The following is a 72089-nucleotide window of genomic DNA, read 5'->3' on the forward strand; positions in this document are numbered from 1 at the left end:
TTCTCTAATAAGTACCTATGAAACTTGGTTACAACCACTTGCCTACATTCATCTAGTGAGAGTCAACCAATTCAATTCATATTAGTCTTACTTCATAATTGCTCCCACAATTATAATTGACTATGAACCTTTATAATAATAACATTATTCATGGATTAAACATGTTAATATAGAACACAACAAGTATTAATGTGATGACTATATCCCAATATATCACAACATTATCTAATAGTTTTTATTATAATGTTCCAATATCCAAATAATAAATCCAAATTAAAAATCCATTTCTAGATTAATAAAGTTATATAGCTGAAGTGTGACCATTCATACTTAGCTCAAAAGAATCACTTTATTAATGGATCTGTCAAAATTTAATTTGTGTGAATTCTGTGAATATTGTCATCTCTACACTTAATTTTACTCTAAGTATAGTTAAATATCTTGGAGAATATGATTGGTGTTCTTTTGTGACATAGAGTCTCTTATCCTTGAATGACAGAAATCAACATAGCACTTTTTGAGAGCAAGCTCCCGAATCTCAATAAAATCACACAAGACCCCAATACCATCACATTCAATGTCCTTGTAGCCTCATCTTTCTTCCGTAGAGAAAGTGATGGTAGTCTCCCACGGTTGGTGCAAGGTGAGCCCCATTTCCGAGTTCCTGTTGGGGACTCCAGTTCCCTCCAGCTCTAGCAGGACATCACTCAGACTCGATGATGTCAACCAAAGAATACTTCTGCAGATTCCATTCCACACGCCTTCGAGCCCATCCTGAGAGCTCCTAAACGGTTAGTCGTCGACCACGAAGACAACACTCGTGCTAATCTCCTTATTCCTCTCGCTCACTCCACTTCTCCCACTACATGGGGATCCACTTTTGTTGCCCCAGTAGAGACCGCATGTTACTTCTACACCCGGCGGGCGACTCAGCACCACGACACATACATGAGGCGTTTTGATCACCTTGATCAAGTTGTTCTCGAGATTCGTGCTGATTTGTCTACAATCAACGTCTCCGTCCAGCAATTGACACAAACAGTAAAAGAAGCTATGTAGCGTTAGACCCCCTGCAGTTAGTAGGTTGCCCTACCCTCTCCGAGTATCGAGGACGATGCTTAATCTTAAGCTTGGAGAGGGGTCTTTGTACATTAGGTTCTAGTTTCCACATGCATTTCATCTAAAAAGCATTTCCAAAATAATAATAATAATAATAATAATAATAATAATAATAACAAACAAAAAATCCAAAAAAAAATTTACTTTTTTTTCATGCATTCATTTCAAAACATTCAAAAAAAAAATTATAAAAAAAATACAAAAAGATTTTACTTTTCTTATTTTCATTTTTTTCATGCATTCATTTCAAAGCATTCAAAAAAGAAAAAAATCCAAAAAGATTTTACTTTTCTTATTTTCATTTTTTTTCATGCATTAATATCAAAGCACTTAAAAAAACTTACAAAAAGATTTTGTTTTCAACTATTTCTTAGTTTGCATTTAAAAAAAAAATCTAAAGGAACCTAATCTTCTTGAATCAATTAAAGTGGTAAATGAGTCATGGCTTGAGATTAGAAATTATTCGTTTTTCATTAAAAAAAATTGAAACAATCTATTCACACACAAACACGTCTCCCGAATCTACTCGTGCAAAACATAAAATGATAAGGTTATCAACACCGAAGCATAACAACCGGTATAGGTTAGCCCTTGGAACACACGGCCGGTAAGTGCTCAACCATACCCAAACTCCAAATTCAAAAGAATCATAAAATGAATATAAAATTTCAATGACCCGAATCTTTCAGCACTCTAAAAATTCCTTTCTACCTATTCCCTTCTAAATATCCTGCTTGGAGACATTGTGTCCAACTACACTCACGAGTCTTTGCACGTTTACATCAGCCCCCGAAAAATGTCTTAGAAGTCTCTCACGGTAATAGACTGTGAGGTGTCCCAACAATAGAAAGAGTCAATGACGAAAATATAAAGAATTAGGTCGAGCAAATAACTTAAATATGTAGATATGGTACTCTCTCCTCATAATTGTACTCCATTGTTTATGTCGTGTAAAAAAAAAGAGAGAAAAAAAAAAGAGTCAATAAGTGGACAATTTCATAGCACTTGAGTTGCATAAATGAACACAACTAGGAAATAAGCTTGGCTGTCAAAAGATCCCCTTGGACTTGAACTTGAACTTATGACATCGGGGATGGTTGTGAACTATTTTGACTGATGTAAGTGGTTTGAAACATATAACCAATCTAGGTAAATATTAGGGAATTTTTATAAAATATTTTCTAGAAAAAGATTGTTGTTAGTCAATAAATAGCTGGAGTTGGCCATTGTCATACTTTTAAAAATGAAGATGATTGAGCATGTTTTTCATCACATGTTTTCATGAGAGTAAGACCATAATTTGTTCCATGTGCTTTTCCAAAACCGGTAAAGTGAAAAAGTGTTTGTAACTTTTGATTTTGTTGAGTTGTGTTTGGGAGTGGCAAAAAATCTTGTTTTAAATGTTATATATCTTTGTGGGGTTAATGCCAAGTTATCTTAAAGCACGACAGGTACACCTTCGACTGTATGACACAATGAGGTTAACTGGATTGAATCTGTTCGTTTTGATTTGTTTATTGCATTAATGCTTGAAAAAAAAATCTTTGAGGCTTTGTTAATCTTTTTGTACATATATTATTTTCATTGGTTTTTCTTTTATTGCATGCATTCACTCTTAATTCTGTTTAGGTCCTTTTCATTCCTCCCGTTCTTTTCATCTTAGTTTCTTTTTAGTCACCTATCGTCTTCTCTAAGGTGATTCTTCATTTTGTTCTTTATTGAGGACAAGAAAGGTCTAAGCTTGGGGAAGTTTGATAGGTGCATTTTATGCACCTATTTTGCATGTTTTTTTCGTCCTTTCATAACATTCTACTTCATAATTCTTGCATTTTGTTAATTATTTGGGCAATTGCATCTTTCAAGACACATGACCATGCCAAAAAACACATGGGCGAAAGGCATGGCTATGCTCAAAACACATGGCCTTGATTTAAGCACGTGAGCAGTTTATGAAAAAAACGAACGTCCCATTTTTCGGAGACATGGTTTTTGGAGCTTTCTCTGGCGATTTTGGAAGATTTTTTGGGAATTCTTGAAGGCTACTAATCATTGAAAACACTTTTGATTTCCGTTTGTAAGCATTAAACATTTCCAATTCCATCTTTCTTTTGGATTGACTTGTTTTTTAGCCATGTGTGGCTAAGAAAACCTAATTTCTAGTTTTTGTTCAAAACATGTTGATTGCTTGACTTGAAGCATCTGATTTGCTGTTTGATTTTTGATTCTATTCTAGTGATTATGTTTTTGTTTAAACTAGAACCCTTGAATTTGATTTGTGTTTGATTGGCCATTTTCATGAATTAAATTTTTGTGCAATTAATTAACTTTTAGGGCACATGATCGTTTTATTAAGTTAATAATTGGTAACAAACAACAAGTTTTCTTATTGTAAAACATATATCACATGTTTTCACACTTCCGAGCGTATGAGAAGAAATGAACATTGTTGTGTAACATCCGGATTTTCAGGGTTATTATTGTGTAGGTTAATCTTTTGATTAAATGAGAGACTCGAAGAGTTGAGGATCTAACTCGCCGAGTCGAGTCGGGTTTCTCACGCGGATTTAATGAGTTGACTTGACGAGTCAGGGGAGAGACTCACTGAGTAGGTTCTAGGCAGAGAAACCCTAATTTCATGGGTTTGGGACCTATTTGAAGGTCCTTATGGCCTTCATTTTCGACTACCTCACCCTGAGAAACCATAGAGAGCAGAGAGCAAGTTTGTAGTGTAAAAGGAGGGCTAATTCATCATCCTTTGGAGTGTCTTAGCAAAGGGAAGGATGGATTTTGAGTTGGGCTGTCTTGTGGGACTCAAATCTTCCATCATTTCGTTCAGAGCTGCTGTGAGAGGTAAGGATTCATGTCCATCTGCGTTTGTTTAGTAGATTTCATGAATCTAGGGTTTCTTCTTGCTTTATTTAGCTTGAATCTAGAGTATGAGAGGTCCCATGGTGAAATGATTCCTAGATCTGGACCTTAAGAGGTCCAGAGAGTCCCTTGCATTCTGCTTTATGCCTTTTCCTTGGAGTTATGAGCTAGGGTTGTCATGATATGAAGGATTTCACCAAAAATAAGCATTAAGAGCCTTGCATGTGTACCAAGATTCGACCTTTACGTGGTTATTTGTCGTAAGGAAACCAGATCTATGGATTAGAGGAATAGATCTGACTTCAGAAGATCAGATGAGTGTTGTCATGGGAGCAACTCGCCAAGTCCATGGGAAGACTCGATGAGTCGAGTCGGGTTGCCCCGCGATTCGAATGCAGTGGAAACCCGTCGAGTGAAAGGTTCACTCGGCGAGTCGAGTGAGGCCTTAGAGGAGTCGGGTGACACGCATGGACACACCGAGTCACTCTTGTGCACTCGACGAGTCTGGTCAGTTTGTTGACTTTGGGGTTTTGGTCAACATAAGTAATAGAGATCATGGAGGGGTAAAATGGTATTTTACCCACTACCCGATTAGAGAGGGAAAGAGAAATCATCGGTTTAATTAGAGATATTTGACTTATGTGTTAGGCGGTGGCGGGTTCGAGATTCAAGTGTAAGGATAACTGCTTTATGCTTTCCAGGTGAGTCTTCTCACTATACTTTACCTTGAGTGGTAACCAGAGTTATGTGACAGAGTATCTTGTATGTTACTTATGTGATGTGTTGCACTGCATTATTTCTATGTGATTCATGTTGTGGGTATTCCAGAGTTTACAGAGTTAGGACCAGAGGGTCCATAGAGGTAGGGCCAGAGGGCCCACAGAGTTATAGCCTCGAGTGGCTAGTATGTGTTATATGTGATATTTTGGGGAACTCACTAAGCTTCGTGCTTACAGCGTTTTGTGTTATGTGTTTCAGGTTTTTTCAGGATCACGGGACGACACCGACTCGATTGTACGCATCAGAGGAAGAGTTATGTTTTAGAGGATCCTGTATTATTATTTAATTGATTATGGAGTCATGTTTTGTAACTTAAACAAAATGAGATTTTTACGAAAAGTGTTTTAAGAATTAAGCGAATTTAAATTAAAATTTTAGTTTGAAAATTTGGTGTTACAAGTTGGTATCAGAGCCTTGGTTTGAGGGATTCAGACGCACCTTCGGGTAAATCTGGACTCAAACTGAGGAATTGAGAAATTTTTTCAAAGAAATGATTTTTCTAAAGCGAATAAGAGTTCAAAGAGAAAACGAGAAAGAGCAGTGTGTACAATCAGCCAGAGCCCAAACGGTGATTTCCCAAAATACCCTTACTTTTGTGTTATGAGATATTTATGATATATTTTATGAGATATTATGCATGCTAGAGACAGGCTAGGTATTTCATATCTTAGGACTAGAGTGGCCTGATTTGTGATGCCTTAGCCTAGGAGTTGCTGTTGTATGTGATGTGCTTTTGAGTATGATGAGCGAGAGTATTCAGCAGGAATCCTTTAGGGGATTCGAGTAGAGGAGTAATCTAGAAGAGGTATCTATATGAGCATATGAGGAGTCTGCCGAGAGGGTAGCCAGAGGCCATGTGGGGCGAAGATGTTAGAGTTCGGTGATATCCTTCGAGTATGAGGAAAGCGAGTGGATAATAACCTAAAGAGGTTTTATGTACTGAAGGAGATGCTTCGACGCCCGAATGTTGCTTGCTTCATGCTTTGTGGAGCTCTCGATGATGGGAGTCAGCTACTAAGTGAATATGACGATATTCAGGAGGTAGATGGCTGGCATCATTAGGAGTTCTTCAGCAGCTGATGGCGGAGAATTGGTAGAACCAAGGGAGAGCCTAGGTAGTAACCTTAGCCAGATGAGTACGCTGGAAGAGTATAGCATTTCGCTGAGGAGCGAGCACGCGTGACGGAATTGGTGAGCGAGAAGGTTGAGCAGCTACTTAGGAGCTCTGGGATGGTCCGTGTGGAAAGTATGTGTAGATGTGGCACGTAGTACGGGCCCGTACTACCGAAAGCAGAGGACCCATACTCGATACAGGGAGTATTCTGAAGGTTCTAAGTAGCAGATTGAGGAGTGATGTCATGGTTCGAGTACCATGCATCGTAGCAGATTGAGGAGTGATGTTATGGTTCGAGTACCATACATCGTAGCAGATTAAGGAGTGATGTCATGGTTCGAGTACCATACATCGTAGAAGATTGAGGAGTGATGTTATGGTTCGAGTACCGTATATCGTAGTAGATTGAGGAGTGATGTCATGGTTTGAGTACCATACATCGTAGCAGATTGAGGAGTGATGTTATGGTTTGAGTACCATACATCGTAGCAGATTGAGGAGTGATGTTATGGTTCGAGTACCATACATCATAGCAGATTGAGGAGTGATGTCATGGTTCGAGTACCATGCATCATAGAAGATTGAGGAGTGATGTCATGGTTCGAGTACCATGCATCATAGCAGATTGAGGAGTGATCTTATGGTTTGAGTACCATACATCGTAGCAGATGGAGGAATGACGTCATGGTTCGAGTACCACGATTCGTAGCGGGTTGAGAAGAGATAACATGGTTCAGGTACCATGATTCATAGTAGATCGAGAGGTGGCCACATGGTTCGAGTACCATGATCCATGGTAGTTAGTGTTATTGATTCTACCAGTTATTCTGTGGTGATTGGTTAGAACGAGATCAGATGTGAAAAAGCATGGAGCCAGAGGGCCATGATGAACAAGTTTTAGTGGAGCATCCATAAAAAGGGAAATCGAGTTAGCTCCGAGGAATTGTTGGTAAGATGCCAATTGGAGTCACAAGACTCAGGAATGAGTAGATATGGCGGTTATGGAGGATTGTGGCATGAGTTAAGCAATCAGCCGATGGTGGAGATGTCATTTTCTGTAACCTGAGTGGTGTTATTTCTGTTCCTGTGGGAAACAGGAGAGGTATTGAGATTTTCGGTTTCCAAGGATGGGGGTTAGCCCTGTAGGGTGGCTTTGGTTTCAATCTTTCATCAGAGTATCTGGGCAGTATGTCTGCCGAGAGGTAATGTTAGAGCCTGAGAAGGTTGTCAGCGAAGACTGAGATGGTTAAGGACAAGGATACACCCTATCTGAGCATAGTAGGGCATGTATTAGTTGCAGCAACAGGTGATCAAGAAGAGGGTATTGGGGTGGTGGCTCTTATTGTCTATGATGAGTATCGAGTGTGGTATCGAGGAATCCACTCTTATTAAAACCCACGTGATGGAACATTGGTTGAAGAGTCGAGGATGAGGAATATGTAGTTTGTAATTTTCAGACTGAGAGTCAGGGTTACGAATGGACAGTTGAGATGTCCGGTAGTGGGATGGTACGAGATTCTGAATGACTAGAGGTAGTCATGATGAGAAGTTTCTGAGGATTTCATCGGAGATTCAGAGAATTTGGAATTGCTTGACCTCCATCAGGGAGATCATCGAGCATTGCGTATCACCTTCCAAGAGTAGGTGTGATGTTATTGGTAAAAACAGTCTGTGGGTTAGATTGTTGGCGAACCAATTGGTGATGGATCAAACCCTAAGTGAGGGAGGACCGATTACTTTTGAGGAGATCCGAGAATTGTTCAAGAGCGATTAGAGAACTGGATAGAGAGGCATGTGGTGCGAATTCCTGAGGCCAGAGTTATTGGTGGTCAAGGAGAGGTGCAGAGCGAGATAGTGCATGTGGTACGTGTTTGAGAAAGGACGAGTGTCTCCATGGCAAGTGGTCGTTGGTCGGAGACCTTGTGGTGGTTAGGAATCCTTCAAGGTTAAAATGGTGAAATCAAGGTGGTTGGCTTGCGAGGTTAGTTCGACGGTTGAGAATTTCTGGTTCAGAGTATGGGCTATTATACGCAGTATGGGAAGGAAAGAAGTTGATTGAGCGACCAACCTCAGGGTCGGTCAGTGTATTCTTGCATGTGTTTTGAGCAATAAAGGAGGGAGTTTCGGATGGTTTTCATCATGTTCCGAGTTATTGTCGATTCTTCAGTGTTTCGATTGAGAGTTGGGATACTCCGAAGTTGCGCGTTGTGAGAAATGAAGGATAGTTATGATATCCTGAGGGAATGCATGGAGGTATCCGTGTATAATGTCGTACGTATGGGATTGGTGGTTAAAGAAGGACATTGTGATGTTCTGCGATGGTGTTCCGGGGTATCCGAGTATGATGTCCTGAATTCCGAATTATATTAGAGTCGTGAATTTGAGGCGGCAAGTGGTGAATTAAGTATCTACGGTTCCAATGGGAGCCCTTTGGGTATTGACATCAAGAGGGATTATTCAAGAATATGGATTTCGGCAGGGAGGGATGTTTTGTTATGGCGGTTGCCGTCAGATTCTGTGATGCTACGGGGGAGTCGTAGTACTCGCTAGTCAGAGAAAGGGTGTTGTGATGCTACCGGGGGGGGTAGTACTCACTAGTCAGAGAGAGGGTGTGGTGATGTTACGGGGAGATGTAGCCCTAATCTACGAGTTTTGGGAGACTGGTGGTCGGATCAGGGGCGTGACAGGGGTCTCCTTAACGATCAGGGGTCGTTATATTCTGAGTTAAGGTATGGTTATCGCAATCGGAAGGAATTTGGGAAGTGATGTACGCATGGGTTGCGGGTCATGAGTCATGAGAAAAATGGTTCGTTGGAACGAGTGGTTCCCACTCTGGGTCAGACCAGACTCTCGAGTTGAGTTTGGCTCTAGTGGTGCATTGAGTAGGCGAGATGAGATTCTGGATTCTGAGGTGGGTTCCAAGATGAAGGGTATTGTTCTCCATCTGATTTCTTAGGCATGTATAGGTCAGTGCTCGGGTGCGGGAGATACCGCGAGATGTGCGGAGATATGTGCAGCAGACATTAGAGGTCGGGGATAAGTCGATCTTCGGTTGTATTGTAGTTTTCGTTTGAGAATTTTGTGACTTGTGTGTCACAGGGCCGAGATAGTTGATGCGAATAGGAAGTCAGTGAGACATTTTGGATCATGTTATGGGTAACCATGGAGGTTCAACTATGGGGTTGAGGTCAGACCTCGTGTGGTGTTAAAGGAGATATGGAATTTGGAGTTGAGGCTTATGAATGTGATGTTTGAGGACACTTCTGAGCAAGCATGGTTATTCTTTTGTGTCTAAGGGCAGAGTGTTGGGGATTCTTTGTTCGGATGGTTTCTGACAGCAGTCTAGTAGATGTGCCACGATGGAGTGTGAGCCCTTTATTTTGTGGGGCGTGATTCGTATGATTTAGCATGATCGGCTTGGAGGAGAGATAGCTGGTTGTTGGATGTGGTCTTATGAGAATATGAGAGCCAGTGAGGAAACTGGGTTGATATTCGAGGAGCAAATATCATGGTGATCGCTCAAGTAGGCGATCTGGCGGCCACTAGAGTTTCCGGTTATTGGGAAGGAGTATTTTAGCGGCGAAAGAGTTGGTTTAAACTCTGGTTTTGAAGGTTCTATGTGATTTTGGGTGTCCATAGAGAAAGACATCAGTGTGGTATGAAGATCATTTCGATAGTGCCTTTCGGGTTAATGATTTAATCTATGTGTGGTTAAGGAATGATTTCGAGGGCGAAATCTAATTCAAGTGGGGGAGAATTGTGACATCCGGATTTTCAGGGTTATTATTGTGTAGGTTAATCTTTTGATTAAATGATAGACTCGACGAGTTGAGGATCTAACTCGCCAAGTCGAGTCGGGTTTCTCACGCGGATTTAATGAGTTGACTTGACGAGTCAGGGGAGGGACTCGCCGAGTAGGTTCTAGGCAGAGAAACCCTAATTTCATGGGTTTGGGACCTATTTGAAGGTCCTTATGGCCTTCATTTGCGGCTACCTCACCCTGAGAAACCATAGAGAGCAGAGAGCAAGCTTGTAGTGTAAGAGGAGGGCTAATTCATCATCCTTTGGAGTGTCTTAGCAAAGGGAAGGATGGATTTTGAGTTGGGCTGTCTTGTAGGACTCAAATCTTCCATCATTTCGTTCAGAGCTGCTGTGAGAGGTAAGGATTCATGTCCATCTGCGTTTGTTTAGTAGATTTCATGAATCTAGGGTTTCTTCATGCTTTATTTAACTTGAATCTAGAGTATGAGAGGTCCCATGGTGAAATGATTCCTAGATCTAGACCTTAAGAGGTCCAGAGAATCCGTTCTATTCTGCTTTATGCCTTTTCCTTGGAGTTATGAGCTAGGGTTGTCATGATATGAAGGATTTCACCAAAATAAGCATTGAGAGCCTTGCATGTGTACCAAGATTTGACCTTTACGTGGTTATTGGTCGTAAGGAAGCCAGATCTATGGATTAGAGGAACAGATCTGACTTCAGAAGGTCAGATGAGTGTTGTCATGGGAGCAACTCGCCGAGTCCATGGGAAGACTCGATGAGTCGAGTCGGGTTGCCCCGCGATTCGAATGCAGTGGAAACCCGTCGAGTGAAAGGTTCACTCGGCGATTCGAGTGAGGCCTTAGAGGAGTCGAGTGACACACATGGACTCGCCGAGTCACTCTTGTGCACTCAACGAGTTTGGTCAGTGTTGACCGTTGACTTGAGTTGACTTCTGTTGACTTTGGGGTTTTGGTCAACATAAGTAATAGAGATCATGGAGGGGTAAAATGGTCTTTTACCCACTACTCGATTAGAGAGGGAAAGAGAAATCATCGGTTTAATTAGATATATTTGACTTATGTGTTAGGCGGTGGCGGGTTCGAGATTTAAGTGTAAGGATAACTGCTTTCTGCTTTCCAGGTAGACCTGGCAATGGGGTGGGTTTGGAGCGAATTGACCTTGATCCAAACCCTTTTAACAAATTTCAAAATCCGATCCAAACCCGCTTCGTAACCCGCAGGGTTTTGAATAATCAAACCCATACCCTTATCCATCGAATCAACAGATATCCAAACCCGCCCCGTAACCCATACGTTTTTTGAATAATAAAACACATTTTACTTAAATCATAAAATCACATTTATTAAATAAAACTAAGTTTTGTTTTAGAAAACACATTATGTACTCAAGGACCTTCTACTGGAATTAAAATCATTATTTTAGTTACTTCCTATTAGTTTTTGACCGTCAATTGCATTGATAGAGAATAGACGTTACAAACTTTCTTCCGGTTGATAAATAACCTTATTAATTTACAAATGAAATTGGTGATTGCATGATGAAATATAAATGAAATGAAATCATGAATCTTGGGAGAAGAGTAGAAGACTGGAAGTCTAGAAGTTGAGTCCTTGACTCCTATGTAAAAATAATTTAGTCTTTGGCCTTTTATCTTTGGATTTCTGATTGGAATTTAATGTAAACTTTAGGCAATATAAAATATAAATTTATATTTTTAAAATTTATACGGGGCGGGTTATAAACGGAGTGGATTGGTGCTGATCCATACCCGACCCTTTTAATAAAAGGGTTAGCGGGTACGGGTCGTTAACGGGTAAACGGATTAAAAACTATGCTCCAAACCCATATAATTGTTAAGGGTTTGGATCGGATCAGGGTCAAAACCTGATCCATTGCTAGGCCTATTTCCAGGTGAGTCTTATCACTATACTTTAACTTGTGTGGTAACTAGAGTTATGTGACAGAGTATCTTGTATGCTATTTATGTGATGTGTTGCACTGCATTATTTCTATGTGATTTATGATGTAGGTATTCCAGAGTTTACAGAGTTAGGACCAGAGGGTCCACAGAGTTAGGGCCAGAGGGCCCACAGAGTTATAGCCTCGAGTGGCTAGTATGTGTTATATGTGATATTTTGGGGAACTCACTAAGCTTCATGCTTATAGCGTTTTTTGTTATGTGTTTCAGGTTTTCTCAGGATCATAGGACGGCACCGGCTCGATTGTACACACCAGAGGAAGAGTTATGTTTTAGAGGATCCTGGATTATTATTTAATTGATTATGGAGTCATGTTTTGTAACTTAAACAAAATGAGATTTTTACGAAAAGTGTTTTAAGAATTAAGCGAATTTAAATGAAAATTTTAGTTTGAAAATTTGGTGTTACATGTTGGGAAGCTTGTACAAAACTTAATGCAATTTTTCAATACAATCTCAGAGCGTGTTTAGGTTGAATTAGTAAAGCTAGGTCTAGTCAAACAGCATGTTTTGGTTATATAATTCGATAAGCGAGAGGTATTAGAGCGTGTTAATATCTTTCAGTACCAACTTAGAATAACAATCATGAATTACATCAAGTCACAATCAAGTTAAACAACAACATTGAGAACTAGAACTAGAACCCTTTAATCAAACTGTTTACAAGTTTATTTTATTTTCTACATGTTTTTAAAGTAGAGGGTTATTTTAGTATTTCACTTTTGCAAACAAAACCCCCTTTGGTGATCAAAGTACCTTGCGCAAAGAGGTATAGACTTTTTGGCCATGTCACTGTGGTTCATTAAAGCAGTGTATTTGGAGTTTTTTGTACCCCTATTATTTGTTGGGTTTGACACGCCTAAGAGGTATAGACTTTCATGGTACTAAGTCGCCCGACGGGTGAAGATGTAACATGCGGTCTCTACCGGGACAATAGAAGCAGATCTCCTGCAGTGGGATGAGTAAAGTGAGCAGGGGAACGGGGGGATCAGCCCGAGCTTCGTCTTCGTGGTCGACAATCATCCACTCAGGAGCTCGCGGGATGGGCTTAGCAGGAATATTATTTGGTAATAACCATTGCGTCTGAATGATGTCCTGCTTGAGCTAAAGGGAGATGAAATCCCTAGCAAGAACTCAAAAATGAGGTTTTTTCTTTACCAACCATGTAATATTACGATCACTCTCTTTGCGGAAGAAAGATGAGGCCTCAAGGACATTGGATGTGAGGGCGTTGGACCCTTGTGTGATTTTCTCGAGATTAGGGCGTTTTTCCTCAAAAAGTTCGGCACAAGCAAGGCAAGTGGCAAGATAAGTAACTATCCCGCCATAATGAATGGGCTGAAATCACTAGTAGAAATCTTGAAAATTTTGAAGGCGATAAAGGCGCCAAAATGTGGTCTTTTAAGTCCAATGACCATGCACCAAAGAATTTCTAGCTCCATTTTACTGGCTCTGCTTGCACCTTTATGGGGGAAGACAACATTAGAGAGAATTCGGAAGGCCACCCTTAAGACCGGATGAATGATATAAGAAGCTTTGGTGGCTTGAGCCTCATAAGGATCCACCTTGTGATTTCCATCCAAAAGTCCTTAGCTTTAAAAAGGGCATTTTTTCTCACCAAAATCCTAAATGAGGACCATAAGTATTGATCGTAGAGATCCCTACAAATCTACTAAGATCATCTAGCCTTGAAAAAAATTGCAATTGCATGAGGCGAAATGAGAGTCTTTTGGTATCATCATTGAACTCCAGAGATTGTAAGAATTCAAGAGTTGTATTTTTAAATGAATCCATAGGTGGTAAAGTTAGGATCATCTCCCCCCCCCCCCCCCCCCGATATTGCTAAACAATTAAAGGACACCATCATAAATTCTTACTTTTTGAGGGGTGGGAATATCTACAAACCGTTGTTGAGCATAACGGTCATGTTGCGCAAGAGAACGATACATAGTGGTGGTGACACCATACTTGGATTTACATTCCTCCTTTGGAATCTTGCATTTCGTCATGGTGCTAACAAGCCAAATGTATATGACAGACAAAGGATGATCAAAAGTTAAAGCACAACTAGACAAAGTATGACCGGAAAGATGAAGCACAACAACTGAGAGACAGGAATGTATAATTATATGAAGCGCATGGATGGAATTTCAACAATTCTAGTCAAACAATCTTAAGATTCATGTATAAAACTTGAGACATGGAAGGAATTTACCAGTCAAATGCTTAAATCAGTAACGAGTGCTTGACTTTTTCACTTCATCTTCAACCTCAAGAAAGCATGAACTCATCAATGGTGGAATGTACAATTAGAGGTAAAAGGTTCAGTCTTCCTTCCAAAACACCTCCCCAAGCTTGCTCTTGAAGCTCTGCATAAGAATTTTGAAACATAATACAAGAATCAAGTAAAATTTTACAAAACAAAAACTAGGGTTTTACGTAAGATCCAATTTTTACATCTTCATGGGGAGAATTCAACCTAGATGATGAAGGAGGTGAAGTTAGGAAGCAAAAATTACATACCTTGGTGCTTTAAGTGCTTTAATCTCGTATTGATTAAAGAGATTGAAAGAAAATCAAAAGTTTATTAGGGTTAGGAGAGTTTTCGGTTAAGAGGAATAGAAAGGAGGGAGGACGCACCATCGTGAGTTTTATGTGAGAGTCAAGAATGGTCAATCGGGTTTAAAAGATTACCTGACCAAAACACATGGTCACATACCCTAAAACGCATGGCCAATTGAAGCATGTGATATTTTTAAGAGAACACCGTGCATTTTTTTTCAATTGCGATGATATGCGCGGTAGAGCCTAAGGTCGTGCGTTTTCTGCTCTTTGCCCGTGTGTTTTATGAGTTGCCCTTGTGTTTTTTCCGAAAAACACTGAACACACGGTTCTGAAAAAGACCGTGCATTTTAGACGTAGCCCCATGCCTTTTACCCTTGTCGACGGTAAAAAATGAGACCTTGAGTTTGAAGCTTTGGACCGTGCGTTTGTGAGGGTAGAAGAGTAAGTTTACTTGCCTTTTAAATTGGATAAGAGTCCAGCGGAAACAAAAGAAGTAATTCAACCAATGTTTTTGGAAGAAGGAACTTAGTTACATTCTTCCTTATTTATATAAATGACCAAAATACCCTTGTTATATATTGAGATAGAGGGAGGACCTTTGATAGTTCAGAGAGTTGAGAGTGCATTCCATTTTGATCATGGTTGAATTTTGGACAAAGAAACAAAACACCAAAAAGCTTATGATTCACCTTTCATGGTGAATAATACCGGAAAGAAGAGTTCACTCATGCCATGTGAGAAAAAAAAACTATTTGTGTCAAATATTTGCAAAATAGTGTGTGTAGAATTGAAAAACATAAATAAATTAACAACCAAATTTTGTTTCATTGCAAGGTTTGTCCTAGGCACCACTGACAATGTTAAAAAAATGTTTAAAAAAAGTTGATTGTATTTAATGACTTAAGATGAAGGAGATTGAGAAGATGAAGATAAAGGAAAAAAGTAATTTTACTTAAAACCCAAAAGTTAAAACAAAATTAACATCCAAAAAAATAAAAATAAACTAACTATAATCTTTTTAGTTTCCTGTTCATGTTTTTTTTTCACAAATCGTTGGTACCCTCGATCTTAAGCATTGTACTTTATTTGTTACATATTGGCATATTGCTATTATTGGTAAAGAGATTTGGAGTATGTTGCAATAACGAGTAAGGAATTGTAATTATGCTGCTATTATTGATTAAACATCGCTAATTCCCTATCGTGGGTAAAAAATAAAGTATATTGCCTGTATTGATAAAAAGAATGAAATATGTTGCCAAAAAAATAAATGAAGAATAATAACTTTGTCATGATAGAGTAACAATTATATAAGAAGAGATCTTGGAAGCTCCAATGAAGACAAACTTCTTTGAAGAAAGTTATTCACAAGATATACATTTGTGTCTTCTGATGATCTGAAGCAAAAAATGACATATCACAAACAACAATAAATTTTGAACATATTTAGGAAGCATATGGATTTTCTTTGGGTTTTAACATGGAAATGAAAGAAAAGCAGAAGACAGGGACAAAATGGTCATGTTCAGATATTTAACATAGGTGTTATAAAGTTGACGACCCATGGACCAAAAATGTTATGAAAGCATGAAATGAGTACCAAATTTTCAAAAAATATTCTTTTTTCAAGAATTTTTTTTTCAGGGATTGGTGAAGAAGACAATGGCAAAATGGTCATTTTCATAAATTTAACATATAGGCTATTGAAGTTGCAACCCTGAGACCAAACACATTTTGACACCATGAAATGAGTACCATATTTTCAAAAAGATTCTATTTTTAAGGATTTAGGGTTTAGTTATGTATTCCTTCAACATATATGACAATTGTTTTTAAGGATAGACATATAATTCTGCTGAAATGTCATCATGCTCCTTGAAAATGGAAATGAAAGAGATGAAGATGAGAAGTACACATTTAAAAAACAATAAATAAATTCAATGTAAAGCAATATGAACTGATGATTAAGGAACCGACTACTATCTGTTTTTACTTATACTCTCCGTTTTTCTATCCATAAATTTCAGCTAGTGAAAAGAATAGCAGAGATTTAGGCTCCTCCAAAAAGCATCCAAACACAAGAAAGCATCACTTCATTATGAATTTCACATCAATAACTTTTAACATAAAAATAGATTGAACTATTTGCTAAATGAAAGCACTTTTTATCAAGTCAAACATGGATATAAATACAAATCCTGAAAATTTAAGACATCATTATCAAGGTAGAAGTTTATTAGTGCAACACTTATTGGGTTCCGTCATGATATATACTGACTGCAATAGGTTAGATTTTGAAAGTACAATATCTCAATTTAAAAAAAAAAAACGAAGCTATAATGCTATAATTGGTAACCACTAACCAAAAACAAACATTGTTTGTTTTTTTAAGTACAATGACTAGATAGGAAAAATAATAAAATTACAATGTCTTAACAATGAAAGTGGAATTAGGGTAAATGGATGGAGAATGTTTAAGTAAACAACTTCTTGTTCAATAAAGTTGGTGGAAATCTCATGTTTCAAAACAAAAAGGTTATCGACCTTTTCACCCATCACTCCTACTTTCCAGCCAAAATTGATTTTTTTGGACATATTTACCCTTGATGATCAGCAACATTATATTATTATAGTGGCCAGTACTTGCAGGAATCAATATACGTTTTTCTAAAAAAAATCATGGATTTACAGTAACAAAAGTTATAGTTTCTTCACGTTTGATCAGAGCTTGTAGGTACAAGAATATGAGGAAGCTGATGGATATGTCCTTTTTTGGAAACAATAAGACTGAATATGATCAAAAAGTATAAACAAATGGAAAGAAACAGATTTGATGAACATAAATTTGTATGTATGTTGTTTTTCACCTTGGTTGCTTCTGAAACAGAATAAACCCTAATGAATGAATGTCCCCTGTAGAATTAAAATGTATAATTAGTTTCTTTGTAATCTTACATTCAATAGACCGATTTCAATTCAAAAAATTAAATAATAAAGACAAGGAGTTTTCTAAATGAATTACCGCAAGAAGCTCTAAACATTCTTTTGGGGCTAAATGCATTACAACTTCATCTTTTCCTAAAGATAATAAATAAGCACAAGTTTTAGTAACAGAGGGGTATTTCTGGAAACACACAAACATGGTCATAGAAATAAACATACATACTCTAATTTCATTAATAAAAAATATTTTATTTATGAAATAATAATTATATAAACATCAAACATACATACTCTAATTTCATAACCATTTAAAAAAGTAATGACATTAAAAATGACTACTTATGGGAGGGAGATGGAGCCCAATTTTGGGCGGATCATTTTTAGAGGAAAAGGGTTAAACATATCAACTTTAATTTTTTTTTCAGCGAAATTGAACGAAAAGTTGGGATTTTTAGTTTGTAAAGTGAAAAAAAAAAAGAGAAAGAGTAGATATCTCAAAGTATTTTTTTAGCATTTCTAGGGTTTTTTTAGGAGATAATTTGTAAGAGAAGGAATAAGTTCCAGTTAAGATAAGAAAATATTTATTTTTTGGTAGAGTTGAAAAGGAAAAAAAAAAAGCATAAGTGAATAAGATTAGAAACCATTGGTGTCCCAGTTTTTTAACATAATACAGCAACAAACATCATACGATTTGTAGTTTACAAGTTGGAATTCTCTTCCTTCTTCAAGATGCATCTTTTTTTTTATGGAAGGAGTAATGATACTAATTGAGAATCGATTGGCCCAAATACCATTAAAGAAAGAGTCCTATATGTTTTGTCTAGAAGGCCCAATAAAGGGTAAAACAGGAAAATAGCTTAACTCGGTCAGGATAGAAAGAAGAATAAACCTTAATTTAAATGATTGTGTTAAGATTTTAATCAATTCCTTGTGCTTTATTCCTTTAAACCCAAATTTATGTTTCACGAAAAAATATTGTAGCAACAAACATCATCTGGTTTTGGTAGAAGAAAAGGGTGATGGTTTTGTTACTTCCCTAAAAAGAAAATAAAAGAAGAATGTTGAGACAAAATCTGGCTGTAGGGGCAAATAATATAATTAGGTAAAAAAAAAATTACAAACAACCAAAACAGATAATCTTATACATCAAAATTTATACATCGGCATCATTGTTAACATGTGATGAATGTTGTGAACATCCAAACAAATTAATTTATACCTCAACATTTGGTTGTAGAGAACATCTGAATGCAATAGATCCGATTTTAATTCAAAAATTAAACAATAAAGACAAAGAGTTTTTTATGGTGGACTACAACAAGCTCTAAACATTCTTATGGGGCTAAATGCAATACAATTTCGTCTTTTCCTGAAGATAATAAATAAACACAAGTTTTAGGAATAGAGGGGTATTTCTGGAATAAAATCATCTCTAAAGAAAAATAAAGATGATTTTTTAAAAAGGGTAAAAGTGTCATTTTATTGAATAAAATCATCTCTAATTAATGTTTTCTTAAACTGTGGTTTTTGCCTGTAGACAATTATTTTAGGACGATAGGAGTAATATGGGAAATCTTGGTGTTGACCATTTATGTGAGTTTAATGACCAAGTCTTACACGATCACATACCCACAAAAAGATATTTTGAGTAGAACATGGTGATCTGATAAAACTGGTTACTCATACAAACACCTATACAATTTATTTAAACATAGCTATAATTTTTACTATAGGTTATATTAACAAACCAATAATCTTACAAAAATAACTATTCATTTATGCATACACACATATGTTTATTAGAAATATACACACATAGCTTTATACATATACACCCAGACTCATGACAGAAACTAAAGAGAAACAAAAAGACATGCATCTAAACCAAACAAACAGAGAAAAGGATAAAAAAGAACCATATTTTATATTCTTCAAATATTAAAGCATCATGCTATTTTGTAATAAGAAAAAAATAACATGTATTTTTACATGTAGCCATGTTAACATGGATTGAGCTGAAAAGATCGGTTTCAGTTGGACCCTAACAAATTCAAACCATAACTAAATCAAAAATTTTGACCAGAGTTATCATCTTATTAGTAAAGATGCAAATCAGTGGAAGAGAAATAAGAAATAGAATAAAATTGGTTACTCATACAAACACCTAGTCACCTACACCACTTATTTAAACCTACTTATCGTTTTTACAATAGCTATATATTAACAAACCAATAATTTTGCATAAACAACTATTCATATATACATATATGCATTGCACAAATTCGTGATAGAAACTACAAAGCAACAAAAAGACATGTATCAAAACCAAACAAACAGAGAAAAGAAGAAAAAAACCATATTTTCTGTTCTTCAAATATGAGATGAACCCCCTAATTCAAATATTAAAGTAGCATGTATTTTTTCATAAGAATGAAAATAACATGCTATTTTTGTCATAACAATAAAAATAGCATGTTATTTTTGTTTATTGATGGAAGCAGCATGCTATTTTTGTGACAAAAAAGAAAGCAGTTAAAACTGAAAGAAACAAAAAACAGCCAGACATCAAAACTACAAATATGGTCAAAATTCATTGTGGATTTGGTCCCCGTTCAAAGTGAAAAGACTATTTTGTCCCTTTAATTTACTTTTTTCATGCATTTATTATTAATATTGATTTACAATTTATTAAATTATAATAAAGTAATATGACATAAATAGAAAAAAAAAATATTGAAACTAGGATGCTATACAACACAAAGAAATGAAAGCAAGTTGTTATTTATTGGATTTAGCCCTAAAAATAACTTACACTAACCTTTGGTGTATAACATATTGTAGCAACAAACATCATCTAGTTTTGGTGGATGAAAAGAGCACCAATTCATGAAAGATTGATTGGCTCATGTTATTGGAGATGTTTAAGTCTGTTATCATGATAACAAGAGTAGTTACAATTATATTAAACAATGAAAAAATTACCTCCTCAGTCAGGAGTTTTCCTCAGAGTATGCATTCATCAACTTCTTTTACAAGCCACACTTTCAAACATATGCTTCATTGCCACGTCAACCCTTACCTGTGTCTGAAGAGGGTAATAACGTAATTTCAAACAATTTGGTGTATTATATCCTGTATAAAAATGAACATGATCCCAAATATGACTCCATGTTGTTCCTTTAAAAACAGATAGTGTTTTATCTGAAACAAAAAGGCGAAACTTATCAGAAGAACGTAAAAGCACACAAACTTAGAAAAAAGAGTATAATACACTTTTGGTCCCTGATGAATTTGACGTGTAACATTTCTAGTCCCTATTCCATGTAAGAATAGTTGATTATTGTAATCTTGGTCCCAAAAAGATTGTCATTTTACTTTAAACAAAAATTAAAAAAATATATATTAAAACAAAAACTTTATAATCCTCAAAGAAGGACCAGAACTGAAAAAATCATCTACACTCAGGGACCAAAAATGTAATATTACTCTAAAAAGATAGATGAATCATTCATATATCATATATTGTTACTTAACTATTGTGACAGAATGATTAATATTTGATAGTGAAAATTATCTATTAAGTACGAATAGTAAAACAAAATTATCAATTAACAAGTATAAAGATATGATCCAGTAACAAAAATTACCACCTGAAAGAATGAGATGATATAAACCATACTTTCTTAATATGATTGGTTTGGCTAAAAAGGTAACATAAAGATGCTTGTTGTTTATTAGCAAAATTTTCATATATAATATTTTCATTGACAGAATTTTCATATATAACCAGAGACACAAAAGTAAACACCAGCCACTCTTTATATTGACCACTTGCTTTTAACATTTCATCCCCTCTTTTTAACATTTTCCTTCCCTGATGTCCCAATTCCCTAAATAAAAGCACATTTTTTTATTTTAAATAAATAAAAGAGTTGACTAAATAACAAATATCTTTTGTAAAGAATTACCAGGTTTCCTAAATAAGTGCTAAGGGTGTTTTCCAAATAATCAACATCTTTTTTTGATTGATTCAACATCAAGTATGTTAATCCCATCAAGATAATGAATAGTCACATGTTTTAGGAACAGAGGGGTATTTCTGGAAATACACAAACAGGGTCATACACTCATAGCTATAGTTACATGTACTCCCGCATATCGTTTCCATGCTTTTGTCAGCTTGTAATCAGTGGATAGAAGGTGTACCTTTAAACATCAACAGAAAAACTAAATAAGAACATAAAAATCATCAAGTGTTTTTATAGTGTTAAGAGTAAAAACGTACACCTTGATTCTTGGAAGCATCTTCTTTTCTTTTTTTTCCACCATAAGTTGTTTATTTGGTTTCTAAAACCTTTTCTTGTTTCAGAGTAATGAATAGAATCTGTCAAAGGAATTGGAATTAAGAAGAGCAATTAATGTCATAATAATGCAAGGGGAATTGTGGTTCAAAAAATATTTTTAAAATGAATGGAATTTGTCAAAGGAATTGGAATCTGTCATGTGCATGGTTGACAGGAAATGGAAAGGATTGGATTCCATTCATTTGTTGTTTTGTGTTTAGCTTGCAAATCTTTCGAAATAATTGAAATGAAAATTATGTTAAATGACCAAAACACCCTTTGGTGAACTTTTTTAATAAAATAATAGAACTGATAATTAATGAAAAAAGATTTTATTTATGAAACAGTTACTAAACATTAGAATAAAGTAATATGACATTAAAAATGACTTATGAAGAAAAATAAATAATTAATAATACAATATGAGGAAGCTATATATACAGCTAATGGAAATGTCCCCCTTTGGAAACTATAATACTGAATATGATCAAAAAGTTTAGAATTAGTATAAACAAATGGCATGAAATGGATTTGAAGAACCAAAGAACATAAATTTGTGTGTATGCTGTTTTTCACCTTGGTTGCTTCTGAAACAGAATGAACCCTAATTAACTTCAAATTCTTTTGAAGTTAAGTGCATCAGTGTAGATATCTGGTGATAAAATGTACTTCAAATATTGTAAAATAGTATATGTGGTGACCAAGGGTATCTACACATGAAATCAAACATGGGCTTTTTCAGATTTTATGCGTTGACAAAATACTAACTTATTTTGAAATCAAGAAACTCAAAAATTTTAGGGTTATGTTATTGACGGAAATTTTTGCAGGTTTTTTCATCATTGTAGAAACAGACAGACCTTTTGTGATACTTGCTAAAAATAAGAAATGTGATACATGGATATGTTAAAGAGAAGAAAAAGAAGTATTGTTCTGATTTGACCTTATGAACAGTTACCAACAATACATTTGGTAAATGTTAGAAGTACAGAATCTAAAAATACATTCTCAAACAACCAACAAAACCCATCCAAACATCAAAAACATTATCAAATGATCAACAAAATCACAGTTAGAGACAAAGAAAATCAGAAAATTGTTCTCATTCATAACAAGTTATATAGCTATAAATGGGTAGATTATTAAAATTATAAGAAAAAAAATTGGACGTACAAGTATAAAATTGGGTAGAGTTTTCAAAAAATAATGCCCAAATAAGAAAAAGATATGAAAGTACAATGCTATAATTGGGTAGACATCTAAAAGTATAAGGACCTAATAAAAAAATAGTTAAAATTACAATGCCATAATTGGGTAAATTTTCAAAGTGCAATGTCTTAATAAGAAAATCTGAAAGGACAACACTGTAATACAAAGAAAAATGAAACTAGGATGTTATAAAACACAAACAAATGAAAGAAGGTTGTTATTTATAGCAATTAGCCTTAAAAATAACTTAACACTTTAGGATAATATCACACAGATTATACTCCTTAAAGTATTGAAGAAAGTTTTGTAAATTGTTACCTTTGAGTTATTAGCACCATTAAATCAGTAATCAAAATGGCAGAAATCATGAAAGATTGACTTGTGTGTTATTGGAGATGTTTAAGTCTTTCTATCATTATAACAAGACAGAGATAGAGAAAAGTCCAACACTAAACTGTGATTCAACAAAAGGACTTGAAGTTACTTGAATAATATATTTTCCAGATATTCAACATCTTTTTTTATTGATTCAACATCAAGTATGTTAATCCCATCAAGATAATGAATAGACACAGGTTTTAGGAACAGAGGGGTATTTCTGGAAATACACAAACAGGGTCATACACTCATAGCTATACTTACATGTACTCCTGCATATCGTTTCCATGTTTTGTCAGCTTGTAATCAGTGGATAGAAGGTGTGCCTTTAAACATCAACAGAAAAACTAAATAAGAACATAAAAATCATCAAGTGTTTTTAAAGTGGAATTAAGAATAGCAATTAATGTCATAATAATGCATGGAAGTTGTCATACACCTTTATTTGGTTTCTAAAACCTTTTCTTGTTTCAGAGTAATGAATGGAATCTGTCAAAGGAATTGGAATTAAGAAGAGCAATTAATATCATAATAATGCAAGGGGACTTGTGGTTGAAAGAATAATTTTAAAATGAATGGAATTTGTCAAAGGAATTGGAATCTGTCACGTGCATGGTTGACAGGAAATAGAAAGGATTGGATTCCATTCTTTTGTTGTTTTGTGTTTAGCTTGCAAATCTTTCGAAATAATTGAAATGAAAATTATGTTAAATGACCGAAACACCCTTTGGTGAACTTTTTTAATAAAATAATAGAACTGATAGTAAATGAAAAAAGATTTTATTTATGAAACAGTTACTAAACATTAGAATAAAGTAATATGACATTAAAAATGACTTATGAAGAAAAAAAATAATTAATAATACAACAATTAATCTTCTTAATGAAGAACTAAATAATGGAATTTCGATTCTTCACTAGGAATGATAAAATCCTATAAATACAACAAGTAACTGAAGGAATCTCCATTCCATTTCCTTCAAAATTCTATGGAATCCATGAACTGTGTGTAACTTTCACACAGTATATAGTTTAGTGAAAAACATACAGATAACCTCTTTGAACCTTTCCTCTATCACCTACTTGAATATCACACAATGAGATTTAAAAACAGAGAGGACACCACACATACAAAAAATCATGATACAAACATAATTCCACATATTTTTGTAGCAATGACAATCAAAAAACTGTTTCAAATATGCAAAAATTACACAGTTGTTGGTTGACAAACAACACTCCAAATTCATTCTAACTTGATTTAACTGAAAACACACTACTTTATATGCAACTTTCAGTTATAACCAAAATACACTTCTGATCAGATGGAAATCTATACTCAGATTCCTTCTGGAGGATGTAACTTAGGATGATTATTACCCAAAAAAACATCATAAAAATATTTCATTCACTTAACATTTTTTTGAGTGACAGTTTTGAAAGAAACCCTCTAAATAAACATGACATGATTGTAATTAACTTTCATCAAATGTGAATAGCTAATCTAACTAAGTATGTTTTAAATAAACAAGATATTATTTAGCCTCTTCAGCTGATGAAGTGAAACCAGATAACAGGGTGTGTACTTATATTTTGTTTCCATCTTTTCATAAAGTAAAAAGTTGAATGACTTAGGACTTTTTAACATATGTCTTATGCTTCTTATTTAGGCCATAACTTATAATCTCCATTTTGTAAACAAAAATTTCAGTTAGTGAAAAGAACAGCATGTGAATTTTAACTACCGAAGAACACTTACATATTCACATGGGGCAAAAGGGCCTCCAAAAATAGTAAGAGAAAGACCATTGATTACTATATCATCTACCATCATTCCATAGCAAAGATCTATGCTCTCCAAAACCCAAGCACAAGAAAGAATCACTTAGACATGAATAATGAATTTCATATCAATAACTTTTAAACTAAGTGAACATTTAACTAAAAAAATAGATTTAAGTCTTTGCTAAATGAGAGCATTTTCTATCAAGTCATTCAGAAAATATAACACATTATTATCCAGGTAGCACTTGATGAAAAGGAAAAAAATAGACAATCTGATATAAGCTTTTTTCGAACCCATCAGATGTTGTAACAAGGACTTGAAGTAAAGATTCAAGAACCAATCTGATAAAATTCTTATTTTCTTTGCACTCTGCAACAATGAAAAAAAATGTATTTGGTTCCTATGGCATTTGTTCCATTTTAATATATGTAACATTTTATGGCATGCCAAATATCATAAAGGAATAATTGTAGTGTTGTCTAGTTAAAATTATAAAGCTGCATTTTGTACTGTTTAAAGTTGTTAATTGCTACCACAAGAATTTACCATTTTGATCAACTTCTTTCAACTTCTCCTTAATTAGCTTTGGCAACCAAACAATCTCAGTTATCTGTAGATTTAACAAATATATTAGAAAGATAAATTGATATGAACATGTATAAAAAGGGAATATTAGGAAGAGAGGCAATGACATAAACAAGCCCACAAAAAATCACAACATCTCTTGGAAGTATCCTCATTTGATTAAGATTTAAGCATTTGACCTTATGCCCCAAAAATCAAATTTCAATCTCTAAAATCCTGCAGTAAAAAATTATAAACACAAGTCCAATTTTTTTTTTTTTTTGTAGTAGTGACAATGGAAAACTGTTTCAAATACGCAAATTATACAGTAGTTGGTCAACAATCAACACGCCAATTTCATCCTAGTGTATATTAATTGGAAGGAGACCTAACTTAACTAAATAGAATCACACAACTTTATATGCAACTTTTAGTTAGATCTAAAATACAGGTCTATTTCTAATTGAGTTAAAAATGCAAACAATAAATTATCTTTCCCTAATTGAGTCTCTAATAGCCCAATAAGTTGTTTAATATTTTAATTTGACTTGTGATTATGTACTTCTCTCTACATAATTTAGTCCGATAACATTTTCACCCTCAAAATAAAGCAAATCAACTCTTTAACTTAATCAAGACATTTCATCAAACACCTAAAGTGCAAAGAAGAACAATCTACAGCTAAACAATATTTTTTTGGGGTTTTCAAAACAATTAAATTTTTACTAACAACACATCACACCAATTGCTTGACCGATAATCTTCTTCTTCTATTGGATGCTTTAGTTTTTTTGATTAGGTGACCGAATCCTGAAGAACACCAGGAAGTTGGATATGTTCAATAAATCAATGAACCTTTGAAAATTATACAAATCTACACACTATTGGTAAATATTCTAATGGTGAAATCCATAAAAACACTAAATCATTTACCATTTTACCGATTATAGTGATTACATTACACAATTACAGATAGATATATTACCTTGATCCCTTAAGTTGTTGCCCATGCTTTAATTACCTACTAATGACCAACAAGTAAGAAAATCATAAAACAAACATAAGAACATTGCTATACATGTAAAAAAAAATCTATCATACCATACATAAAACATTGACCAACACAATTGCACTTGGCATATGTGTTTTCAAATTCATTGAGTTAAACATTTGAAAATGCTCTTCTTGAAATGCCCTATTAGCATTTCTTCAAGTTGAAGATTGTTGTTTTTGGAAGAAAAAGCTAAAAATACGTTGCTATTATGAATAAAAACTAAATTAATTTGTACAAATCGGTTAAAGTATGCTGTTATTTCCCACAATTTTCCTTGAAAAGTTAACATAATTTTGAGGCTTGTTGTTATCATAACCAATTTGGGTGATATCCATCATCTCTGCCTCTCTAGTTGCCATTATTCAAAAAAAAAAGTTTAATGTTTTTTATCTGAAAATGAAAACAGAAGCATTACAGAAAAACCAGCTCTCCAATTTTCAAAAAGGAAAATGATATTGTCCTTTAAACATCATATCATAGTAACTAAAAAAAAGCTTGCACAACCCATAACCTTTTAATTTTCAAAGGGACTATTAAACAATGAAAAAAGAGTACTTATATTTTGTTAAACAATGAAAAACAAATTAGCTCATCAGGAGTTTTATTAGAGTAGTAGGCATTCATCAATTTCTTTAGCTTGATGTTGTGATTCATTACATACTACAAATGCAACAATGTTCTTGCATTAGCTTTGATTGATGACTACAAGCCACAATTTCCAACATATGTTGAATTCATTCTAGGAAAAGCAAACCACTTGGGTCCGAAGAGGGTAGTAACGTAATTTCAACCAATTTGGCATATTACATCAAACTTTAATAACTCATTTACAACTAACTTAGGGGGTGTTTGGCTTAGTTTTTAAGGGCCAAAAGTCCTTTTTGGAAAAGTTTCAAAAAGTCAGGTTTTCAGACTTTTCCAAAAAGTCGATTTTCCTTCTATCAAAAATCCAAAAGTAGGTTTTAAAATTGTTTTGCCAAACATCTTTTGGCTTCTATCTTTTTCTAAAAGATCTTTTGGCTTCTCAAAAGCTAAGCCAAACACCCCTTTACTGTCATATATGAAAATGGATATAAAGCACACAAACCTAGATACAAGACTATAATACATTTTTGGTCCCTGATCATAGCTAATTTATGAATTTGGGTCCTTATTTGAGGTTATTGTAACATTTTACGTCCATTTTGTACTCTTTAAAATTGTCTAGTTAAAATTATAAAGTTGCATTTTGTACTCTTTAAAATTGTTAATTGCTACCAAAAGAATTTACCGTTTCGATTAACTGCTTTCTGCTTCTCCTTAATATGCACCTTTAAGAAATCAGAATATTAGAAAGATAAACTGATATGAACATGCATGCATAAAAAGGGAAAATTAAGTAAGTTCAATCCAGCTGTGTAACTTCTGATATAGAACATACATTACAAAATAGGAACATTACCATAAATAGTGAAGAGCCTTTTTACTTGATCAACTTCAAACGCCCTTGGATCCTCTCTGTGGCATATTGATTGAGTTGGATGAATTTAGTCCTAAAAATAACTTACACTTTAAGAAAATATATGACATCAGGAAACAAGGATGATGGCCAAGTTTGTCTTTTATTTTGTTAAATACTAATCTGTGACACATAGGAGATGCATTCTTGCCTGAAAGATAATATCAGACAGACAGATTATATTCTTTATAAAGTATGGAAAGCCAAAATACAGATATTTATCATAAATTTTTGTAAATAGTAACCTTTTAAGTAATGCTTCCCTCTTCGCATTAAACAGTCTTTTCTTTCAGACCACCAGATGACTTCACTGCAATAAAACCACACACCTAACTGAGAATCAATAAGCCTAACGGATTATAAAATACATATATTTATCATACCCGTCATATAATCATGGAAAACTGCAAGTCTCCATTCCGCCATGTCATCCAACAGTTTCAAGTTGTCCTACACGAATGAAACAACAGTTTTGTCTTGATGTGATTAAGTACAATAAAATCATTATCATAAAGGCATATGTAGAAAGAACAGATTTAACTTTGATAGGCTTTAAAGGCAAAGAAAAAGCCTAAGTGTACAAGAAATAGAAACCTTTGGTGTCCCGGTTGTATAACATATTGTAGCAATAAACATCATCTGGTTTTGGTTGATGAAAAGAAAAGGGTGATGGATTGGTGGTTACTTCCCTAAAAAGAATAAAACTTTGATCACAGCTTGTAGCTACAAAAATATGAGGAAGCTATACATACAGCTGATGGATATGTCCTTTTTTGGAATCTTTAAGACTGAATATGATCAAAAAGTAGAAACAAATGGAATGAAATAGATTTAAAGAACATAAATTTGTATGTATGTTGTTTTTCACCTTGGTTTGCTTCTGAAATAGAATGAACCCTAATTAACTTCAAATTATTTTGAATTTAAGTGCATCAGTGTAGATATCTGGTGTCAAAATGTAATTCAAATATTGTAAAATAATATATGTAGTGACCAAGGGACACATGAAATGTGATACATGGATGTATACAGCCTTGAAAGAAATTGAAAGAAATTGATTAAAAAGAATAAATAAGAAATGTGATACATTGATGTGTTAAAGAGAAGAACAAGAAGTATTGTTCTGATTTGACCTTAGGAACAGTTGCCAACAATACATTTGGTAAATGTTAAACTACAGAATCTGAAAATACATTCTCAAACAACCAACAAAACCCATCCAAACACACAAAACATTATCAAATGATCAACAAAACCACAGTTAGAGACAGAAAATCAGAAAATTGTTCTCATTCATAACAAGCTATATAGCTATAAATGGGTAGATTATTCAAAGTATAATGTCATCATAAGAAAAAAAAATTGGAAGTACAGTGCTAAAATTGGGTAGAGATTTCAAAGAATAATGATCTAATAAGAAAAAGATATGAAAGTACAATGCTATAATTGGGTAGACATCTAAAAGTATAAGGACCTAATAAAAAAATAGTTAAAAGTACAATGCTATAATTGGGTAAATTTTCAAAAGCGCAATGTCTTAATAAGAAAAGCTGAAAGGACAACACTGTAATACAAAGAAAAATGAAACTAGGATGCTATAAAAACACAACCAAATGAAAGAAGGTTGTTATTTATAGCAATTAGCCTTAAAAACAACTTAACACTTTAGGATAATATCACACAGATTATACTCCTTAAAGTATTGAAGAAAGTTTTGTAAATTGTTACCTTTAAGTTATTAGCACCATTAAATCAGTAATCAAAATGGCAGAAATCATGAAAGATTGACTTGTGTGTTATTGGAGATGTTTAAGTCTTTTTATCATTATAACAAGACAGAGATAGTGAAAACTGAAAAGTCCAACACTAAACTGTGATTCAACAAAAGGACTTGAAGTTACCTGAATAATACATTTTCCAAATATTCAGCATCTTTTTTTTGATTAATTCAACATCAAGTATGTTAATCCCATCAAGATAATGAATAGATAAAGGTTTTAGGAACAGAGGGGTATTTCTGGAAATACACAAACAGGGTCATACACTCATAGGTACTCCTCATATCGTTTCCATGCTTTGTCAGCTTGTAATCAGTGGATAGAAGGTGGTAATTTGATAAATCAATTTCAAAAGAACCCAACACAACACCCTTATTAATGAAACTAAAAGTGTACCTTTAAACATCAACAGAAAAACTAAATAAGAACATAAAAATCATCAAGTGTTTTTATAGTGTTAAGAGTAAAAACATACACCTTGATTCTCAGGGGCATCTTTTTTTCCTTTTCTCCACCATAACATAAGTTCTTTATTTGGTTTCAGAAACCTTTTCTTGTTGCAGAGTATCATATGGAATCTGTCAAAGGAATTGGAATTAAAAAAAAAATAGCAATTACTTGTGGATTATAGAATATTTTTAAAATGAATGGAATTTGTCAAAGGAATTGAAATCTGCCATGTGCATGGTTTTGACAGGAAATACAAAGGATTTGTTTCCATTCAACTGTTGTTTTGTGTTAATTTTGAAAATCTATCAAAAGAATTAAAGTGAAAATTATGTTAAACAACCAAAACACCCTTTAGTGACTTTTTTTAATAAAATAATATAGAACTTGCTATTTACTGAATAAATAAATAAGTAACAATACAACAATAGAATCCTACAAAATTCTATGGAGTCTTGAAGAACATTGGGAATTTGGTTATGTTCAATAAATGATTGTACCTTGGAATAATATTCAAGTCTACGCAGATCCCATAACCTTTTAGATGGATGTTGTGCTTCATTGCCACATCAAACCTACCAAGAAAAACATAGCACATGAGTCCAAAGAGGGTAATAACGTCTTTTCAACCAATCTAACTTACTGTCCTATATGAAAATAGACACGGTCCCCGAATATATTTCCAACTCCATGTTGTTTCTTTAAAAACAGAAAGCAGATTTCTGTATGCACGAATCGCATGGATACAAAAAAGTAAACTTTTTTCAAATAAATAAAAGAATTGACTAAAAACAAATATCTTTCGTAAAGAATTACCACGCGTACTAAATAAATGCTAAAGGCGCTTTCCATGCAAATTCAACATCTTTTCTTATTGATTCAAGATTAAGTATTTCTGGAAAAACACAAACAGGGGCATAGTGATTACTATACACCAATGAGCAACAAGTAAGAAAATCAGAAAACAAACATAAAACATTGATATACATGTAAAAAAAATCTATCCTAGCATACATAAAACATTGAACAACACAATTGCACTTTGGCATATGTGTTCTAAAATTCATCAAGTTAAAGATTTCAAATTGTTCTTCTTGAAATACCCTTGCCATCAACCAAAATAATCAAAAAGAAAACATGTATAGTTAAAGATTGATGTTTATGGAAGAAAATCTATAAATACGTTGCCATTATGAGTTCTAAAAATTCATCAAGTTAAAGATTTCAAAATGTTCTTCTTAAAATACCCTTGCCATCAACCAAAATAATCAAAAAAATAACATGTATAGTTAAAGATTGATGTTTATGGAAGAAAATCTACAAATACGTTGCCATTATGAGTAAAAATTGAAGTATTTTTGTACAAATCGGTAAAACTAAATTGTTATTTCCCTTCAAAAATTAACATACATTTTGAGGCTTGCTGTTATCTTAACTAACTCGGGTGATATCAATCATCTGATTATTCTCATATGCAACATTTTTATTCACAAAAGAGAAATGATTATTACCTCTTTATATTCACCACTTGTTTTATACATTTCAAGTTCAACCCACCAAAGACCACACATTGTGGCATTTCCCTTCTATGATTTCCCAATTCAGTACATAATAAGTAAAAAAACTTTTTAAATAAATAAAACATCTGACTAAATAACAAAATATCTTGTGTAAAAAATTACCAGGCATACTAAATAAGTGTTGAAGGCGTTTTCCATGCAATATTCAACATCTTTTTTTTTATTGATTCAAATGAAGTATGCTTATCCCATCATTTCCTAAAGATAATAAATAAGCACAAGTTTTAGAAACAGAGGGGTACTTATGGAAATAGACAAACAGGGTCATAGACTCATAGCTATTGCTACATGTAGTCCTGTACAAATAAACAATTAATCAAACAGTAATTAATCTTTTTTAAGAAAAAATAAATAATGGAATTTCAAATCCTTTGAATACAGATTTTGAGGGAATTTGATGGAATCCATTTTGTCAACCAAATTTGCAACTGAAGGGATCTCCCATTCCCATTCCTTCAAACTTCTATGGAATCCATGAACCAAATAAATAGAAAAGGTAGGAAAGAAAAATAACATATCGATTAAAAATTTAGGTCTTTGTTAAGTAAACCTTTAACTGTTGCATTTGAGAAAAGTTAAAGAGTTAATATTTACAGATAGTTATACTATTAAATAGCTTTAAAGTTTAAAATAAAATTGTTTTTTTTTCAGAAAGAACCTCACCCACATCCACTTTGTTGAGTTAACAGCCAAAATGCTGACAAGGAAAGCCATTACCCAAACACAAGAAAGCATCATTTAGATATGAATTTCACATCAATAATTTTTAAACTAAGTGAACTTTTAACATAAAAAAAAGATTAAAGTCTTTACTAAACGAAAGCATTTTCTATCAAGTCAATCATATATAAAATAGACACAAATCAGACATCATTATCCAGGTAGCACTTTATCAGTGCAACACTTGATGAAAAAGAAAAAGGGGATATGTGCCTTATATAAGGTACAATACACAATCTGATATAAGTTTTTTTTTTCCAAAATCAGTTGGACATGCTAAATATCAATCCCATTATTTTATTTGCACTTTACAACAACAAAACAAAATGTATTTGGTTCCTATGGAATTTGTTCCATTTTAATATATGTAACATTGTATGGCATGCCAAATATCATAAAGGAATTGTACTGTTGCTACTTAAAATTATAAAGCTGCATTTTGTACTGTTTAAAGTTGTTAATTGCTACCACAAGAATTTACCATTTTGATCAACTTCTTTCAGCTTCTCCTTAATCTACTTTGACACCCAAAGAATCTCAGGTATCTGTACATTTAACAAAGATTAGATAGATAAATTGATATAAACATGTATAAAAAAAAGGAAAATTATTTAAGTTCAGTCCACCTGTGTAACTTCTGAAACAGAGTTAGCAAATGCTGCTTTAGCATCCTTTTCAATGGAGCATTTCCTGAACTTCATTTGGTACTTATAGGTTAAGCTCCCAACATAATCATCTCGACCTAACCAAGATCCTAGTTCAATTTTGTATTTTAGGCTTCAACTGATTTCCTAGGCATTTCATCGAACAGATAGAGGTTGAACATTTGGTAAGTTACAAATCTTGGGCTCTTAGGGCTTAGATAACTTCTAGTATTAATGTCTCTTTGGGTTGTTGATGATCTTACAGGGGAACATCCCAAATAGGAAAGAGAATAAACATTAGCAGATGAAGTATTCAATGATCACACACCCATAAAAAGAGATTTGACTAGAACATCATCATCATCTAATAAAACTGGTTATTCATAAGAATGCTGACAGAATCTGAAATAGATTCTCAAACAACCAACAAAAAATCATCCAAACACACAAGACATTATCAAATAATCATGAAAACCAAAGAAACACATTCTGAAATAAGCCTACCAGACAAGCTTAATGAAGATTTTACAGAAAAAAAAAAAAACAAAAGACCTAATAAAAAGATAGAGAATAAATACCTAAAAAAGATAGATAAAACTACAAAAATACTATGTCGTTTCATTATGATTTTATGTTACAATAGAAATTGAGCACTTAGAAAGTCATATTTTACAGAAAAAACTCACCACTCAGAAAAGAAAAAAGAGTTAAAAAAAAAAAAAGGCAGCAACTAAACTTCGATCTTTTGTTGTCCATATATATGATATATAGAGAACTAAAAATAAACCATAGAGAACTAAAAATAAACACGAGAAGGGAAAATAATAAGAAGGAAAACTTACAATGATCTTGATAATTTCGTTGGATAATAGACATGATTGCGAGTGTGCTGCGAAGGACTGGGGTGCGAGGATCTGAGGAGAGTGGAGTCACGAAGATCGGGCGAGATGAATCTCCGCGGTGTTTAGAGAGCAGCGAGCGGAATGAGGGAAGAGTGGAAGAGGGAAGAAGAAAAGGTTCTTTTATATTTAAGCGCCAATTCACCACTCAATCCTTTCGACTTCCATTCCAACGGTTCTTTTATATAACCTCTTTCCAAACTTAAAATTTCTAAATTACAATATTAACAAAAAAAACATTTCATTAATCTTAAGCCATTTTACCATTAACTTTTGATTTTTAGGGTTTTAACCCTTTTTATTATAAAATTGGTCTCTTATATTTTCTATTTAATTTTTATTTGGTCAAAACTTTTTTTTTTTACTTTTTTACAATTTTCTTTCTATATATTTTTTGAATAAAGTTTTTACTTAGAAACTCATTTTTATAAAAAGTAGTTTTTTACAAATATTTTATTATATGTATTTTATGTATGTTTTCTAAAACTTCTTTGTTTTTATAAATTATATTTTTTAATTCATTTTATATATTTTACAAAAAAAAATATTTTTTATAGCTTCTTCTACATGTTTATTTTTTAACAACTTGTTTTTACAAAATTACTATTTTTTAGAATATTAATGTTATATATATGTTTGTACGATATGTATAATAAGATTTCTCCATATTTAAATTTATTTTTTTATCGAAATTCTCTGTATATTTGTTTTTAGGCATTAATAGTTGTAATAATTATATTTTTTCAAAAAGCCAACTTTTTATAATTAAAAATAATATTAGTTATGAATTAAATAAATTTAAAAAAAAATTATATTAAAATTATGTTTGTCGTACTAACCAATAAAAAATAATGTTTGATAAAAACTAGCTAATAAGCTAGCTAGAATATATTAAATGACATAACTAAGAGTATATTTAGAAAAAAAAAAAAAAAAAAAAAAAAAAAAAGAACTATTATATTTTTTAAAATTTTTGTTTGTACAACTTAAAAAATCTCATAAAATAAGATAACTTATTAAATGGTTATGACATCCGAAACACATCTTAATTTACTTTAAAAATGATATTTGATATTTGAAAAAGAAGGATGATGAACTAAAATATGTTCATTCAAGCTTATTAAGCATAATAATATTGAATATAAAAACCTAAAACAAAATTCTATATTAAGAAAAAAGTAACTGAAATCTAGTTTTTTATATATTATTTTCAAACAAATATTTTTTTAAATCATTTAGCCATTGAGATGTTGTGATTAGAAAGATGTGTGTAAATTGATTAAACATTATATTATAATTGAAAATAACAACAAATTTAAAATTTCAATCCATGGTTAAAGTTGATTATATGATTTAAATATGTATTCATCTTAAGGTGTATTTGAAAAAAAATACAATATTTTATCAAAAAAATAATGTAAATGTTATAACTTCAAAGTAATGATGATGAACTTGTTATTTTTAGTAACATAATACTTTGGTCAAATTTGTAGTTTTGGTTCTTAAATTTTAAAATTGATAGCTTGCATCCTCATAGTTTATGATTATTGAAGTTTTGGTCATTACATCATATAAAAAGACAAGTTTATTATTTCTTTTTCTTTCTCATTTTCTTTTACCAATTGTTTTTATTATTATTATTATTAGTATTATTATATAACAATTTTATTTGTTCTTTATTTTAATAGAAAAGTCCAAATCACCCTTTACCAAATCCTTCTTCTATTTCGTTCGAGTTACGTTATCATGATCAGATGAAGACGAAGAGGTTTTCCCCCATCGATTATTGCTTGCCTTCCCCATCGAGAACCCTTCCGCTGCTACTGTCGTCGTTATTGGTGGTTGTCAGTCCTTATCCTATCCTCACGATCGCCAGCCACTGCTGGAACATCAGTTGATGATCTCGTTCATTTTACCTTACAGAAAGGAAGAGAAGAATGAAAAGATAAACAAAAAGGAAACACAATAATATATTAAAAAAATAAATACAAGACACCAATCAAACCACAATTGGCTAGCATAACGGTGAACATAAGAGAAGGCAAACACGTGGACAAAAAGTATAAAAGAAACAACAAATAGTCAAATACCACCCAAAATAGAAAAGAAAAAAAAAACACAACATACTGGTATAAACAAAGGACCATTCCTGCCAAAAAGAACCCAAGTTTACTATTCCTAACAACGGTTCTTCTTTAATATATATATATATATATATATATATATATATATATATATATATATATATATATAGAGAGAGAGAGAGAGAGTCAAGATCAAATAAGAAGGAAATTTTTGGTAGGAAGGTAAGAAGTTTTTTTTTCTACATATTTCTTTTCGCGAACAAACAAAATGAATCATTAGATGATTCATTTGTAAGATGATTCATTTGTAAGATGATTCTCAAGAAAAAATTCTCAAAAAAACATCTCGATGATTCATATATACAATGATTTTGTTATTATTCACTAAAATTGTCACAAAAGTGAATTTTTTCTTAATTTACTTAAAATGAATCATAAAAATGTTTTTTTGGGAATTTTTTCTTGTGAATCATCTTACAAATGAATCATCTAGTGATTCATTTCTTTTGTTCGTCAAAAAAATATGTAGAAAAAAAACTTCTTACCTTCCTACCAAAAAGAATTTCTTACCGGATCTATATCCTATATATATATATATATATATATATATATATATATATATATATATATATATATATATATATATATATCATATTTTTATTTATTCATAGCTTTATATTTATTTATCTTTGTTTTTTGTGGTTTAAAATTCTTTTAATATTTTTGACGTCTTATTCGAATATACTATTTAATATTTTTTTATGTTTTGTTCGTTCACATTATATAATGTTTTTTTATGTTTTGCTCGTATAAACAAATTAAAATAGAACCCTGGACAACTATCATACATCAAATATTATTATTTAATGTTGTTTTTGTATGTGTTTTTCGTTTACATTATTCCTTTATGTGCTTTACTTTATTTATTCGGCTTTTAAGAGGTTTTAATGTTTTATTGTTACTTTTTAAACAAATAATCTTCAATATTAGGATAAACAACTATCATATCGTCATAACAACTATATTTTAACAACTATTTGTTAAAAGAATAATTTTAAATAAAATCTATCGCTTGTTAATAACCATTAAGTAGATATCATCTAAATAAAAATAAAGTAAAGCACCCGAAGTATATATAATCTTAAATAAAATCTATTGTTTGTTGTAACATCCCGATGACGAGGTATTTCAAATTTTAATTGGGGGAGTACGACATACGTACGTGTGTATGCTGTGCGTACTAGGGCACGACGTACATCAGTATACGTGGGGCGTACTTGCCAAATATGGAAATCCTAATTTTTAGGGTTTGGATCGTATTTAAACACTCTTATGGTCTCATTTCCTTCACCTCATCTGCCTCCAACCCTCTTATACATTTTTGCAACCCTAGTTTCACCCTGAAGGGAGAGTGTATGTTTTTGTGCCTTATAATAAGAAGAACGGAAGCCAAGCTCATCTTAGAGGAGTGAAGCACTTGGATCTGAGATTTCTACATCAGTTGCAACCTTGTCAAGGTATAAAGCTTGCAACTTTATCCCTCTATCATTTAGATCTAGTTTTGGGTGTCTTGAGGATACGTTTTGGTCCCAAAATGTTAGATATAGAGCATTGCATGTTCTTGATTCATTAAGTCACATTTCCAGACGTTAGTAGAGTATTTGAGCCACAAAAATGGAGTCCCGGTGATTGATTCCATCCTATGCATGATGTAGAGTGTCTTAAGGCATTAAGATGATGGGTTTTTATGGATTAAGCACTTATTGAGCATGCAATGTCATACAATTTGAAACTTTATGACTCCTAACAACATTTTGACATTGGATATGCTTTTGGATGTGTTAAGACATTGTATTAAGCACTTAATATATCATAAAGTTGGAAACTTTAGGGTTTGCATGCTTTCCAGGTACTCCTTGTGTACAAAGTGTACGTCCAACGTACTAAGGTACGCCTTAGTAATCTATGCTTTGACTGATAAAAAACCAAATCAACAACTTGCTTTAATGTTAGATCTTGGTCTGTTAAAATCAGTAATCGCTGTTTATTTGAACGAGCCTTCAAAAATTGTTCAAGTACCCACTTGTACGAATCCACATCATCGGTGCTTAACAACCCAACTCCGACAGTAACAGATGATTTATGATGATCAAGAACAGTGAACGGAACAAAAACCAATGCATACTTGGTTCATATATAACGACATAACCAAAATACAATTAACCATATTTAGAACTTAGAAATAAATTAAAAATAATGATATTAATCACATATGATTAAACAAAAAATCGAATCAGAATGTTTGTTAACAATTAATAAATCACATGCGGTTAGAAAAATAAATACATCAACATACTTGTTGAGAATTAATCAACCATCAATCACATGTGATTATAACACATAATAACATCAGTATGCTTGTTGATAAATAATCAATCACATGTGATTATAATAATAATCACATATGATTACAATCATAATCACATAAGTATACTTGTTGTCAATTGATAAATCACTTGTGATTTAATTAAATAAGCATACTTATTATGTATTCATCAATCACATATAATTAAAAACATAAATATAGAAGAAAAACTTACTTGTTTGTACGAAATGTTGCATCAAAAGACATGACATCTTCGAATTCACTGTAGTAAGCTTTCTTCGTTTCATCGGCGCAAAACATTGCATTCAAAACCTTATTTCCATTGCATTTATAATAAAAAGAATAATTCGGATAGTTATTTTTCCGATCATTCATTTTGTTCACGATAAGTTGTGCATATCTGAATCCAATAATATATGCCATATCGATCCCTTTTAAAAATTTTGTAATCTACAACATTGCCCCTTACATGCTAAAAACTACCTTTCATGGTTGATTTGAGCTTGTAAGCTTTTGTAGCACCCATTTTCGTAGAAGCCTGAACAATGAACTTCTTATCAAAATATGAAAGAGTCCTTATACTTTTCAAGTGAAATGTATCTTCAAGGTCATGGTTGTGATTTTCTTGAAACTTGTCAAACCTATACTCATTGGTTCCTTTGACATGTTTCACAATAATTTTAGCTTTACAGTTTGTCACCCTGTATGTGACGTGTTTAAAACAAACTAGTTTTAATCCTAACAAACTCAAATGAAAACAAACACACGCAAACAATATACCTATCGATAGTAGTTTAGTTTAAGCAAGTAGGGTATCGAACACAGGAACAGTAACAATCAAATTAAGTACTAGTATTATCTAATTAAAAAAAATTAAATAAAAAAATGGGTTTTCTCTAGTTTTTCAAGACTAGAAACTTAATCAAACACTTTAAAACTCAAACAAAGACAATTAACAACTAAGAAGAATAAGAAAGGACAACTAGATTCAATGATAAAAGAGACTTATGTTTAGATTCGATTCACTTATTCCTATGGTTGATTTCGTGGCAAGTGCAATGAATTATTATGTCAATGGTTACCGATTCCTAATGTGATTGGATTCATGTTCATTATTACCAATCCTTTAGCAGACAAGTTAATTCAAACAGTGATCAAGTGATTAAATTAACAAGTTTCCTAGTGTTCAGTTCGTATCAAGCAAGACTTATAACAATAGTTAATTAAATTTGTTCAATTCAATCAACTCATGTATGGTTGTTCATCACACATGCTCACATATTGATTTACACATTTTATAGTTAACCCTAGTTTCATATTCACTATTTCTAGGCATACAATCTTATATTCATAAAACTATATGAATCAAGTAATCAAGAAGATATTCATGCAACTCAATCACTTATTTGTTAACTAAAAATATTTATCATCAATACATAAGGATCTTTAAGAATCTTAACAAGATGAATAACCAAATTAATATCAATTCGACCACTCAATCAAACCATGTTCATAAGATTATCTCATCTAAACAGAAGTAAAAAGCTTTTAGCTCATATCTAAAGCAAGTAATAACCTAAAATCAAAATCTAATGATTCAAACATGGTTCAAAACAAAGATTAAGAAAAGAAGAATGATTATTTGCCTTTGATTCTCTTTGAAATTGTCTCTTATGTTGAAATCTCGAAAATAGCAGCTCCAAGAACCCTTCTGATCTTCAAAATTCGCAACTAGCCTCCAGTAAAAGTTAGGGTTCGAATGAGAAGCGTTTCTATATATAAATTCTAAAAACAGCGTCAACTCGACGAGTTTTTAAGAATAACTCGTCGAGTTTTTTCGATAATCCGCGTATACAGCGTGTACGGCAAGGCATCTTCGAATCGGGAACACTCTTTCAAACTCGTCGAGTTTAGGCCCAACTCGTTGAGTTTTTTCAGAATCAACATTTTCTCAAAACACGAAAGTCGTCCGAAATTGTGTCTAGTTATTAGAACATTTTGAATCTCGTCAATCGGAGTTACTGTTCATGAGATATGGCCAAAACACTGACGAGGGGTCAAGCTGTCCAGCAACATCCTTCTTTCTTCAAAATCCAAGATACAAGCTTCCAATCGCCAATTCCGCTTCCTTTTCCTTCCGAGCATGTCTTTATTGCTGAAAATGAAATATTTAAGATAATTAAGATTATTTTGTTCATTAAATGAGATAAAAACAACATAAAGTATTCAGATAATGCATGAATTTTATAACTAAATATGTCCATATCAGTATGTAACATCCCAAAACATGGTCCCAAAAACTCCATTTTAAAAATAGATAAATTAGTATTTTCAAATATCATCCTTACATCTTCACAAAACCAATGTATCAATGTCATAAAAATTAGACTAAAATATCATATGCGGAATCCCAATGGTGTGTGCGATGCATTCAAACCGAGCTCTTCCCTTTGAAACCGGAAGTACATGCATGAAACACAAACGGAAAACAGTAAGCACAAAGCCTAGTGAGTTCCCAAGATACCGCATACCAAACATATCATATAACCGGACCTGCCCACACTCGCATAACGAGCCCCACCCAATGAGATACGGGCCCCGCCCACACTCGCAATATGGGCCCCGCCCAATAAACATACATATACAAGCATATACAAGTATCATACAGACAACAAGTATATCGACATAACCAATCAAGGTTCGGCCTTGGTGCCTTAGGCCCACTAAACCATGTGAGGAAACTCACCTCAAATGTTGAACCTCATAGAAAGAAATCCCTAGTTGTTTCCCTGACGACTCCCCGAGCTATCAATACAAAATAACACCCAATCAATACGTGGGTTCCAATCAATATCCAACACTCCATGCTTGGGGTAAAATGAGCATTTTACCCCTGGCCTGATTTGATCCATGACTAGGGCCCAAATCCACAATATAAAAGGCCCAAACTAATCTTCCAATGCCTACTTATGGCCCAATTTTCCTAATTGGGCCCAAACCCCTCTAATGTGCCTTACCCTAAAACCCAATAATTTTATTAGTCCAAAAATGTAACGCCCCGATTCTCAGGTATTGTTTTAAATAAGATTTTTGGGTTAGGCCCTACTCGACGAGTTGGTTGCCCTACTCGTCGAGTAGCAGCGGGGTGGGAACGCGAGTTAAGTGACCTACTCGACGAGTCCATATTGGGACTCGGTGAGTAGGAGCTGGCAAATGAAACCCTAAATCTCGGGGTTTTGCACCCTATTTAAAGGAACCTTAGCCTCCCTTGGGCCTCTTTACAGTTCTAGAGAGTCCTTGAGAACCCTAATAAGTGTGTGTGTGCCCATTGTGTGTTTGAAGCTTGAAAAGAGGATCTTTGGAGGGAGAAGGCTTGGAGGAGAAGGAGATTGGAGCAAGTAGAGTGTGGGAATCAACACTTATCTCATTTATCATCTTCTAGAGGTACCCAAATTGCCATTTTCCTTGTAGATCTCTTCTATTGGTTGAGTTTTAGGGTTTTTGTGGAATATTAAGTTGGTAAGATGAGCTATGGGCTAGATCTGAGGTTGTAACTTCAGATCTGGACCCTCCTTGGATTCTAGAAGCATAACATTACAGTTTTGGTCATGATTGAGGTCCCTCTTGAGCATGAAGCTCCATTAAGAACTTAAAATAGGCATTTAGAGCCTTTATAGCCATGCATGCACGTAAAGTTTGCAACTTTACGTGATAAGCATACCCTAGAAGCTTGGATTTGTGATTTGGAGCCGTTGCATGGCTTAAAACAACTCTGTATGGAAAAAGGACTGAATGGACTCGGCGAGTCGCAAGGTTGACTCGGCGAGTCACATGAAGATGGCCGTGAACTCGACGAGTTGGATGAACAACTCGGCGAGTCCGATGAAGATTTCCATAGACTCAACGAGTTGAAGAACAACTCGGCAAGTTTGATGAGTTTTTTCCAAGATATGTTTGCGTGTGTATCCGTCGAGTTGCAAGGAGAAAACTCGATGGGTGGCCTTAAAGTTTGATCGAGAATCGAAGGAACTCGATGAGTCACCCCGATGACTCGGTGAGTTGGAATGTGCTTCTAGGAACTCGGCGAGTTGAGGTCAACACGGACTGTTGACCTTGACTGAGGACTTTGACTTTGATCAGGGGTTGACTAATGGGTTATGGAGTATCTTATAAGGTTAAGGACTTATGAGTATGTTGTACTATGATAATAGGTGGTGGAGCCTGTGTCAAGTGACCCGAGAGTTGGAGTTTACCTTTCGAGTCGACATATGCGAGGTGAGTTATCCTCATTATATCGATAGGGTCTAAGGCACCAAGGCCGATCCTTTAGTTGTTATCATTATGGTATGTTACATGTGGATATGATCTGTTAGATTAGAATCAGGATAGACTATATGTTATGTTCTTATGATCCGTAGGGATTGCTATGTTAGTGACTTGCTAGGTCAGTGCTCTAGTTATGAGAGATTGCTATGCGTGGTAATCAATGAGATAAATATGTTCAATGTTTTGTATATGCCAGTAAATGTTTGTATGTGCACATGGTTATTTGCTTGTTGATTTGGGTTGAGGTGGTCTTGCTTTGTGTTGAAGGCCAGCACACCCTATGAGCAGTCCAAGGAGACTATAGGCCACATGGCGGTCCAGTCATGCCGAAGGCTCGATGTAGATTTAGTAGGTTATAGGCCTTGGAGGGCGGTCCAGTCAGGCCAATGGCCTAGTATGCATGTTGTTGATTCGTGGTTACAGATTTGGTATTTCAGTGTGGTATTGGTATTTTGGGGGTAATTCACTAAGCCCTCGAGCTTACAGTTTGCAGTTTATTGTTTCAGGTACTTTAGGAGGAGATCATGGCAAGACAAAGGCGTGACCGTACCGCTCATCATCCTTATGATCTTGTTTTGGGACACTCTGATGGATATTGATAAAAATGTTTTGTAAACTGTTACTATCTGGTTTTATTTATGCTTGAAAGGTTTAAATTTGGCATAAAAATTTCTGGGTGTTACAAAAAACCTGCTTTCAGATGACCCAAACCGAGGCCCAAAGGTGCGAAGTCCATTTTGACTGAGTACGCAGTGCGTACTAGCAAGACGCTACGCGTACATGCTTGACGGCTTGTACGCTGTACGTACAGACTTGTACACCCAACGTACTCCTCTATTAAACCAACTTTTTCCATTAATCACTTAATGCTTAGCCCAAAGGTCCAAACCACATATCTGAGTCCTAATCAATATCTAGACCCATAAAGTCACCGACTTGGTGACTTTTCATGCCCCAAAGGAATCCAAACTCAAAATATAACATTATACTTTCATGAAAATGGCCCTAACTCTTGCATGGATGGATTTAAACCTCAAACTGGCAACTTTATAACTCATGGACCAAAATAACACCAAGAGTGGCAACTCTAAGCTTCATAAACGATATGAACTCATAATATCTCATCAATGGGACTAAAAGGGTCCATAAACCCAAAACAAAAAGAGATCTAAGCTAAGAAGCATCAAGTTCAAGACTTTATACCTCAAATGAGTGCCAAATGATGATGGGGTTTTAGATCTACAAGCTTCCACTCCTCAATGAAGCTTCAAAGATGATCACCTTCCTTCAAAGCACCAAAATGCACCTCAAAATGGCCTTCTAAGCTCAAAAACACCTAAGTATGGAACTAGGGTTCGAGTGTAGGGTAAGGAGGGCAAGGAGGCTAATAAAATGAGGGTTTCAAGTCCATAAGGATGCTTAAATAGTGGCCAACCCCGGAAATTGGGGTTTTTAAGGTTTTAACGTACGTCCCATGTACACTCCTATACACCCAACGTACACCTCCGAATCTCCGATCAATACCATCTTTGGTAGTATCAACATGAATTCAAGGAATCCACGAGGTGGGCAGGCTGAGTTTGAATGCAAGATATGTAGGGGTTCTTCATGGTTCTGAGGCAATGAGGAATTGATTTGGTCATGGGTGTAAGACCGGTAGTTGTCAAGATCATACCTTCGTATTGTGGTCAGTTGCAAGTTTGCATGGAAATTTCTCTAAGTGCAAGTATGTTGTGGAATCGGTTGGGTACCCGTTTCGATAGCAGAGATGTTGTTCATTATCATCTGATAAGTCGTCGAGGAATTGTAGTGAACTCATGGGAAGTACTTGGGATTATTGAGCTCATTGAGATTTCGAGAAGTATTCATCTGGTTTTGGAATGTGTGTGATCGCTAAGACTGGCTACTAATGGAATGATAGTTCTTGGAAGCCCAGGTTGAATTGTAAGGTTGTGAGATGGATTAGAAATTTATCAATTTATGTGGATTGGAAGACTGCAATCGAATCCAAGTGGGGGAGAATCGTTTAGTCTGAGGGGTGCACAAGAACGGATATTTAGGTTTCATTGCACATCAGTAATGACACATGGTGGGTATGTGATCAGGAACAAGTTAAGGGTCGTGTTAGGGCCTTTCCGAATGTTCTTGTCTAATTAAGGATTTAGGGTTCAAAGCATAACCCAAACACCAAGTTAGAGTATAGTTGGATGCGGGTTCGACTCAGGATGGTCATGGCTGGTATGGTAAGTGAGCGGTAAGGCCATGGGTTGGGACCATGGTAGTATAGAAGTGTTATAAGATTGTGGGGGTGGTCTTAGCATTCACTAGGTCGACATGTAGTGTGGTAGTGCTATAAGACTACGTGTTTGACCCGTAGCATTCACATAGTTCTTGAGCAGTTGTGAGAGCGTAGTAAATCTATGATTTGGCTCGTAGTGTCCTCTAGGTGGGATTAGACCATGGCATGACAGTGTTGTCAGAGGACTTCTATTTTTGTTGGTATGAGGATCATTGGATATGAGGAAAGGTTAGGCTTGTATAGCACTCGATTGGGTGAGACCCATGGGCGAGACTCGTTTGTTTATGATAGAGTGGGTGAGACCCGATGGAAATTGGCTTGAGCAAGGTATTAGATTACGTTTAGAGTGGGATGAATTTGTGGTCAGTGGTTGGTGTTCGTGTGATGGTTAGGATAGGTTAGCCTTTATCAGTTAGAATTTTTTTAGTCGAAGCCTTGTGGTGGGACCAGATGTGAGACCGTCAGTCTCCACGATTGATTGGGGAGTTTACATCTCAGTTCAGTGGAAGGTCACCATGGTTGTAGGAGATCTCAAATAGATCTACTTTGCGAAATTTTGTTGGTTATCATGATGTGAGTTTTTAGATTAGCTTGGCACTTAGGCATGAGACTTGCATTGGGAGTCACCCTTGACCTCAATTGAAGGATTCATCAATGATGAATGGTTGGTTATGTTATCCTCGGTTGGAACAGGAGGGTTGTTGGAGCCATTATGGCAGGCGAGCTAGGACAACTCTTGTCGGATAGACCCTCGTTCAGGAGTCACATAGTGCGATTGTGTGAGGCTATTATCCTCAATAACCAGTTGGAAATCTGGTATTTCAGTAGATTGGTAGGCGAGCATGAGACCAATGAGGTATCAATTGCATCAGAAACGTAATTATGAGACAACAAGATGAGCCTAAGATGGTGCCTGTAATTAAGACTCATGTTAGGAGTCTCCTTGTTGTCAAGTGAAAGGTTTTCGGAAACAATGAATGGTCAGGGATTCTGTTTCCCAGTGGAAACAATGAGATATTCAGGGTTAGGAGGGTTTATGCTCAGTTAGATTGTGAAGTGGATTCGAATTGGCAGTGATTCAGAATGGTTAGTTTGTCGGGGAGTCAGACAAGGTTTGGGATTTCATATTTCGGGCAGAGTAGTTATGGTTATTCTTTAGTGGTTAACGCTAGTGGGGTAAGGATCCGTTCGCAATCGAGATATGAGATCTCTTCTAAAGTTGGGTTTAATTATTGTTTTAGGAAGCTGTTGCATGCATGAGTCAACTTCTCAATCTGTATCGGGTTTGTGGGAGTATCCTACAGGTTGTCGGGCGTTTGGAAGGTAGTGAGGAGTGATTTTGAGGAAGAAATCTAATCCAAGTGGGAGAGAGTTGTAACATCCGGTTTCTCTAAGGAAATTTTTTATAAATAATTCTTAAGTTTTGGTTGACCACGACGCGGCGAGAGGCTAAAGCGTTAAACCCTAATTTCTCGGGTATTTAAAGGAAAAAGGGAGGCTAAGGTTGCCCACCCTCAGCCTCCATCACTCTTAAACCTCTGAGTTTGTAAACCTAATCTCTTTCGAAGCTTTTGAGCTCATTTTGGGCCTTTCTGGATGGTTTTTAGCTCCTTCTTGAAGAAGAAGACTCCATTGGTGTATTTTTTGGAGCAAGCAAGCTTATTTCCATCATCTTGTGTTGTCGCTAGACCTTTGTAAGTTGTTAAGCTTTTACCATTCTCTTTCAATCATGCTAGATCTAGGTTTTTGTTCTTATTTCCTCATGTTGGGTCGAGTGGAATGCATGGAGTCCATAAAGTTGGCAACTTTATGGATTATTAAGGTCCCATTGCTATCATATGTTTCAGATATGGAGCTTAATGCTATTTTAAGTTTGGTGCATGAGATTTTTAGTGTTATTGCTTCATTTTGACCTAAGTCGGGATCCAGACTTGTTTTGGGCATTCCTGGTTGAAAAAGCAATGATATTTGGAATATTTTAGACCTTAGTAAGGATTCTGGAAGGTCGGAAGGAAAGGGATTAACAGGTTAAGGGATAGATCTGTTAAGCTATTGGAACCCAATTCCCACGACATGGCGACTATGGAAACCCGACTATTTTGTCGTAAAGCATCCACGACGTGGCAATGTGAGACCAAGACGTGGTGACATGTCCATTCGACGTGGACCATTGATTTTGACCATGATTTTGACCAAGTGTGACCTAGGGATATTTTGGGTATTTTGAGCAAAAGTTTTAGACTATGTCCTTAGTTGATGTATATGTGACTTGTAGAGTCAACAGTTGGAGCTGTGATCTATTCAACTATCTTTTCAACGGATTGAGGTGAGTCTCCTCATAGTACTTGCGGGTCGAAGGCACTAATTTCGGGCCCATTGGATTATGTTATAGTATGTCAGTTGTCTTTGTGACTATTTCATGTGTTGTCTATGTATATATCTATACGGGGCGACGCCTGATGCCAGGTGGGTCCTGATGAATGTACCGAGCAGGGCTGATGACGAGCGGGGCCCAATACATGTATGTATGCATGATATGTATGGTATGTAGTATTATGGGGAACTCACTAAGTTTTGTGATTATGATTTATGTTTATGGTTTCAGGTACTTCCGGTTCGAAAGAGAAGGGTCCGACGTGACTGCACAACATCCGACAGAGTTTAATTCCGCATTGATGGTTTTTACTGTGATGTTTGTAACATACACGTTTTGAAATCATGTTTTAAGTAAATAATATTATGAAATATTAAGTGAATTTGAATGTTGAGTTCTAACAGATAGTTTTTACTAGAAATAAAGTAAAACTATGTTTAGAATCACTCATAAAATGTTGGAAGTCTTATGAGATTCCAATTAAAAGCCAAATAGTGAAATATAGCGAAAATATAAAATTTGGAATAAGTAAAATTTTATTATTGAAAGTTGTAGAAAATCTCATTAGAAACATTTAGGCGAAAACATCGTCGAAATCCGAGTTATAACGAAGAAGTTATGACCAAACGAAGATCCGTGATAAATCCGGAAAATACTTTGTCGCGTAAAAATTTTGTTTTCGATAAACTAATTTTTAGCCTTAGTGATGTAAATGAAAATGTAGAACTCGTGAAAATAATCAACTTTCATATAAAGAACGCCAAAATCTGACTTCGTATGAGAAAGTTATTATTTTTCGAAGTTTCAGCTTAGCAGTAGACAGCTAAAAACTCGAATTTTAGATCGAGTGATTTTTAGCCGACACAACCTAAACGAGAATTGAAGGTCTCGTCATTTGTAATACAACGGTAAAAAGTCTGACGAAAATGGACGTCGGATGAAGAAGTTATGAATTTTTAACGGATTTTCCTGTCCCGGTCTGTTAAAAATAATAATATTAAAACTAAAGTCAAAATTAGCCGACGAAGTCTAAACGAAAGCTGTAGAGCATAATTTTAGCTTCGTGTACATATAAAGAACGTCAAAAACGGAGCTCGTATGCAAAAGTTATGGATTTTACAAGATTTGGCACATTTTTCATTTAATTTTCGTATGAATAGTGTCAGCCACGTCACCCTCGCTCTAAGCTGGCCCCGTGTACAAAGCTGCTGCGTGGAGCGTCCGAGAAGTGACACGTGTCGCACAGGAGTCCGAAGTCGTCACGTGATTATCGCATGCCTGCCTCGTGCCTAACTCGCGTGTCGCATGCTGATTCGACCGAGGGTGCGGTCCAATGGCTATCCGACGCGCCTCGCATCGGCCTCCACCCCGCGTCCGAGCCGAAGACCCAGCCGATGATGCACCTAAAGCTGATGACTCCTCGCATCCGAGCCTCGCAGCCACCTGCCTCTTCCCTTCGCTTCGGATCCGAACCTCGGCCCTATATAAGGGGTGCGAGACCTCCCGGGTAAATGTTTGAAATTTGCCCCTTTTCACCCCTAAACTTATATTTCTTCTACTTCCACTTCCCCCGAAGCCCCGATACTGATTCCAAAGACCGAAACACGCCCCGAGACTCCCGAGAAGCCCGAAAAATTTATCTTTTCGGTTTCGAAGCTTTACCTTCGCAGAGCCCGGTTTTCAACGACGAAAGTCATATTTAGAGCCGAAGTACTGCCCGAATTAATATTTTAGCCCCTGGTTATTTCACGGTGAGTTTAATATATAGGAACAATTGTATGTTATGTGTTAGATGTGCTACGTGCCTTTCGATGTTATTATTCTGGGTTATTTTTATTCTGCTATTTTGATAGCAAAAGTTATACCTTTGACCATGTGATCAGTGAAAGGACTTAGATTCACGGTGGTACTGGTATGTAGCCTCTGGCCATGTAGAACATGTCTCGTAAGAGAATGAATTCTATTCTATGGTATTGGCAGAAGGTTAGACAGGGCTTTAAGCCTGAAATCTACCAAAATGTTAATCCGAAGTTGTATATCTTCTGTGCCGTTTGGGCCAAAGCTTTATTGATGTATATCAAGCATGGAAATTGTTATGTCTCGTTGATTGTATATCTTTAAATCAAATCAATGATTGATATGGAATGTTTGTCACATGATTCACATATACCCTTGTTGTTCCTTGTTCCTCTTTGCTTCTGCCATATTAAAGTATATATGGCATAACGTTATATTGTATCTATTATTGAACTCACTAAGCGTCACCGCTTACCCTCTCAATGTTTAACAAATTGCAGGAGATAAGCATCCAGTATAGTTATATACCGGTAGAAGATTTTTGAATAGTTTGAAACTATTGTATCGATAGAAGCTTATGAATAGTTTGAAACTATTGTATTTTGCACTCCCATATGTATAAAACTATAGAATCCTTGGAAGTTATGTAATATATAACACTTTAAAATAGTCGGTTTGTATCCAGTAGTTTGTAATCTCTTTATCAATGTAAAATATTGGTTTTATGAATATGCAAGTAGCATGTTTTGGAGTAACTATATTGTCGAGTATGAAAGTTTGGGTCTTTCATAAATACGAAAGTTAGGGTATTTCAATCATGGTATCAGAGCAGTAGTTTGAGTGAACTAAATTCCACGGATTGATATTTAGGCTTAAACTATTGGAAGTTCAATATATGAACTGAATCATTATAAGTATAGGGATACAAACCATAGGAAATATATAAGTAAAAGTATTAGGTAATAATAAACCCTAATATTCTAAAATACAATGTTACTCTGTATTGCAGAGCAATGGCTGAACAGGTTAGTAGCGATACCCCTGAGGTTGGTGGAGGTCCTCAACCCGAGGAAGTGAATACTCCAGTATCTCCTCGTGAGGAGCGACTCTTGGGTAAACTTACCGGTGTTATTCGACAGACTCTCGAAGAACACAAAAAGAATTTTTATGCGTGTAAGGTATTTCCATACCGAATATGCCTTAGACGGACTCCACCACCACATTAAACCCCGCGGTCGAATCACCACTTTTTCCATTGCCGCCGATGAAGTCAAAAAAGTTAAACATCTTCCTTGAAGATCCACAATTCTAACATCCATGTTGTAAATCGTATATACATTCTCTCATCGCTACCGTGTGTTATTGTTTTCTGTTTTCGTAACATGTTTGATTGAGTTAGGAATTTTTTTCGAAATTGGTCTTGGCATCTTCAAAATAATTAGAGACACGATACCTAAAAATACAGCTGGCATCTTCAAAACAAAATAAACAAGAGATTCAAAACTTATTCACGACTCCATATGACCATCTCTTCTCCAACTGGTGAAATCGACAAATCGCACTTCAAATATTAAATCTCATATCGAGCAATATGAAACCAATACAATCATAATTAATTATGAACTCTTACAAATACGAGATCACAAAAGAATATAAAAAATTAAATCCAATTTTCCAACCCCCTAAAAAAGGTACACTCCAGATTCAAATCCTAAATTTAAATCTATCTGTACATAATATATTTATATATTTGGTAGCTTCTCAATTAATAGCAGTAAGCGGAAGCCGAGAATCTCTTGTGGTTCCATTCGGTAGCTTCAAAGAAGAAGAAGATTTTGAATCCCAAAAATATTTCAACAGCTCTTCAAACGATGGAGTTTTTAACTCTTCAATAGATGTAATACTCGGTAGATTAAATGGCCTCTTTTTTGGTGTCGAACATGTTGGTTCATCAACCTTTTTAATTAATAACAATAAAAACATTAATAACTTTTCATTTTTAAAAAAAAAAAAAAAAAGTACATTGCTATTTAGGAGACTAACCGTGTAATCATTCGAGAGTGTTTTCCCAGCATTTTCGGTAATTTCTACAATCTTATGGTAATGTCCACCTTTCAATTCTCTAAGCTCTCCACAACAAGGAACAATTATGGAATCCAGATTTTCACGTGCTTCATGATCTAGTTGTAATGAATCTGAAAATTAAAAAAAATAATAATAATAAATTTGTTATTGTTGTGAAAATTTGAAAATTTAGTTACAAAATATAATTTAAAAATAAATAAAACTCACGGTTAATCGAGGCAAGAAGGTTTTTGCTTGCAACATTTGTGTCATCAACTGCAGATGACACTGCAGACGAATATCGTGATCGTAAAATCTGATTGGCTTCCAATCCTCCCCTGGAAAACAGTTAAAACTTTATTTTTTTACTAACAGTAATTTTTTCAACAGTAGTTTTTTTAAACGGTAATTTTTTTTTACCTAACAATTTCGTCCACGGATGCAACATTGTTCTTCTCTAAACCAAGCAAGGATTCTTGCGCACTACTCCATTGTTGTGAGCCCATTTTCGTCTTTTCCAAACTGTAATTTTTTAATGAAAGGTTAGCACAACACATTACACAACTTGTAATTTTTAAGAAACAGTATGAAAGTAGAAATACCAATTATGAAGAATCTCATCAAGATCTTTCTTTCCAATTTCAACTGCATTAGTGTCTTGAAGATAATTGGATTCAGCTTTTTCATTGTAATTTTTCCACTCATTTCTTATGCAAAAGCTTGAATCTTTCATTGTTGACATTTCTTGCTCGAATTTATTAGCTTTACTAACTGCGCTCTCTCGTAAACCATCCACTGCTGTTCTAACCTATAAAATAAAAAAATAAATAAAAAGTTACAATTTTTTTAAATGTATTTTTGAAAAAAATAATAGTAATAAAATCAAGAATTACCAGTTCTTTCTTCCTAGCGTTTGAAACTGCAAGTAACTCTGCGACTTTTTCTAGAAGTTGTTTTTCCTCATTTGCAGCGCATTCCTGAAAGTATTATTAATTAATTAATTTATTATTGAATGAGAAAACCAAGGGATTTGTATTTTTTTAATAAGTAAAAAGACAGAATTTTATTACCTCGAATTTCTTTTCGAGGTCAAATAGTTGTTGGTCGTTGACCGTTTGACCATCTTCAACGATTTTGGTCAATTTTGTTGCGTGAATGTCTAAAGTATCAAAGAAGCTCATAGTGGTTTTGGATATTGATCTTGAAGTTTCAACTGCTCTAGAATGTGCCTGAATAAATAAATATATGGGTAAAAATGGCAACGTATTTTAATTAGATATTTTTTTCTTTTTTAAAATAAAAAATTGTGCTTTCAGAAAAAAAAATCTAACCTTTCTTTGCTGTTGTGCATATGCAGTGAGTTTATTTTCCTGGACGTAGAGAATCTTTTCAAGATCATCAAGCAATTTTTCAGCTTCTGATGCAATACCCTTGAAAAGCTGGACATCAAATAAACAGCTAAATTTTAAAATCTTGGAGATTAAAAAAAAATTAAAATTAAAAAAGTATAATATAAATTATAAAATATAAAAATACCTCCCCAAGAGCAGAAGAATTTTTGGAGACTTGAGAATTTAAAAGTCCAAATGTTGACTTTGAATTTCCATCAAGCTCATCAGCTATATCATCCAAAGCTTTAATACCACAACCATACATTGTTTTTAAATTCTCTAGTGCACCTCTAAGCTCTTCAGTTGCCTACAAGAAAAAAGTAGATTATATATTATATTCTTGTGTCCAAATGGGCATTTTCGTCTTTTGTACAAACCAGCGATCAAGACATGTCCATGTCATCTCATGTGTATAAAGAGCATATGCCTGATAAGCTTTCTTGGGTATACACAATGAGGGCATTTACGTCTTTTGCACAGACGAGAAATAAAGAGCAAGATTATATTCATATGTCCTTGAGGGCATTTTCGTCTTTTGCACAAACGAGAGATCAAGAGTGAGTCCATGTCATCTCATGTGTATAAAGCATATGCCCAATAAGTTTGCTTGGGTATTTTCAATGCGGGTATTTACGTCTTTTGCACAAACGAGAAATAAAGAGCAAGAATGCAAGATTATATTATTATATGTCCATGAGGGTATTTTTGTCTTTTGCACAAACAAGAGATCAAGATGAGTCCATGTCATCTCATGTGTATAAGGCATATATGCCCTATAAGTTTTCTTGGGTATTTTCAATGAGGGCATTTTCGTCTTTTGCACATACCTGGGTTTTTGTGGAAACAAAAGATTGCATATCTTCTTCCATGCCTTTAAGTTGTTGTTCTTGTTGTGTTACAGAAGCTGCTATAGTCTTATGCAAGGTGTCTAGTTGATTTGTTAATTGAGACTGGAATTGTTGAACAAGAATTCTGTTTCCATCTTCAATTTTGTCTTTTCGTTCTATATAAAAAAATATAAATTTATATCAATTCTGATAATAAAAAATTTATTATTTTATAATTCAAGATTTGTTACCAATCTTGGTGAATAGACTAGATACATCTGATGCAGCATTTTCAAGCTCCCCACGAAGGTCAAATGCTCTTTCAAGAAGTGATTTTTCTGTCATGTTAAAAAAAAGGGTCATTTTTATACTTACAACAACTTAATTTTATTTCTTTTTCTATAATGGGAAATTTCTTTCTATACCAGATTTAAGAAGATTGGAAATGAGAAATTCCTTTTCTTTGATTGTGGCATTTGCTTGTTTATGTTTTTCTTCAAGATCAAACAATGAATGTTCAGTTTCTTGGAGCTTTATCTGTAAAGGAAAGAGGTGTGAGAATCTTTAAGATGAAGGAAATGAAATTAAAAAATGATTTTATATATATATATATATATATATATATATATATATATATATATATATATATATATATATATATTTATACCTCTGTCTTTTCAAGCTTCCCAGTTAAATTTGCAGTTATTAGCTGCTGAGAGTTATAAAGTTCTTGAAGCTCCATCATTTGCTGTTTACAAAGATAGAAAATCATTATTTATTACCAGTGTTTTTAACTTTTTTTTAATAAAAATAAGAAAATGATGGAAATTCTCTATGTCTTGGTTTATTTATACCTTGCCCCTTGACTCAGAATCAAGTTCCATGCGCTCTATTTTTTCAGCCATTGCCTGAATTTATTTAAAATCAAATAAATTAAATATTATTAAAAACTTCAATGTTGATTTGAATATCAGGCTAAAATGGAAACAGACCTTCTTCTCTTCTTCTTCCTGAAGATATCTGTCTTTTGGTATAAAGATCCCATTTTTCTCTCTTGCAGCATATACCTCTGTTAAAGTATATCACATTGTTAATTGTGAGCTACCTTATTGAGAAAGATTAGGAAAGAAGGAAGAATAGATGTGTTTTCAATGTTTCACAAAACCTTGCTTAAGTCGTTCAATTTCAGAATACAGATCCTTCATCATTGCAGATTTCATCATCTTCTGATTGATCTAAAACAACAATAAAAGAAAGTCGAATTATCACAAGTTGAAAAAGGAGAAGCTTTTCAAGAATTAAACAAACAGATCTTAACACCAACCTCTGGTTTGTTCTTGATATTTTTTGCACGATGGGCATAGTCTAATGTGCTAAGTGTCTCTTCCAAAGAATGGATTGAAGGGGAAATAGTAGCAATTATGCATGTCTTTGTTTTTCCTCCCAATGAATCTCTCAACAATCTTGTTAGTTTACTATCCCTGTCATTAACAACAAATTAGGAAATTCAAATAATATCTTTTTCAAGTAAATAAAATGATACCTGTAAGGTATATGTCCTGATCTTTCAACTAGTGTATTTATAACTCTGCCAAGTGTAAGCAAGCTTTTGTTTATCTCACCAGCTTCCCTTGCTCTACCCTGCAACAATCAAAAATCACAGGGACTTAAGAAATATCACACCCTTTAATGGATAGAAGATGAAGAAATAGAAAAAGAGATTTGAAATGGTGAAAACTATGGTTTTCTATATTACCTCTTTTGCACCAGATCTTGAGATGTTTTCTGATCCAGCAAGATCAACAAGATTGAGCTTTCCACATCTAATGATCTCTTCTCCCTCAGGAGTACGTTCCTTGATGTGAATTGTGATGGAAAATATGGAGTGAGAACGACTACTTTGCTTATTCATAAGGGTTTCAGCAGTGCGTCTTTTAGCAGAACCTTTCTCTAATATTCTGTATATTTCATCAGCTGTGGAAACTATCTCTTCTTCCAAGCCTCTAACAAGTACACCACCTTTTCCATCTTCCATGAGTGCTATGGGTTTCTTGGATTTGTCTTCTGGATATTTTGAAGCCTCTTCAAGAGCCAAAAGATCTGTTATCTCTTCGTTGTATAGCTCTAGGAATGTAACTTTCATACTGTATTCTGCATTTTGGGCTTCTAATATGTCAAATATCTGCTTCACAGCTCTGGGAATAACACCTGCATCACTTGGGAATTCCCCATTCTGAACAGAAAACAGTTAGTATTATGCAAAAAAGGGTTACAACTTACAAACACAATGTCTGCATTTAATTAGTGTCTAAAAGTGTATACCTTTTTCCTCCCTCCTCCTTCCATTGTGTATGTTTTCCCAGTTCCAGTCTGGCCATAAGCAAATATAGTGCAGTTGTATCCCTCAAGAACTTCAAAAACTATGGGAGATACTGCTGAATGATATAAGTCCTTTTGTTGGGATTTTGGACCAAAGACCTTGTCAAACAGAAATGATCTATCAATCTGCTTGTTAGCGATATTCTGAACTGCACATACTTCCCTCTTGTTTTCTGAACATGTAATAACCATGGGTGTGTGCAATTTCTCCTCATCAGCATTCATTGGTCTGCAATTTTTGAAACAAAACGATTGAATGCCATTTTCATGGAGTAACATCCAAAATTCAATTACACGCATGCTTGAAGAGAAAAAGTACACACCTGCAACGCACAACAACCTGAACATTCACGCCTTTCTCTTTATCATGTTTGCCACTCATATTTCCTTCTACATGTCGGAGATCTCTTACTGCCTTGTCAGTGGATCTCGGGGTGTGCGATGGTGAACTGGGAACTGTATTTCCTCCTTTCCTCTCCATAACTCTAGAGTTCGCTCTTCAAATCACGACTTTTGCCTATGAATCGCTGTCAACCAGATTCAAATCTGAAAAACAAAACAAAAAACTATTTATCCAATAAATCTCTGGTTAACTAAAAAAATCACTAACGAACACACGAATATTCAGAAACAATTGAATAAGAAGAATGCTAGTATGCAGAAAACACTAGATTGTTCAACCTCCCGGTTGGATCACGACAGATGATAGTTTGACTTATACAATAAAAAAGATTTAAGTCTAAAACAAACTTTAAAATTCAATGAAAATGCAAAAATCAAAACTGTGCGTGCTCGATCAAAACTGGAAATGTTTTTCCAGGAAACACAATAGCTAGCACAGTGCATTGGAAAAAGATTCCCAAAAACATTAAAGAAAATGTAGATGAAAATAGAAAGGTAAACGAAAATCTATAGAAATTTCCGTTCCTATTCAAATCTCAATTAATGAATCATTTACTAAGATGCAAACAGTGACCAAAACAATTAATGGAGGTAGACGAAATATGCGAAACCTGAATTCACCTGTCGTCAAGTTCTTCAAAATGTTGTATAGTGAGGTAGATTCAGTGTAGATGGAGTTAATTCATAGAAATGGTGAGTTTTTTTAGGTTAAAATATACAGAGAGAGAGAGAGAGAGAGAGAGAGAGAGAGAGAGATGAGGTGAGAATGTGAGATGATGAAGAAAAAGGGACTTCAAAAATTATGGCCGTTACGGGGGCGTTTGAATTTTGAGGCTCCAGCTCGTTAAAGTTGACGGGGATTTTTGTTTTTCTTTTTTAAGTTATGGCCCGTTATCCTAAATATACTTTAGGTAAAAAAAAATATACAAAATTTGAATTTTATGATATGCCTTTTTAACCAAATACAATATAATAACAGAAATATAAAAGATAATAAAATTAAAGTTTATTATTATGTTTGTATATAAAAAGTTCATCATGTTATTTCAACTTAAATATAAGAGTAAAGTTTATTATTATGTTTGTAACATTAATTAAAATTTAAAATAAATCAAGAAAGTCATGTTAGCAAAATATGATATTTTACATATTTTTCATAGATGATATTCAAAAATAATGATCGAAGATTCTAGTGGTAAAAAATATCTATGAGAAATCAACCTTTAATGTTTCAAATAATTAGTTGTTTTAAAACAACATTAATCAAGATTCACGTGTTATTGAATGAAACAAATTTAATGACAAATAATTTTTTTGTAGGCATGTCAACATGGCTTGTGTATATTTAATAATGATTGTACTACAATCAAAATTATTTAAGGAATTTAAAGTCTGGTATATCAATTTCTAAGACAATATTTTCAACGATCTAAAATTATTATGTTTGTAACGATTCAAATACATGTCTTATTATTTTCAATAATTCATACTTGTAGCAATAAAATACTATTATTCCTACCCCAGGTGATAAATGATGAATTCAAAAGATCTATGCTATCTCTTCTCTATAAAGGACCAGAAATACCTTGTTTACGTATCATTGGGAAGTGCATTAACATAAATACGGCAGTAAGAAGCCGCACTACAAAAGTGTGTAAACTATAAAAACGAGTCAAAGTGGATTGTCCCACACTAGCACTTCCGCGCAATAATTTTACCAAATGTGATCCTATTACAGGAATAGCTTTAGGTACACCTGTTACAATTTTCACTGCCCAATAACCAATTTGGTCCCGAGGTAAGGAATAACCAGTTACACCAAAAGATACAGTCAATACACCCAGAACCACACCTGTAACCCAAGTTAATTCGCGAGGTTTTTTAAATCCATCGGTGAGATATACACGAAATACATGTAGGATCATCATTAGGACCATCATACTTGCCGACCATCGATGAACTAATCGGATTAACCAACCAAAATTAGCTTCAGTCATTATGTATTGAACAGAAGCAAAAGCATCAGTAACGGTCGTACGATAGTAAAAGGTCATAGCAAATCATGTAGCCACTTGGACTAAAAAACAAGTAAGCGTAATTCCCCCTAGACAATAAAATATGTTTACATGAGGAGGAACATATTTACTAGTTATATCATCTGTAATCGCCTGAATCTCAAAACATTCTTCAAACCAATCATAGACTTTATTGAGATAGGCACGGTCCCCCTCCGAGAACTGTATATGAGACTTTCATCTCGTACAGCTCAAGCAAAAACACTCAAATATTGGTTCGAACGGATATGTAATAGAAAGTTTGAAACTTATTACTTTCCGACTCCATCTGTTCTGAAGATACGAATAAAAAATCCAAAAGTTCTTCTTTGGGGCGATAATACCAAAATATCAAGTTGGCTCAGTCGTCATTATCTTGATCCTGACGGACCTCTTGAATCCTCTCTTCCCTATTTCTTTCTTTTTCTTTTATTTGTTTTTGTATATAATGTTTATTATTTGTTTTCTTGATTATTGATATGAATTCTCTTGTTAAGACCCTATGAATCGATTAAAACCCCAGATTCATACTATAACCACGATGATTCAATAAAAATACTAAGTTAAGCCCAAAGATTCCCTGGGTAAGAACCATTTGGATCATCACTTATTCCACGAATAGACAATTACCAAAAATATAAAGAAATATTTGTCTTTGAGTCAAACTAAGCATAAATAGGCATTTGAAAGAAGAAACAATTCCGATTTATTTTTAGAAATTCTAATCCTTTGAAATTTTTTTGGAGTTCGGCCGCGAGGTTTGAATATTAAGTATGAATCATAGTTCAAATATTTCTTAATCATATTTCATATATTTCGTGTTCCAGATACTATAATAAATATCCGACGAAGTAGAACCGTCTCTATCAAGATGATAGACTCATTCTCTGTAATATCAATAGGATCAACTATAACAAGTCACACACTCATATTCCAGAAATACAACGACTTGCCATGGTTTGTAGAGTCTTTAATATTTTTAAGAGGTGGGTTAAGATGTAGTATATTAGATTGGTTTTTTGTGTTTTTTAATTGTTTCCCTAACTATGATTAAGACCGGAAAGAATTATATATATATATATATATATATATATATATATATATATATATATATATATATATATATATATATATATATATATATATATATATATATATATATATCAACATATCATAGTTTTAATTTCTAAATATTATATTTATCTTTTACAAATCAAAATATCAAATTTGTCCAAATATTTATCTTTTAAATATTTTTAAACATTTTATAATAACTTCAAATCCTTATTTTTATATGTTGACTATTATATCCCTCCAATCTAAATATAAAATATTATCTATATCTTTTACAATCTTTCAAAATATCATATTTATCCAAATAAACATAAAAATACTAAATTACTCTCATTTTATATTTCTTTTAACTTTTCTATATTTCATAAATTATTTTATCTAAGTTATTTCGAAATTAAATTAATTCACCATATTGGAAGACCTATCAATGTGATGAACTGAATGATATTTAGCAATTGTTTAGAACATCTTTGGCTTTCTATGTCTTCATCATGACTTGTTTTTCTTTCTTGCTTACGAGCTAAAAAATTTAATAATCATTTATTATATTGGAATTTGGAAATATCGAGAAATGATCATAATTTTTTGTTAACAATTGCTAAGAAAATGTGTTATGTTTTGTTTCTATTTCTCCCCTATAGTTACTTGTTATTTGAATGAGTCTTAATAATATTAGCCGTTTCCAAAAAATAAATAAATAAATAAAATAATATGTTCTATAAATAATCATACGAAGATAATTAGAGTAAATATTATTACATTCGGAGTTTAGTAATTACTATCACACTATGAGAAAAGATTTCAACTATCATACCATAAACCGACAAATTGATATTCAATATTTATCCAATAACTAAATCTTAACTATCAACGACCTAAAAATCTTTAATCACATTACCAAACTAAAAAATCTTTGTAATAAAAAATTTTATTTAGAAATTACATGCATCATGCGAATTTTCATGCATTGCCGTATATTTGCAATATCACAAATCAATTCACCAATGATGCAATAACCAATTTCCAACTGGGAGTTATTTAAAATATCAGTTTGGCCTCCACAAAATTGGGTCAGTAAATTTTTTCATAAAATTGTATTCGCCCAAAGAAAGATGAATGATTGATCATAAACTATATTTGCACAACTAAAAAGTAAAAACACATTACTTGTAGTTGTAGTCTTGTAGATGGCGAAGGTAAGGATGGGTGGGCATATCAAGTTATATTAATAATTTAGTAGTCTTGTAGATGGCGAAGGTAAGGATGGGTGGGCATATGAAGTTATATTAATAATTTATGAAATATAGAAAGGTAAAAAAGCTATAAAAGTAATTTGGTATTTTTATATTTGTTTGGTAAACATGATCTTTTAAAAGTTTACGAAGCGTATAGATAATATTTTAAATTTAAATTTAGAAAATTGATATAATAGTCAGATATATAAAATAAGAATTTAAAATCATTAAAATAGTGTTTGAGAATGTTAAAAATAATGACTTGAGTAAATATGATAAATTGAAAGTTTATTAAAGATAAATATGATATATAAAAATTATGCTAAACAAATACGATATTTTGATATTTTACAATGAAATATATGAAAATCTTCATTTGTATTAAGTCTTAGAGCTTTTTTTTTTTTTTTTTTTTTTTGTGGTTGAATGAAATGAAATAACAAAAGAATCGAATTGAATGTAATGAAAAAGAAATTGAATTCAGAGAAATGCACAATGTAATTTAATGAATCATTATCATTCGATTATATCGGTTAAACCACCCACTTGAAATGAATATTTAACTAGGTGTGAAACTCGTGTATTACACAGGTTGATTTAAAAAATGACTAAACATTAAAGTGTAAGCATAAAATATTTTTTTAATGTACAACTTTAAATTTAGGAAGATACATATTTATTGCAATTTAATATATCATATATATAATGTTTTGAAAAATCTTTCATCATATATTTTAATTGTCATCGTACAATGAGTGAGATGGCAAACGGGCAACAAACTGTGCCGCTAAGCCTTTTTGAATGATAAAACTAATTCTTTTAAAGACTACATCCGAAGATCTAGGGGATATAACATTACTATGCATGATTCGTTGTACTCTTTTAAGAAGCTCTACCGCATCCGGTGCGAAGAAACCAAACGTATCAAATGCAAATGGTATGAACACGTGTTGATTTTCCATGCACGATCTCTCATGTTTGGTGACTTTGCCTGTAGCTGCTTTTAAAGCAGCATGTCCCGCCGTGAAACCCCCATCCCTCAGGCCCACGAGAAGGGATACCCTTGTAAGATCCACACATGCGTGTTTCCCTCCGACCCATCCAAAAATCAAAATGTCAGCCGGTCTGAGGGTTGACCTTCCTTCTGTCGGGTCAGTCAAGAAATTAACAGGTGCCTCTTTCTTAGCGGAAATCCCGGCACACTTAAATATGTCTAACAAAACAACCCTAACCATATCGTGCCTGTATTTGAACCTCGGGAGTTCTTTACAGTGAACTGCATGCTCTCCAAAAGAGTCCAAGCATGTCTTGCTACACACAGGACATATCTCGTCAGCTGGGAATATGGGAATCATGAGTCGATATTTGAGAATAGTACGATACTCCACGGGAGACATGTGTTGGCCAAGCCCATCTATAGGGATAGCCAGAAGAAAATCTTGAGCATGCGGTGCACGTAAGCATTGGAAAACCGCTTTCTGCCGAGCCGTCATGTCGAGATGCACTTTCATATTTTGGAAAATTTTACGAAAAAGGGCACTCGCCAATGTATTCTGAGATTTAGGGGGGCGGTGTCTTTAGTAGTAAAACTGTTAATGTCAAAATTTGGAAGCTTGTTGCGAAGGGAAGCCAATGCACAATCATAATCAGAATTCATACCATGTATACCGCTATCTCGTAAGTTGTGGTCTTATAATAACCAAGATTGGGCCCTTGAGGCAACAAAAGCATAGGAGGTAGCCTCTACTGCCGAGTATAAACCCAAACCCCCAAACCTAATGGGTAAGGAAGCAATTCGCCATTGTATGTCACCAAAGAAAGGGCCCCCACAAACCACAATGTCTTCAATTGCCCCGCGCAATCCATTGGCAAAGAATATTGCCGCCTCCTCCATGTGAACGGGTTGGCACGTCCTCAACCCAAAGAAAAGCTTAGCAATACCCATACAAGACCAAAGAAGAAGGGGCTCACTCTGGGGGTCAGACAATTGTGGAAGAAGGCGCATCAAATTCACAGCGTTTTCGGCTCTCTTTATGGCTAAGCTGCGAATGAAACTAGCATCTCTACTAACAGCTCCCCCAAGAAGTTTCACCCTCAAAGGCGGCCTCCCGATGTCCGCCGGAAATATTCCCTCCCGTAACTTCCTACCATCTCACAAGGGCCAAAAGAGCTCGATTTTCTTGATATTTAGCTGAAGGCCCAATTTTGGGCCAGTCACCGTAATGATGTCCAATGCTTTGGCCACCTCCTCCGAATCTCCGATAAGTGTTCCATCATCCAAGTACCATGCATGGAGAAGAAGCTTGCAATTGTCTCTAATTATATGCAAGAGCGGGTGCAACACAATGGCAAAGAGAAGTGGTCACAAGGGGTCTCCTTGTCGAACCCCAGTAGAAGACCAAATATGTGTGTTGCCTAGATATAACCTTGTTGCTTAACCATATAGGAATTCTACCCACAAGGAAATAGAGGGACACCTCAATCTTACCTCATGAAGTAATGCAGATCTGTCAACAAGGTTAAAGGCATTAGAGAAGTCCATGGTAAGCATGGGGAGAGATTTGTCATCGTGGCGCTCACTCAACAACCTATTGACGCTATGTAAAACGGCCTCAGCGCCACCCGACACCCCGACTCCAAACTGAAAACCATTGAGATATTTGGCCATTTCTTTAACAACCCCTTTCATGGCCAACTTGGAAACCAAACGTCTCCATATAGTACCTATTGCAATAGGTCGTATTCCCTTGTCAGGTTTAAGAGCGGCGTGAGAGGAGCAGAGGCAACAAATTCTACCAAGCTCGAAGGGCATCTTCCCCCTAGCCATAGATTAACCACCGAAGTAATAGCACGTAGGAGGTCTTTGGCTATAGTTGAACCTTCTCCACAAAGGGTATCTAAAATGTTTGAGCTCTCAACCCGTCCCTCCCACACGAGGTACCTTTAGGGAAGGATTTAATTCCCTCAAGGACATTGTCAACATCCACTACCAGGGGAGGTTCTGAAAATATGGTGTTGGGCATGGAAGGAGGTGGCTTGTATGGATGCTTATCCTCCAATGCCTTCGTGGTATCACCCCCAAATGGAGCAACCCCCGAAGAACATACAACTTTCACTGTTGCTGTAAAATGTCCATCGACAACCTTACGAAGACATTGTCTGACATTGGTGTTGCCCGGTGTTCTTTTCTCCTGAATGCACTCTTCTTTTTTATCTTGTTGCTCCAGTCTTGCATTGTCAACTAAGTTTTTAACTGGTCGGTCGAACCGGTTGGACCGGGAACCGGGAGAGGGAGCGGTCCAACTATCACCGGTTTTACATTGATCTCTGAACCGGATTGAACCGGCCAGTTTTTAAAAAAACCCAGTTGAACCGGTCAAAATAAACCGGTTAAACCTAATAAAACCATATGAAAAAGAACCATTTACAGAATAAACTTTGGTGATTTTTTTTTCAAATCTATTTAGTTTTCTCTAAATAAAAACATATGGTAAATTTTATAATTTTTTTTGATGTGTTTGTATTCATCTAAAACTATATTTTGTTTCGGTATTATACTTTATTTTTCTTACGTATATGGATTGATGTAAAATACTAAAACTTATGGTTATGTGTTGTTTTAATGTATTTAGATTCATCTATAACTTATTTTTATATGTATTTTTAATGTTTGAACTTGTAAACATCACATTCATAATTTATATATGTATGTATTTGTAGGAAAATAGAAAAAAAAACATGAAAAATATAGAAACCGGTTCATCCGGTGGTTGAACCGGGAACCAGTCACCATACCGGTTCAACTAAAAAACTGGTTTTTAAAACATTGCATATATATCATATTTAATACTTTACATATATAAGTATATGACTTTAATTTTAAAAATTGAAACAAACCAAAAATTGACAAGTGGATAATATTTATTTCAAAAATACCACAAAATAACAAGTGTCAAAATTCATGAGAGATTGACATGTGACAAAAAAAACTTTCATTTATTAAGGATGATTTATTTATTATATTAGTAAGTTGGTAAAACCAAATTAATGAAATTTTTACAAATGACGAATCATAAAATGAAAATTAATGTTTCATGGTTAAATCATAAAATGAAATTATTTGAATGGTTAAACCGAATAAATTTCAAATTATAGTGCTTTTTAATATGAAATCCAATAATTTTATGTAACGATATTTATAAAACTTAAAACAATTCTTTGTGGTTAAATTTGGAAAAATGAATATTTTAGTGATTAAACCAAAAAATACCAAAATATAATGGTTTTTACAGAATTTCTCTTTAAAGAAAATATTAAATCTAACACTCAAGACCCAAGGTTTAATATATTCTAAATTATCATTTCCATAACTCTTAATCGTATTTATAATATCATATATTTCTTTATGTTGAAGTATTTCTTGGTTGATACGCAATACCTAGTGCGTAGGGTTCACTTCTATACCAAAAAAGTGTAAGATTTACAATCGGAATCCACATGCTCATGCATGTGTTTTTAGTGTTTGCTCGTCTTCTTTCTCTTAATTTATGAATTGTTGAAATATATGCAATACATGTACAGTTTGCCAACTTTTTTTTTACGGCACACTGGTTTTTTATGTCAATTTTTATGGGGTGTCAAATTTGTTAGTCTAATAAGATTTTGGGCTTTATCTTATATTTGTTTTATGATTGGGCATTTTAGCTAGGAAACTCTAATTAGCTGGTCTATATATTATGTCTTTCTCTTTCATTTTATTTTGTACTTCTCTTTGATAATAATACGAAACTTTGGTTGTTATATGTTTTTCACTTGTTAGTTTACATGGTATCAAAGCTCGGTTGATTATCTGTACTTTTCGTTTTGGGGGGTGAGTTATTGTTCATCGCATTGTTTCATCGATTACTGTCCATCGAGTATTGTTCATCGAGCACTGTTCATATAATGTTCATCGAGTATTGTTCACGGTACTGTTCATTACACTGTTCACGTGCACCATTTGCAAATTTGGGTATGGTTTTCTTGCTCGTTTATGTATACGGTTTGATTTGATTTGTTCGTTTTGTTGATTTTGAGGGTTTCGTTTCGTCTGTTGGCTTTGTTGATTTCGAGATCTTGATTGTTTCTACTGCTACTCGTATTTACTGTTTTACTGATATTGAAATATTTCACTCCATTAGTATTCAACTTGATGGCAAAAACTATGTCTATTGGAGTTATGTTATGAAAAATTCTAGCGGGGCAAGACTATGTGGGGGATTGTTATATGTGACAAGAAGAAACCAACAGACAAGAAGGCTGATAATTATGCAACCTTACTGGATTCATGGGAGACTGATAACTCCAAGATTGGATTAATAACTATGTTATCCAGTCTATTGGTACTCAGTTGGCGAAGTATGACACGACAAAGGAGGTTTGGGATCACTTAGTTAGGCAGTATACTCAGTGTAACTTTGCAAAGCAGTATCAGTTAGAGTTTGATATTCGAGCCCTCTAACATAACAATCTCACTGTTCAGGAATTTTATGCAGCTATGTCGGATTTGAGGGATCAATTAGTTCTTACAGAACCTGATGTGTTGAAAGCTTTTTAAACTTATCTTGATAGAAGGGAAGAGCAACGTTTGGTTTAGTTCTTGATGGCATTACGTTCATATAGTCTTTAAACCTAGATATATGGTTTATTGTTTGCGAGTTGGTTATGCATTGATAATGCATAAACGCATCAGTAACTTGATGTTATAAAACGCATTATTTTGCATGATTTGATGAGTAAATAGTAAATGCATATAAGTTGAAGTTTATATGTTCCTTTTATCCTAAGAGGGTAAAAATGATATTTGGGCCCCTCGATGATTTGGTTTGACTTATGTGTCGGGCCCGGTCAGGACTGAGTTGATGTGTTCAATTAAGTTCTATGTCAGACAAATCAGAGATCGAGAAACAAACTGTTGGACAATAAGTATGACTATGTTCCATGTAATTGTCCGCACGATATCTTGAGAACGGAGGACTATACGATCCCTTATCTAAAGGACGAGTCAGAGTTCGACAACGGCTTTTGGGTTGCCTTCATCGGAGTAACTTGACTGTATGACTAGTGGAGAAAGAGGATATTATGGTTTATTAATATATTATATGAATAATATATTAAAAGAGAAATCATATTAATTAATTAATAATGGTCAAGAATTAATTAAGAAATTAATTTTGTGATCAAAAGATATTAATTAAACTTAGGGGACTGGAATTGTAATTATAAGATAATTGGATTTTGGGTTGTGGATCATATGGATAAAGGGGTGGACGAAATTAGGGTGGAATCCCACCTTGAAATCATTCAAGGCCTTATTCCAGAAGGTTCCATTGGACTGCTTAAGGCCTAAGCTATCCAATTAGGGTTTTGAGTGAGACCCTAGCAACTCCATTATATAAGGACCCCTATGACTTCAGAAATCGGAACCCAAAAACCCTAAGAAGTCTTAGAGCTGATTTTGAGCCTTTCAGCCCCTCTCTCCAAGATCATCCAATTTGCATTGGTGTTTGTGATCCATTAGAGGCATCACATTTGAGGTGCTAGATTCTCATAAGCTAAAGATCTTCAAGCAACAATCAAGGTAACATTCTTATTGGCTATTTATGTTATTTTCAAGTTTTTTTGTATGCTAGATTAGGGCTTGTAAGCTTTGGATGATTTGCATGTACAATAGAGAAACCTAGATCCAAAGCTTTAGGGTTTGCATGTGCACCATATGATTGATGTATTGCTCAAAACCCATCATATATATCTTTAACAAATGTGTATTACATTCCTACACTTGCTTTGACTCACGCATCGGTCAGTCACTTGTGTAAATCTGGTTGTTGGGTCTTCTTTTCTGATTCATTATGTTGTGTACAAGATATTCGGTCTTGGACGGTGATTGGGATAGGTCGTAGACTTTGGGAGCTCTATGTTTTGGAGTAGCTACATGTTGCTGATGTTGCTGCATCTAGTGTCGATTTGTCTTCTTTTCGTTTAAACCCTTCATCGTCTGTTTTTTTATCTTTGGCATTCTCGTTTGGGACATGTGTCAGTGTCTCGTTTACAGTTTTTGGTTTCCACTGGTGTGTTAGGCTCTTTGAAATTTGATGATATTTCTGATTGTTATGGTTGTAAACTGGGAAAATTTTCTGCTTTACCGTTTAATAAAAGTGTTGCTTGTTCTATTGCTCCCATTGATATTGTGCATTCTGATGTGTGGGGTCCTTCTCCGATCACCTCTAAATCAGGAGCTAACTATTATGTTTCATTCATTGATGATTACACTCGTTATATGTGGGTCTATTTTGTGAAGCGTGGGTCTGACTTTTTCACCATATATAGTGAATTCAGAGCTCTTGTCAAGACTCAATACTCTGTTGTCATAAAACATTTTCGGTGTGATTTGGGAGGAGAATTTACCTCCAATGATTTTAAACAATTATTGGCATCTGATGGCTCTATACATCAATCATCTTGTATAGACACTCCTCATCAGAATGGTGTTGCAGAAAGAAAACATCGACATCTCCTAGAAACTGTCAGATCCTTACTACTTAACAACGAGTTGTACTCTTTTAAGAAGCTCTACCGCATCGACATCTGGTTCCGCTTCCGCCTAGAAAACACATGGTTGGTTGTTGTTGGGTATATAAAATCAAAACAAAGTATGATGGATCCATTGAGCGTTATAAATCAGACTTGTTGCGAAAGGGTGCACGCAAAAGTATGGTATGGATTATGAGGAGACGTTTGCTCCTGTTGCAAAAATGACGACTGTTCGCACCTTGATTGCAGTTTCTTCCATTCGCCAATGGAAGATATATCAGATGAATGTCAAGAATGCTTTCTTGAATGTTGATCTTCATGAGGAAGTATATATGTCTCCTCCCCTGGTATTGCTCACCAACCAGGTGAAGTTTGTCGACTTCGGAAGGCACTATATGGCCTCAAACAAGCCCCTCGTGCTTGGTTTGGCCTCAAACAAGCCCCTCGTGCTTGGTTTGAGAAATTTTCTACGGTGAATACTTTGCTTGGTTTTCAACCAAGTAACCATGACTCGGCTCTATTTATTCGATGTACAAATGTAGGTCAGATTATTCTTTCCTTATATGTCGATGACATGATTATTAACCGGTGATGATCATGATGGTATAGAGTCTTTAAAGTGTGATTTGGCTCACCGTTTTGCTATGAAAGACTTGGGTTTGCTATGTTATTTCTTAGGGGTTGAAGTTCCTGAATCTCCAAAGGGTTATCTTTTATCTCAAACGAAGTATATTTCAGATTTGTTTGACGAGCATGGCTCATGGATAATCGAACAGTTAATACGCCTATAGAGAGTAATGCAAAGTAATCTCCAATGGATGGTGTTCCATTATCAGGTCCAAGCCTTTTATCGTACCATTGTTGGGAGTTTGGTTTACCTGACTGTCATTAGACTGGATATTGCTGAAACATCCCAAAAATAATGTCCAAAAATTTATTTTTTTTAATTATAAAAACCATAGATATCATTTGCCATCTCATAAAAGAACATAAGTAATATATCTCAAATCATCATAATAAAATACTGTGTCAAAATCATGTGCCAAAATATCAGAGTCTAAACATCCCAGGCTGAACAAACGGTGTATGCACTGCAATCATCCCGAGCTCTTCCCCTTGCTACCGGAAGTACCTGAAACCAAAACAGAAAACTGTAAGCATGAAGCTTAGTGAGTCTCCCCAAACTACCACATACCATACACGTATAACATGCAACTAGGAGATACGGGCCCCGCCCACACTCCGCTATCTGAGAGATACGGGCCCCGCCCACACTCCGCTATCTGAGAGATACGGGCCCCGACCACACTCAACTACTGAACATAATGTATCACACAGACAACAAGTATACTAAATCTATCAATCAGTCATATATTCATACTTAACTAACCTATGAGATACGAGCCCCGCCCACACTCGACTACTATGAGGTACGGGCCTCCCCCACACTCGGTTACTAATCATACATGTAGGGGCCGGCCTTGGTGCCTTAGACCCGTCCTACTAGAGAAAACTCACCTCGCAAAGCTAACTGCTGAAATCTCGAGTAAGGAATCTCTGACGGTTGCTCTTACGACTCCCCGACTATTAATATCACAATAACACTTTGTCAAAATTTGATAATTCTCCTTAAGGTAAAATAACCATTTTACCCTTGGTCAAAGTCAAAGCTTTGGTCAAAGTCAACCTTTTGGTTGACCCAACTCGTCAAGTTGCTCCATCAACTCATCGAGTCCTAGAACTTGAAATCACGATCTAACTCGTCTAGTCTCCCCCCGACTCATCGAGTTCATAGGCTACTCATAGTCGTGATCTACTAAATCAACTCGTCGAGTCCCTTCACCAACTCATCGAGTTCTACCTTAAGCTAAAATGGGACAAATCAATTCAACTCGTCGAGTCCCTCTATGGACTCGCCAAGTTCCTCTGTCTGATTGAGCCATCTCAATGGATTAAGCTCCTACCCTTCAGATTCAAACTCCATACTTCATCTACACACTGGGAATACACTTTTAAGGATAAAGTTTCCAACTTTACCCGCTATTAGTCCTTCTTAATGGGTTTAACTTAAAACCTAACTCTCTAGAACGTAGATCTTGGTCCACAAGCCATAATACTCTAAACCAAAGCACCTTATAATAGATCTAGGCCTTGGACATCAGTTGGACACGTAAAGTTCCTAGCTTTCCTTCCATGCATGGCCTTTTAAGGCTAAAAAGGCCATAATAACGTTTTTAAGCTTGCATGGGGCTTCCATGGTCATAAAGTTTGCACATTTATGCCATGGAACCCCTTCTAGATCCCATATCTGAAATGTAAGTCACTTGGGACGTCGAAATCCTAAATACCAAGGTTCTTGAACCAAAACCCTCATAAAATGGAAGTAAGTAGATCTAATGAATGAATGATCAAGTTAGAGACTTGATTACCACAAAGTGATGAGGATGGAAGGAAATACTTGGATCTACAATCTTCTCCTCAAACCTTCTAGCTCCTTCTTCTTCTTCTTCTAGCTTCAAGAACACACACAAATTCACTCAAGAATGGTTCACACACTCACAAAATGCTCTAGGGTTTCGTGGATTATAGTTTAGGACTTGGAGGCTAGAAATGAGGCCAAAAGGTGGGGATTAAGATGCTTAAATAGGGTACAAAACCCCGAAATTAGGGTTTCACTATGGTAGACCTACTCGTCGAGTCGAGGGCTCTCGGCTCGTCGAGTAGATAGCTGGAAACCCGTGTCCAAGACTCGATTCTACTCGACGAGTCTGGGGCTTCCATCTCGTCGAGTGGCTCTATAAAAATGAATAATTTTATAAATAAAAACGTACTAGAAACCAGGCGTTACAATTGCTTATACAGTTCATGTGGTTAGCCAGTTTGTCACTAGTCCTACTACTGTTCATTGGGGAGTTGTTCTTCGTATTTTGAGATATTTACGTGCTACTCAATTTCGTACTCTTATGTTTCAATCTACATCCTCTCTTGAGTTGCGTGCCTATAATGATGCAAATTGGGATAGTAATATTTATGATCGTAAGTCCACTACTGGTGTTGTGTTTTTCTTGGAGATTAATTGATAACATGGAAAAGCAAGAAATAAAATGTTGTTTCTCGATCTTCTACAGAATCTGAGTATTGATTCATGTCTATCGCCACTTGTGAAATTTTTTTGGTTGAGATGGCTTTTTGCAGATATGGGCGATCACATCTCTCAGCGTAACCCTTTGTATTGTGATAATGAAAGTGCAATAATGATTGTCAAGAATTCAGTGTTCCATGAGCGCACAAAGCATATTGAGATTGATTATCATTTCACACGTCATCGTCTCCAGAAGGGGACTATCTCCCTTCCTTATGTTCCTTCCTCTTTGCAGATTGTTGATATTCTTATGAAGCCATTGACTGCTCCTCGATTCTATTTTTTGTCTGATAAACTCTCAATGTTTATTGTTGTTGCATTGTGAGTTTGAGGGGAGATGTTAGCCTAATAAGGTTTTGAGCTTTATCTTGTATTGGGTTTTATGATTGGCCTTTTAGCTAGGAAACCCTAATTAGCTAGTCTATATATTATGTATTTCCCTTTCATTGTATTTGTACTTCTCTTTGAAAATAATACGAAACTCTAGTCGTTATATATCTTTCACTTGCTAGTTTACAAAATTAACCCTTGTAATGATGTTAGTATACTTATCGTGTCTGCACTTTTTCGCAAATAAGCCATTAGTCTTTTCTATTCTTAACTGAATAAGTGGTTGCATTATTTTTTAAGAAA

The 72089-nt window shown here is 34.5% G+C and overlaps 1 protein-coding gene and 2 long non-coding RNA genes across 4 annotated transcripts; all 3 read right to left on the reverse strand.

Moving 5' to 3' along the window:
- Positions 1 to 20032: 20032 nt before the first annotated feature.
- Positions 20033 to 28123, reverse strand: LOC122198162 (uncharacterized). Of its 2 annotated transcripts, none has more exons than XR_008224151.1 (7): positions 27926 to 28123; positions 25413 to 27794; positions 23520 to 23569; positions 23345 to 23406; positions 21436 to 21534; positions 21276 to 21356; positions 20033 to 20351 (listed from the first exon to the last, which is right to left on the reverse strand). It is a non-coding gene; the product is annotated as an uncharacterized LOC122198162 (long non-coding RNA). The 2 variants fall into 2 exon arrangements; XR_008224152.1 differs by lacking the exon at positions 27926 to 28123 and having other exon boundaries at positions 25413 to 25476; positions 26416 to 26455.
- Positions 28124 to 31785: 3662 nt separating this feature from the next.
- Positions 31786 to 33839, reverse strand: LOC122198163 (uncharacterized). Its single transcript, XR_006192044.2, has 3 exons — positions 33134 to 33839; positions 32989 to 33052; positions 31786 to 31985 (listed from the first exon to the last, which is right to left on the reverse strand). It is a non-coding gene; the product is annotated as an uncharacterized LOC122198163 (long non-coding RNA).
- Positions 33840 to 50872: 17033 nt separating this feature from the next.
- On the reverse strand, positions 50873 to 57156 carry LOC111921045 (kinesin-like protein KIN-5D). The gene is made up of 22 exons (XM_052763676.1): positions 56991 to 57156; positions 56301 to 56523; positions 55921 to 56206; positions 55355 to 55831; positions 55142 to 55239; positions 54923 to 55079; positions 54764 to 54833; positions 54591 to 54667; positions 54453 to 54506; positions 54266 to 54346; positions 54024 to 54135; positions 53850 to 53936; positions 53599 to 53774; positions 52917 to 53078; positions 52712 to 52819; positions 52451 to 52609; positions 52274 to 52357; positions 51983 to 52188; positions 51801 to 51902; positions 51609 to 51718; positions 51360 to 51511; positions 50873 to 51272 (listed from the first exon to the last, which is right to left on the reverse strand). The coding sequence occupies exons 2-22, from the start codon at positions 56456 to 56458 to the stop codon at positions 51078 to 51080; spliced, it is 3111 nt and encodes a 1036-aa protein (XP_052619636.1). The 5' UTR covers positions 56459 to 56523; positions 56991 to 57156; the 3' UTR covers positions 50873 to 51077.
- Positions 57157 to 72089: the final 14933 nt, after the last annotated feature.

Source organism: Lactuca sativa, chromosome 5 (genome assembly GCF_002870075.4).
Source record: "Lactuca sativa cultivar Salinas chromosome 5, Lsat_Salinas_v11, whole genome shotgun sequence".
Taxonomy (NCBI): domain Eukaryota; kingdom Viridiplantae; phylum Streptophyta; class Magnoliopsida; order Asterales; family Asteraceae; genus Lactuca; species Lactuca sativa.

Bases quoted from the DNA above. Each gene is read 5' to 3' on its own strand.
- LOC111921045 (XM_052763676.1), bottom strand. From the start codon at position 56,458: ATGGAGAGGAAAGGAGGAAATACAGTTCCCAGTTCACCATCGCACACC. The intron at 53,937-54,023 runs GTATAGAAAGAA...TTAACATGACAG, and splicing joins TTCCAATCTTCTTAAATCTG to AAAAATCACTTCTTGAAAGA. The intron at 53,775-53,849 runs GTAACAAATCTT...TTTTTTATATAG, and splicing joins TAGTCTATTCACCAAGATTG to AACGAAAAGACAAAATTGAA.